Below are 72,089 nucleotides of genomic sequence, written 5' to 3' on the forward strand. Positions count from 1 at the left end.
CAGGTACCTCCCGAGATTTTCACCAGGTCGTCGGTTCACCTAGTAGGGCAACTGCCCACATATATGTCTTCCGGCCCAGTGTGGACATTGAAAGTAAGAAAGTAAGATACAAGAAACAACGGTAATAAATCATCTGTTGATTTATTCACACAATGCTTAAATTATTCTACCTTATTATTTTATTTTGTAAGCTTAAATTTTCATTTTCATTTTACAAGGACGTGTTGGTATGATTAATTTGTCGTAAATCATACTTCAAATATTCCCACAGCACTAATGTGTGCGTTTAGCGCATTTGTCAGACGGGCATTTAAATCAACGTCATTATTTACCTGTCATTTGGCATTACTGCGCCAATCACTTCATTGTTCAGTGACATTTAATAAGTTACGATACTGGCGTGTACAAAAGAGAACAGCAATTTAATTTTAAATGTGAGCTGTAATGGGCCTCGGTTCCAAAATTGGCTTTTGCAGCCTTTTTGTGAGCTACCATAGCCGCCCATTGCTTATGTACTTACATGTTTATAGAAAGTTTGTAGGCTTAATAAGAAAGTAGGTATACCAAGAGATTCCTCGTAGTTGATAAAAAAATATATTTTCTCGAGCAAAAAAAGGAACCTACTTCTATTTCTAAATAATGGGTAAGAATATTCGTATAATGAGGACTAGGATAAAACTTACCCTTGACAATGCAAAAATATTTTGAAATCAATTACGTAGAGTGATTTACGAATGATGATGAAGAAAGATGGAACACACCAGGAACCTGGTGAATATTCTTGTTACCAATTTAAGTTACAGTCAACGTCTAAATAATTCGTGCGAACCAAAGTAGTCAAAAAGTTCGACACACGTCTTGTTACAATTGGAATAAGGTTGTGTTTTCAACGTTTTGGCCACTGTAGGTGTCACGAACAATTTGATGCTGACTATACTTCAAAAAAGATTGGGTGCCCAATGAGCTGGCTCTTCTCTTTATGTTACAAACATTAATGTTAACCATTCGCGCGGTTTCGAAACTCCAGTGACAAATGTTAATGGCGTCAGAAAAAGAATAATTATTGACACAATCTGTGGGCGACGCAGATTATTAAATTATGGCCGCGAATTGAAACGTTGGTCGACGTAACTTCCATACTAATAGTATAACTTTGTCTGTCTGTATTGTCACCTTTTCACGCCTAAACCACTGAACAGATTTAGATAAAATTGAGCGAGAGTTTAGAGAGAGAGTTTAAGACACGAGGAAAAGCATAGTTTTTTTTTTAAAGGAAACGCGAACGCGGAAAATTATCTGTGGCAGATAGAAATCCACGCGAGCGAAGCCGTGGGCAAAAGCTCGTTTCCCATAAAGTTGGATGGCTTGTTAGAGCGGGAAATTAAACTTGTATGTATGTCAATTGATGAATTAATGAGTTTTGATAGCAATTAGAAAACTGTTAGCTTGTTGACGATTATGTTAATCAATAACTTAATCAAATTAAGTGATCGGAGCCAATATAACCATAACATTTTTATGATAATTCAAGGCGAGTGTGGGTGGAAATTATCATTGGGTTTTATCGGGTAATTTAATATTGTTGGTGAACAAAATAATGGACGCCTTATTCGTAGTTAGAGAGCTATGCTATGGGACCTTAGTGTTATACCAGGAATGGTTTATGTTTTTTTAAAGGTCACTGGAAGCATTTGGATGCGGGTAAGTAACGCAGGACCGGTATAGTAGTGGAAATCCTTGGGGGAGGTCTCTATCCCTTGCAGTATATGTCCTTTAGCTTATCTTATTTAATGTAGAGCGTCTTAGTTTTAGGTTTTGTAATTGATGTGATTATTGAATCTTCTTCTTCTTCTGCCTTTCTTCATCCCGTTCATCATCATCATCATCATTTCAGCTATAGGACGTCCACTGCTGAAGATAGGCCTCCCCTAATGATTTCCATGTTGATCGATTGGTAGCGGCCTGCGTCCAGCGCCTTCCTGCTACCTTTATGATGTCGCTTATCCATTTAAGCTGATGTAATTATTGAAATGATTTATTATGATCTATTTAAACGAACAACCAATACTGGAGAAAAAAGCTTCAGGACCTAAGTTGTTAGCACACTTCGCTTGTGGCTTGTATTGTGACCCAACACGGATGATTAATGTCCGTACTCGCGCGTTCATAAATCGCGCTTGCACCACCCTTCACTTTGTCTACAGTTGTCTTGGTGTACAATGACGACATACATTATACTTATTATCCATTCTTATATTATATTATACGAAAGTAACTATCGCCCGTATTCACATACGATGCTTGCTTAAGTGAAGCAGCAAATCGAACGCACAGCGTTAAATAGAGCTCTGTGATTGGTTCGTGTGTCACCCTGTGCGTCCACGCGCACTGTGAGACCTCATAGTAATGTTTGTGAATACGGGCGTATGTATTTGTTTCCTTTTCTCGCTTAAACCACTGAACGGATTTAAGAGATACGGGACTATTCCCACCTATCTTTGCCACCACTGCAACTCCTGTGAAGCCAGGATCTACAGCTTGAACAAAAAATTTAACCAGTGAAGGTCAAGTTTGTCCCGGAGGAAAACCTGTCATTGGACCCGCAACGAAATTAATCAGAAAAACATAGGATGAATTCGAAGTTAACCTTTAACCGACGACGTGATTTTTTTGTCACGCCGTCTGCGACGTGCGGTCTGTGGGACCGCTATACTGTGTACTCAAAAAGTAATATTTTTTTGTATAAAAGTATATTGGTTTTATATTTTTTGATAACATTATAGTATTACAAATAAACATACGTATAATTTGCGAGGAGTCAATGTATATTTTTTATTTAAATATGACTAAAACTTTTTTGACCCTTAATTTCATTGAAATTACACTAGAGCTCAATAATACCTATTGTTTCGAGCTCANGGTCTAGCGCATAACTCAGTCAGTCAGTGGTGCTATAGGTCTAGCGCATAACTCAGTCAGTGGTGCTATAGGTCTAGCGCATAACTCAGTCAGTGGTGCTATGGGTCTAGCGCATAACTCAGTCAGCAGTGCAATAGGTCTAGCACATAACTCAGTCAGCGGTGCTATAGGTCTAGCGCATAACTCGGTCAGTGGTGCTATAGGTCTAGCGCATAGCCCAGTCAGTGGTGCTATAGGTCTAGCGCACAACTTAGTCAGTGGTGCTATAGGTCTAGCGCATAACTCAGTCGGTGGTACTATAGGTCTAGTGCATAACTCAATCAGTGGTGCTATAGGTCTAGCGCATAACTTAGCCAATATCTGAGTTATGGAAGCGGCACGGGAGGGTGTTTTTGATACGTCAAATGTCAGCAAAACTAGATTTTTATGCTCTGTCAAATCATAAATGTCAACATCACCCCTCCTGTGCCGCTCCCACATCTCAGTTACTGACTCATTTAAGCACTATACCTAATAAAATATTTTTGTAATTGTCACAACTCACAACCATAGATCACAGAAACTAAAGGGAGATGTGACAAGGGGGCGTGGCCGGTGTCGCAGCAATATGCCCAAAAATAGAACACATTGCTGCAGACGTCATAACGTAAACAGTTTACATTGCATGCGTAGTACTAAAGATTATTCGAACGTTGAGTACTGATACCGCAGAGTGGATAATGAGCACATATTTTGATTACTTTGTGTGTGTGAATTTCTAATGCGACACTGAGTTTCGAACTCAGCGCATTAGTCGGCATCTCTCTATATCTCTATGGTAACAATGTTTTGTTTGACAGGTCGTCCAACTGACAGGAGAGACGGCCACCGATCACAAGTTGCTGAACAAAGGACAGATCATCATCACCACTGCTGAGAAGTGGGATGTTCTGTCCAGAAGGTAAGCTATTTATTTATAGGTCATCATTAAATCAAATCAAAAATATTTATGCAATTTTGACTAGTATTTTGGTACTTACGAACATCAAAAAAAGATAGCCCTTAATTAAAGGGCCCTTAGTTTCGAGACAAACATTATGGCAAATGCTGAGAAGTGGTCTTAAAAACTTAATTAATTTTAAATTACCAGTAAATTAAAAATTTTGTTTGCATTGTAATGAGGGCTATCGTTTTAGCGCTCACCAGTTGGCGCCACTGTAGAGTAAGGTCCTGTCACTTGCTAGTAGCGAAGACAGTGGTGCCAACTGGTGAGCGCTAAAGTGGAAGGAGGACTATCGCATTTGCACTCATCAAGATGGCGCCACTGTAGAGTAAGGTCCTGTCAATCGCCAGGGGTGCCAACTGTTAGGTATAAAAACGATAGCCCTCATTGAAAAAATTGCCATACAAAATCTATGGGAGTCTCGTTTTGACAGTTTTGTGTCCAAACAACTGCACGCAGGAAGATTTAATGAAGGCTACTGACAACGCCACTCTTGTGGCTGAGTTTTGGGCTGACGCTGTGTAGGTTTGTTGTCGACACGACAAGAAGAAGAAGTTTTAAAAAGTACACACGGCCACACTGTTAACTATCCATTTCTGTTTTTGCTCTCGCTCTAATCAAATGGTGATTCTTTGCGATAGAACGAGATGACCTGACTGGCAATGGGCAGTTAACACTGATAGTACGTCAATTGATTGGTGGTGTCAACACGTCTATTGATGTTTTCCAGGTGGAAAGTCCGTAAGAGCGTGCAAAGCGTGTCGCTCTTCATAGTGGACGCGCTACAACTGCTGGGAGGCGAGGAAGGCCCGGTGCTCGAGGTCGTCTGCTCCAGGATGAGATACATAGCTTCTCAGATCGGTAAGTGGTTTCTTTTTTTTCTTTTCTATAAGTATGTTGTAATTTTTCGACATCCCTTATCTACGGTACTAGCGGCCGACCGCGAACTCGTACGCGTGGATCCCGTTTTACCCCCTTCATCTATCTTACGCGGTTTAGATTTTTTCATACAAATGTTTTTTCCCGTTAACCCCCGTTCCCGTGGGAATTTTGCAATATCCTGTTGTAACTAAGCTTTAAGTTTACTAAGGTACCTGCAAGCCAAATTTCAAGCGTCTAACTTAAGCGGTTTAGATTTTTCATACAAAAGGATTTTCCCGCTAATTCCCGTTCCCGTGGGAATTTCGGGAATTCCTTTCTTAGTGCACCTCTGCGTTAGGTACCTAAGCTACGTCCCTTCCTCAAGTGCCTACGTTTAGTCGTTTAGGGTGTGCGTTGATATGTCAGTCAGTCAGTTTCTACTTTTATACAATTTAGATTCTACGTATCAAGGAACCGCTTGAGCAGCTGTGACTGCTTTAGGCGGTTGCGGTCAAGCAGTCATCATCATCATCATCATCATTATCACGTAGAAATGAAAATGAAATTGTGACTTGTTGAGCTTTTAATACCAACTGCTCCAGCAGTTATCAATAGCAGCTTCAAGCTGTTAACTCATTTGAGTTTTTTATTTAAAAAACTTCAAGAGGATTTAAGACTATTTAATCAAAGATGTATAGAACGTTTCACCCACGAAGACGCGTCCCACCAATTTTTGGTCTTGGTCGCGCGGGGTGCGGGGAGTTTGATCCGAGCAATCCGTAAGGCATTATTGTAGTGTGCGTGTGCACTTATGGATAATTTAGCGTGTACCGATAACACTAAAAAATTAGCGGATGAATGGTGAGGCGTATCTTCGTGGATGAAACGATCTCTAATCACTGGCTAACTGCTCGAGATGTCCGTATATGGAGGGTCTAATATTACGTTTTTCTTGCAGGTCGTTCAATCCGCATAGTGGCTCTCTCGCTCCCTCTGGCGGACGCGCGGGACGTGTCCCAGTGGCTGGGATGCAACGCCAACGCGTCCTTCAACTTCCATCCCAGCGTGCGGCCGCTGCCGCTGTCGCTGCACATACAGGTACGGGTTCGAGTCCCTTTAGGGACACGACGTGAGGAATGTCCAATGATGAAAAAGTGTCTTTAGGAGACTCCTTAGTCGTTTCCTCCGAGTTCTGTGTAGTGTCTCCCGGTCACAAATAGTCTTTAAGAGACTCCTACTAGTTCCTATAGTGTTATAAAGGTCCATAAGTGTCTTTAAGTAGCTCCATGATGTCTGCCAAGTGTCTGATAGTCCCCAAGTGTCTGTAGTCGATTCCCCCAAGTCCCGGAAGGCACTGCACTGCCATCTGGTCTCGAAGTAGTCTTTAAGAGGATCCTGCTAGCCCCTATAGTGTTTTAAATGTTCACAAGTGTCTTAAAGTAGCTCTCTTGAGGTCTGTATAATGTTTTAAGCTCCCCAAGTGTCTGTAGTCGACTCTCCCGGTCCCAAAGTAGGCTTTAAGTGAATCCAAGAGGTCTGTATGTTGCCTTGAAGCTCCCGAAGTCTCTATAAGCATATGCTTGAGTTCATAAGTGTCTGTAAGCGACCATAGAAGCCCGTTTCATTCCCTACATCCCTCGGGTCTATAAGTGTCACGCAAAGTGGCTCTCTCGCTCCCTCTGGCGGACGCGCGGGACGTGGCCCAGTGGCTGGGATGCAACGCCAACGCGTCCTTCAACTTCCATCCCAGCGTGCGGGCCGGCCGCTGCCGCTGTCGCTGCACATACAGGTACGGGTTCGAGTCCCTTTGAGGCCACGAAGTAAATAAAGGCTATCGTTTTGGTACTTAGCAGTTGGCACTACTGGCGATTGACAGGGCTTTACTCTACAGTGTCGCCATCCTGTGAGTGCAAATGCGATATTCCTTCGTTTCAGCTTCAATTGGCGCCACTGTTTTCTCCACTAGCGATCATATTCATCACATCCGGCTCGAAGGACCAAAAATTTTTAGAGTTATATGCTACCTTGAGTGGACTTTAAAATAAAAAGGTTTCTATTTAAAATTGATATGAGAGAAGTATTACTCAGTAAGTTGGATATCAAATGTTATAAATTTCCTCTCATTTCAGGGATTCAACATATCCCACGCGGCGTCCCGTTTCGCCGCCATGACGAAACCGATTTACAACGCGGTCGTACGCCACGCCGGCTCAAAACCATGTGCCGTCTTTGTGCCATCCCGACGATGGGCCAGGCTGTTAGCTGCTGATCTTCTGGCTTTGGCAGCGGCTCAAAAGAGGCCCGGGCGGTTCCTGCATGCGAGACCCGATCTGGTGCAGCCGTTCTTGAAGCGGCTCAGTGATAAGGTACGTAACTACGTCATACCGGCTCAAAACCGTGTGCCGTCTTATTGATGGGCGCGGCTGTTAGCGGGTGATCTACTGGCATTGGCAGCGGCTCAAAAGAGTCCCGGGCGGTTCCTGCATGCGAGACCCGATCTGGTCTAGCCGTTCTTGAAGCGACTCAGTGATAAGGTACGTAACTACGTCATACCGGCTCAAAACCGTGTGCCGTCTTATTGATGGGCGCGGCTGTTAGCTGCTGATCTCCTGGCATTGGCAGCGGCTCAAAAGAGGCCCGGACGCTTCCTGCATGCGAGACCCGATCTGGTGCAGCCGTTTTTGAAGCGGCTGAGTGATAAGGTACGTGACTAAAAGTAGTTTACTTCTCGCAATGTTTGATGTTTTTTTTTTATAAGTAAGTGCTATTGGAATGCACTTGCAATTGGAGCTAGTGGAGTACTCCAATTGCAAGGCAGTGGTTGAGATTATGGCTGTATGATTGTTTAAGTTTTGTTAAAACCTTTTAGACTGCTAACAATGTATGATACGTAGACTTTAAAGCTTTTTGTTGTGTCTTGTTTACTGGTAATTTCTTCAAGAATGTCAAACTTCAATAGGCTCTAACCGCGGCTCATTCTAATGAGCTTCAAGACCCGATCTGGTTCAGCCGTTCTTGAAGCGGTTCAGTCACCATACGTGTCTAAATTAGATCGTGTTTCTTATTTTGACGTTTCTGATTTTAAAATGGCGGAATTTTGTTATGGTGAACGTGGCAGTGTGAACAACTTACACGCGCAGTGATCGCCACAGTGCACGCTATAGCGATGGCTCCTACGTATAAAGGCGAAACTGCCGCTTACGCCTTTTTCCAATTATTTAAGCAATGATTTCATTTTGCTCTAATCTATAACGTCAGTAAGAAAAAAAATTTTTTTTCCATTAGATACAAAATAAAATTTTAGGCAAATAGGCGTATGTGCAAAAATACGCCACGTATAAAGCCCAATCATACGATTCGTCAATCTATACGAGTAGTTGCTTACATAAATACATATTTTTTATAATCCAAATCATAAATAAAGCCATGAAAATATTTAGCAAATTGTTTTATTTATAAATTATGACACATTATATAGTTATTTAATTTTTAGCGTTAAGAGTCGCATCTCAAACTAATTTGAAAATTATAAATAACTTGAAAAAATCGAACTGCCTAAGGCATCGTGGGTTCAATTCCCGCCTTAGGCAGTTCGATTTTTTCAAGTTATTTATAATTTTTAAAAATATGACACATTATGTTAAAAGACCTAACTAAATCTCGAGCACAGTATATGGGCGTATTTGCGTTAAAACGTAATAACGATACATTAAACAACTTTTTCTAACTGATTTATTATTCTGGCAAGATTTCTACCTGCTAGCGGCCACCAACTTTCACGGATAGTGCTCAACATGAGTTGAGGTCCCGCATGAAGTAACGTTTTATGTTGATATTCAAACAAAAGTATTGTAAATCGACTTTTGCTACACAACAACATCGGATGTTGTTTATCAAACTCAAAGTTGGTCGCATTACAAAGTCGCCCGCCAACACGAATTACTTTAGAACTGTCTAAAAATACATTTAAACCGATAACTTTATTAGATTCCTTGCATTTTTCTAAAGGCAATCCTTTGAGTAAGCTGTTATAAAGCGAGGGAAACGATTGCATCTGTGCGAATCGACACAAAATTTGCTGCGACTCGCTCAACTCAGCGGCAGATAAGGAACCGGTTCGCCTCAGCTGTTTATTACGCGCGTTATAAATAAATCTAAGTAAGTAGGCCCCCGTACGTTTTAATCTAGAATCTATCAAAATCGAATATGTTTTCTGAATTGATGCATAAAGTACTTACGCTTGTAGTTTTTGTTTCAGGTAAGTCTTTAATATGTGTCATTGGTTGTTTACTAGGTGACCACTCAGAACAATGCAAGTAACTGGGACCATGCCACCATAAATTATTATTTTTGAGTTCGACAGCGTTTAAACCCCTTGACACTAAGTCAGCTGGGTTATTTTGGCTTTCAACATGAAACCACAATGTATCATTTGTTAGTTCATTAATTTCTGTGACTCGATTTTGGACAAATGTTTTAAGTAAATGCTGTGACATACTTAACCAACCAATGACGATGGTCGAATCTGTCCAGAAATAAACAGAATCGAATGTTAAGCTTAGAGAATCGATAATATTTTTATATAAGCGTGCACCTATCAAGGAACCACACAACTCCAATTTAGGAATGCTGATAGTTTTAAGCGGCGCTACTTTACTTTTTGCACATAGTAAATTCATTCGTGTAGTGTTATCATTCAGTATTAATCGTACATAAGCACAAGCGCCATAAGCTTCCTGTGACGCGTCTGAGAAAATATGTAATTCTAAACGTTTCGTATGAATACTCCTTATGAATCGTGGAATTTTTATTTCGTATAAGTATTTTTTAATTGAATCAACCAAATTTGTGAACTTAATTGAGACATCGTTTGGAACGGGATCGTCCCAATCGAGTTTACACAGCCACAACTTTGTTTTTAATTTTCGTTCTAATGCAATCATCATCATCATCAACAGCCCCCCACAGTCCACTGCTGGACCATGAGCCTCCTCCACTATAGTGGAGGGTCCCGCCATAATCTCCACGCTNTTTGCGAGACTACTGATAACATATTGCGTTTAGTCAATGATGACGCATCAAACGAAGTAAGTTGTGTTGTGAAATGAAATTCATCATCCCTATTGTGCCAGCCTAAACCCAATGTTTTGGTTTGAGTGTGTTCGCCTATAGCTAAATTCTTTATTTTCGCAGCGGTTGTGTCATCACAATTTAACGTCCACTTGCGCAATAAATAACCGTATTGGCCCAAAATGTATGACGTTTTTTCGCAGATCTCAATCAATGTTTTAGAATCGTCGTGTGATGTGAGAAGGTCATCTACAAAGAAGTCCTCCCGTATGACACGCGAGATCACTGCATCGTCGCATTCATGCGCAACCTGATGTAAACATCGTATACATAAGTACGGCGCCGACGCAGTACCATACGTTACGGTATTTAATTGATAAATGCCAATTGGATCTGACGCTTTTTCTCGCCACAGTACTAGTAGTAGATTTCGTTGATCGGGTTGTATGAGTGTTTGTCGATAAGCTTTTTCAATATCAGCACATGCAACCCATTGGTGTTGTCTAAAGCGCAACAAAATTGAAAACACCTCATTTTGAAGCTTAGGGCCAATATGCTGAATGTCGTTTAGTGACTTTTTCGTAGTTGTAGCACAGCTAGCATCGAAAACAACCCTTAGTTTGGTGGTCGTGCTGCTCTCACGAAATACCCCATGATGTGGGAGGAAATAATGTGGCCAAGTGTACGTATCTACTTTAGTCATATGACCTAACCTGCGATATTCATTCATGAAATCTGAATACATGCGTTTATAATCAGGTGTACGATCTAATTTTCTTTCTNATACCAAGTCCAGGCCAGGAAATCTTTAACGTTTTACATAAATTATTGACTTGGCCATCGCACTAAATAATTTAATTTACACGTGTTTTCATGCGATGGCCAAGTCAATAATTTATGTAAAACGTTAAAGATTTCCTGGCCTGGACTTGGTATTACATGGATCTCACAACTTTTTACCGTAGAGCAACTGAGTTGCGAGACTTGGTTTTTTTGACAAGTATTGTTTTTGATGGGTAAATAGGTCCTGAAATGACCCAACCTAATTTTGAATCTTGTAAATATAATCCCGATGCTAATCGTATTTTATTTTCGTTTAAAAGATCCCAAAAAACATCCACTCCAATCAATAAATCAACTTCAGAGGGTATATTGTAAGTAGGATCTGCAAGTTGAATATTTTCAGGTATTCGTATTGATTCTACGTTAATATTCATTGTTGGCATGAATGATGTTATATTACATGGCAAAACATAACACCGAATAAGCGTATAAAAATCGTTTAATTTTGATCGTATAGTTAAATCGCATAATTTATTGGATTGTGTGACCGACTGTCCCACTCCAGAAATTTGAACAATGGACTGTATATAATTCGTGTAATTTATTCGTTTACAAAACGCTTCTGATACAAAACAATGCTGACTACCGCTATCTAAAAGCGCGCGGGCTGTGTGTCGCATATTGTTTTCGTCGATCACTTCAACTAGCGCGGTAGGTAACAAAACTTGTTCTGTTTGAGTAGTCAGCTGAGCGGTGTTTAAATTATCGTGACAATGCGAACCTAAAGATGAATGCATTACGGTCGACTTTATTTGAGATGTGCTTGACTCAGAGTTAACATTGCCAATTGTATTTTCTTTTAATTCTTTATGTAACAAGCTATTGTGTTTACATTTACACTGTTGGCACGGCCCGAAATAACAGTTAGTTATAGAATGGCCACCGCGCAGACAATTATGGCAAAGTTTCTTTTCATTTACTAATTTGTACCTATCCTCGATTGATAAATTCAAAAACATACTACACATATATAAAGCATGATTTCCGCGACACATCTCACAACAACGGTTACGTTTAGTCGTTTTCCCGTTATTTGTAGCTACATAACTCTGAGTGTGTGTTTGTGCTACCTGCGGTTTCGAATCATGAAATTGTTTACTGTGATATTTATTGTAATGAGTATTAGGGGGCTTGTGAAAACTATGAGCACTATTTGCGTTACTATTAACGTTTACCATTTCCAACAAATCAGCTCTATTTCTCAGGAATGTTAACAAATCGTTTAATATTAATTTACGTTTAATTTCTTGGCCTTGAAAACCAGAAATAAGTGTTCCCTTATAAGTTTCCCATTCGCGTTCGGTCGAAGAATCAAGTTTGCAGACAATTAAGTATATAATTAGTGTATCCCATGATTCTGTGGGCTCGCCCAACGATTTCAATGAACGTAAATTTCGCAAAATAGAATCTATGAGTTTTCTAATGAGCAAAGGAGATTCCTTATTTATATTAGGTATAGAAAATAAGGCTTTGACATGGTTGTGCACCAAAAGTCGATCATTTTGAAATCTATTGTGTAACAATTCCCATGCGTGGGTATAATTTTCTGCTGTGAACTCTAACGCACTTATAACCTGTAAAGCACCACCGCTAAGTGATGACCGCAAGTAGTGAAATTTATGAATCGCATTTAAATCTGCCCGTCCGTGTATCATCGTTAAATACGAATTTTTGAATTCGAGCCAGTCATCATACGAACCACTAAAAGAGGGTAATTTGATGTCAGGTAATTTAATTTGTAACGATGCATTTTTGTCACTTGAAACCTGCGTATTTACCGAATTTTGGTTATTACTTTGGTCTTCTATAATGACTTTAGCGACAGAAACACTTCGAAAATATTGTTCTTCGAAGCTTTCGCGGTACTCAATATTTATTGAAAGATCATTATCATCACAAAACTGTTCGATTTTATCTTGAATTTTGTAAAACTCATCAATAACTGATTCCAACTTCAAAATTCTTAAATTTAGTTCAACTGCTTGACATTTTGTAATAACCAAATTCTGAAATTTTAAAATATAGCTTTCAAAAGAAGTTACACGACCTTTCAGAATTCCTCTTTGTTTTTTGAGGTCTGAAACGGTTAATTTAAGTTCTCTAGAAGGCGAATGACTACCCTCTCTTGACTTTGGTACATTCAGCTTTGATCTATCGCTATCCTCGCTCATTTTGAGAAGAATTTAGGAAACAAAAGGTACTTACAATCGTATAGATCACCCCGACGCTCGTTGCAATAGGCAGACCCGGCACCCACCAACGCGACAACGTAGGTAGGTAGTTGTAACGGTTGCAATATCGACTGAAATCCGCAAACACGACACAATATTAGCACAAATCGATTAAAATAGGAAGGGAAAGGAGTGGTTTAACCTGACCGTTATTCCAGAGCTGCTTCTTTCACAGGGTTTCTCTCTTGACACGCAACAGGTATCGACTTCTGTGGTATCTTGAATCCCGTCAGCTGGTGCGATGGAACATGTCATCCGGCTCGAAGGAACATGTTTCGAGCTCAGGCTTTCGAATATATGAAGAAATAAGGGTCTCTTCAATGACTAATTATTATTGAAATTACGGTTTTAACGTTTATTTAAAGTGACAGGTTTACAGACTGTATGCAACGAGATCAAATTGTCGAGTGTTTTAAACGTTCGATTTTAAGTTGACAGGAGGGCGGCGCGGCGCGAAGTTAGCTGCGATCTTCACTCTGGTTCCGCGCCTTTGACGTCATGAGTTGTTTTCTTGCGCCCATAGATGGCGCTAACAACCGTGTTTAATTGTCTCTATAATTATTTAACCTCATCATCCTCACACTCAACCCGACACATCCATACACGCTCCACATTCCCTATAACGTTTCGTACAAGACGTTATATAGTTATGACGTCACGTCTATGTAATTTGTATACATCGAAAGGATTTCTCGTAAAATTTTATTTCCCCAACGCCTCTCAGAATGCCTCTTTCTTGAAAAAGCATATAATGTCCGCTCTTGGATACTACCATATTATCGACTCTATGAGGTGGAAAAAGTGATTTCACTCGATTATTTCTAAACTATACAAGATATCGAAATACCGGTTACTGATCCTGAAAGTTCTTCACGAGCTCTATCAAACGGTATCAATAAATAGGTTACAGAATAATCTGGATCTATCAAAAAATTCAATGTTTCCAGTTTCATGCCCAATTTTTACTATTGTATTATTTGATAAGTTTAAGCTGTAACTGACCACATATTTTAGAGGTATTTTTGATTGTTTCCTTAGCGCGTCCAGGCACGACGCGGCCGCCGGAATCTGAGGAAAAGCGGCGGCGCTGCGCCGAGCGCGAGGGACGCCGCCGGGCCCGCCGTCGCCGCCGCGAGGACCACGCCGCCGCCACCGGCACTCAGCCGGCGCACAGGTCATTCATCATCAACAGCCCTTTACAGTCCACTGCTGGACTATGAGCCTCCTCCACTATGGTGGAGGGTTTTGCCATAATCTCCACGCTTGGCAGGCGGGTTGGAGATCGCAGTTTAAAAGATTGATGTTTTTCAGAGAGCGCTGCTGCCCATTCTCTGTTTGATGTGTAGTCCCTAAGTCGACGACACCCGCGGGAAGAGTAGGGGTTGGTGACAAATGTATTCTACTCTGCCGTCACCACACGGCTAGGTCATTACATAATATAAATACACAGTTAATCAAATTCTTTATTTATTTATTTTATTTGGTGCACAAAACAGGGATACAACCATAACATACAAAACGTTTAAAGCAGGTTATACAGTATAACTTGTTGCAGCTCCAATAACAAGTGCACACAACATACTAATCGAGTTAACAATATACATAAATTATAAATAGAAAAATAATTATTTAATGTTAATTAATAACGAAAATAGGTTATTAATAAATATAATGAAATTCAAATCAATAATTCTCTAAGAAATAAAGATGAAAGATGAATTTTCTCCACAATCTAAAGGGTTACAATGTGAGGTGATTATCTTTAATTAGGACTACAATTAAATATAGTAGACAGGCACTTAGATTGCGAGAGACTGGTGCCTAAGCTAGGCTACGAGCCTGTATTAAAGAGCATCAGAACTCTCCGCTCTCGATATGACTGATGTGATAACAAATCTATTAACTTAGTAATCCTTTACTTTCCTGATTGTTTTTGACGGTTAAGCTTTAGATCAGCGGTTCCCAAACTTGTCTACTGCCCACTTTGAGAATAAATTCTTTTTAGCGCCCCCATTTGTAGTCGAGTGGCGAATGCTCAGTCGGTGTCTAAGAGTCCTCCTAGTAAATTACGCCTCCTAAGCCTCTACACAACGTCCCGATTTTTTTTCTGGGTCTCTTACCGCCCCCTTTAAGCCTGCAGCGCCCACAAAGGGGCGTTATCGCCCACTTTGGGAAAGACTGCTTTAGATCCTGGCTACACAACCGCTTACTATTATAATAAGTCAAGAATGATGTGGCTGGTTGTTCAAGACAAAAGATGAATAATATTGCGAGCAACACCAACCAGGTAATAATCCTGTGTTGCCATAAAGCCATAAACGAAAGGTTGCCAGCCCAACTTATTTCAAAAGATTTTAAAACCCTATGAAAGGTTAAGCTGCAATCTATATATATAAAAGAAAGTCGTGTTAGTTACTTCGCTTATAACTCAAGAACGGCTGAACCGATTTAGCTGAAAATTGTCAGGGAGGTAGTTTAGAGCCAGGAGAAGGACATAGGATACTTTTTATCCCGTTCGAAATTAAAAAAAAGTCTGCTTATTTATTGCCATTAAGGTGGAACAAAGTTCGCCGGGTCAGCTAGTTTAAAATAAATTGATGTTTCCCAGGAAAAGATTTTGTTCTTGAAAGCGTGGTATTTATTCGCAGGGATGGCGACTCGAGCGACGACGAGTTGCCGCCTGCCGAACTCCACCACTATGAGCGAGAGCGAGGTATGAAAAAAAAAAGATGTTATACTGTTCTCTTGTTTTATTTTTATTTGAGCATAAGCTGATATGGCCGCGTACCGGAAAACGCAGCGTGGGACGTCCACCCACAAGGTGGACCGACGACATCATAAAGGTAGCAGGAAAGCGGTGGACGCAGGCCGCTACCAACCGGGTAACATGGAAAGCATTGGGGGAGGCCTATGTTCAGCAGTGGACGTCCTGTGGCTGAGATGATGACGATGATGATGATGATGAAGCTGATTGTAGATCCGTGCGAAATTGCGATAGGTATTTTTCTCATATTGTGTGGGTTGTTTGTTACAACTGCTGACAGACTTTTCGCCGCTAGGGGCGTGTAAAATACTGAATCATAATAATATACATTTAATTTGTTGATTTGATTGTCCTATTAAAATAAATAAATAAAACTGGGAGCAATTACACAAAATGATTTTCAATTAAGTGGCCTTTCTGGGAACGGTATCCAAAATTTCTGGGTACATTCAACCATAACTATTATGCCGGTCGCAGACCAAGACCAAGAACCTGAGTTGGTTTAGTTTAGCTTGCATAGTTGCCGCAGTTCTCCATAGTTGTGTGCAGACAGACTGCACACACTGGAAAACTGCGTCAGCTATGCGAGCTAAGCTAAACTAACTTAGCATAGTTCTTAATCTGTAACCGGCACAAGATCACAGAAGCCATTTATTACTCTTCTTTTAATTAAAAATAATATAAAATAGTGACTTGAGTTTCTTGCGCTGCTTCTTCTCAGCATTGGCCCATTTATTGTCCCGAAGCAGTGGTAGGGTTAATACTGGGACGTGTAAAAGTGCGTTAAAGTTTTAAAAGCCTATTTGCAAAAATAAATAAATATCCTGGGACATTTTACACTACGCTTCTAGTCCCAAACTAAGCAAAGCTTGTACTATGGGCACTAGACAACGGATATAAACATACTTAAATACTTACTTTTTTTGTAAATACATCATATTATACATAGTCACACCCAGACCCGTCACAGACATTAAAATTCAGCATTTCAATTTCTGCCCGACCGGGAATCGAACCCGGGACCTCTCGGCATAGTAGTCCGTTCCGAACCACTACACCAAACGGCCGACAGTCTTATGAGTTTTTCATCAAACAGATGCGATCAAGTCGGGCAGGGAGCAGCTATTCGCGGATGCTTTGCCCGCGTGGCGCAGCGTTCGCGGCGTTTGCGCGCGCTTGGCTCGCTTCCGGCGCCGCGACCCTACGCTTTATAGTGACGCCTACGTCGCCGCCTGCCTGCCGCGGCTGTTGGCGCCGTATGTGCGCCATCAGGTCAGTTAGAGATAACAATGCACATCTCTGAGAATCCCTTCATACTAAAGCCTGGTCCGTGAGCACGTAGAATTTTGTCCAATGACCCCAAGCTACCCATCCTTATTGCTCGCGCGTAATTATGTTGCTGTCGCGCTCGCACACTCCCTGCGGGCGCCCGTCGCACAGTCGCGCTTGGGGTCATTGGACAAAATTCTACGTGCTAACGGACCAGGCTTTAGCATTCGATGAAAGAAAGTTAGTCGCGATTTTGTGAAAAATATGATTGGCAGGTAATTAACGTGTAACGTTTTATTGCCCCATCGGCAGCGAGTCTTTGACAGAACTATGATAGCTCACAAGATAGGTCCTAATAATTGGTGCTTATTGTCCGTAGGGCATATCTTTTCTTAAGGCGATTAGTGTCCTCAATCCGCGCTAAATGGGCATTTTGTAAAGCCTACTCCTCTTTTACTGCTGGACAGAAATAGTTGAAAAAAATATATGTTAAGCCCCGATTACGGTAACTTTTATAACGTCTACAATCCAGACGCGTTTCTGATTCTGCGATACGATTGGTCAAAACAGCTGACGTACGCTGTTGAACGACCAATCGTATCGCAGAATCGAGAAGCGTGTCTGGATTGTTGACGTTAAAAATTACGTAATCGGGGCTCAGGTTCCGCGCCTTTGACGTCATGAGTTGTTTTCTTGCGCCCATAGATGGCGCTAACACCTATATAACTTGTAAATTTTAATCAAAGCAAGAAAAACTATACTCTTTCCTAAATAGAGTGAACATAATGAATAAAATAAAAATAAATGACACGTACATTACATGCACAAAAAAAATTGACGTAGGGTAAACATTAGGCAAAATCAGGTCATTTTTTTTACTGCATGCCAAGCATTTTCGGAATGCATAGGTAACACCTGTAAGATAATTTCGTTATCAATTTAGATGGACTAAAATGTACGTCTTTTTTGCAGCTAGTGCAATGACATCAGGCTAATTTGGCATGTCAGAGCCTAGAATACATGTCACTGTTTGCTTTACCACCCGTTTCGCGGTATTTTTTACAGACTACCATCTTTTACATAATATTATGTTCAAATATCAATATATCATTAGGAAATGTCTTTTCCTAGGTTGTGTGGCCCAGGATCCATCAGTTTTACGAAAAATTAGTCGTCTAAAACAAAAACGCCAGTTTCAGTATGGTACAAAAATGTCACGTAGTCTGCGACGTGCGGTCCCACAGACCGCTGTTGAACTTTAAATCGAATTATCTTATTAAAACTGCCCTCGTCGATGTAACCACTACCTGTAATGGCGTTTGGGCAACTAAACTCGAAGGTACTGAGACGCTCGGGACACGGGAGTAAGTAGAACATTGCAATCCAGAAATTTCAAAAACCGGAGCGGTCTGTGAGACCGCACCTCGTCGGTTAAAGGTTAAGGTTCGATTTAAGAGATAGTTGATATGCAAGGATAGTCATAGGATAGTTTTTATCCCGGTTTTTGTATTGGAGACTTGCGCGGGGTTAAGTATCTTACTGTGACAGACCGAAAAGCAGGCGTGCTAAGACGCGGGTAAAAGCTAGTTTATTAAGAAAAAATAACTGTGATACGTCATCTATATTGGTATAAATAAGTAAATAACTATGATAACAGCGCAAAGATACCGGTTGTGCGTCAAAGAGCCATATTTGAGGAAATTTAGTTTTTACATCTGTCATAATAAACAAGCAATAAATTACGGAATTAAGTGTACTTATGTTAATTAAGTTGGTACAGCTGGCCAATAAATTATTTCTCATGTGACGTGATACCACCACGGTTTGGGCAATTTGACGGATTATGCAATTTAAATTGTTACCATTCTAATTTGTCACCTAGAATGTATAAATTAAAGGCTGTTTTTTTCAGTTGCAAAGGTCAAAAGTTTATGAATTTGTTTTTGGCGTTCATGAGCTTGCGATATAAAAGTAGGTATGTAAAGATACTGCACTACTACTACTCTAAACACTAATTCTTGTGGTGTGAATAAGTTTAATTTATTTTCAGATGAACAATGAACATATTTTAGTAAGCATTTTTAACAAAAAACTAACAATCTCTTTCTGCCGTCGTAAGAATAGCTTTATTTATTCGTTGTAACCTTTTATTCCCATCAAAAAAGAACATTCTTCAAAACCAACACGGTTATTACCAACAAAGTAACTCTGACGTCACGGCGCGGACGCAGCCGCGGCGGAAAGCGGCCATTACACAGTTGATATAAAACCGCAATACAGCTAATGGCACCGTACATTATAACCGCGTGAAATTAGAGGCAATTCGTTTTATTGGTACTGCCTAACTACTGTTTTAGTTGGGTAATAACGTTGGCTAATTTAGGGTGCAATGGATTTCTGTTGTGTGACAGCTCGCGGTATAGCAGCATTTGCAGTGCACTATTTAAATGTAACCTAAAACTAAGGCTTGGTTGCACCATCTTACTTTAACTTCGATCAAAAATCTGTCAAACTCCATACAAAAAGCACTGGTTATCGTCATAGTTACTGTCAAAGAAAGATGGTGCAACCCACCCTTAATATTGAAGTGTTAATCAAAAGTAAAATGTTGAATCATTTTAATTGTAAGCTTATAGGAAGGCACTAATCTTATTACTATTTTTAGAAGAATTCAAATCAGTTAACTAAAGAGACAATGGCACAAAAATAGTGTAGGTAAGGCTAGGTTGTACTATCTTACTTTAATTTTAACAAACGACAAAAATCTGTTAATCTCCATACAAAAACACCGATTATCGATAAATTACTGTTAATGTTAGGCGGTGAAACTGAGCATAAGTGTATAATAAAATGTAATTATAAAATTGAGTTTTCCTCAAAAGTGTTCCTTTCATTCAAAAGATAAATGCTCTTAATATTACCATGTTGGCGAACACGGTGAATTTTTTACGATTGTTTTTTATTTGTATTTATTTTTATGTAACCATAATTTTAAAAAAACTCGTTCCAATCATTAGCAGCTAATTTTAAAAACATTAAGAAGCGATTATACGTCATCCTATAATGAATAGGCGCGCCACCATTTTTTATTTTTCTGAAAAAAGTGCACCCTAATCTATCGAACGATTATCGGGCGCCATAACACTTATGCGGGATAATAAAAAATGCTAACATGGACGCTGTTTTTAATATCCAATATACATTCTTTCAATGTGTAGGTTTTATTATTTACTGACGCAACTTAGCTGTAGAAACTACACTACTAAGAGCTACGCTACGAGCTATTTGGTATATTTTTTCCTCATTATCATACTTGTATTTAATAAAAATAAAATAACTTTCTAGCAAACACAAAAAAAGAACAATTTAAAAATAAAAAAAACAAAAAAAAGATCTCTCCGGCGGGGAATCGAACCCCGGTCTCCCGCGTGACAGGCGGGGATACTGACCACTATACTACCGAAGACTTGTGAGTGAACGTCGAAATTATTGATACGCTTTGGAACGCAACACCGTGAATAAACAGCTGTAACTGATAGCAACATTTTAACCGATTTTAAAAAAGAAAGTCAACTTCTAAAATATGTAACATAGTCAGAATGTCACAGTTTTTGTATGTAATCTTTTATAGCATAAAAATCTAGTAAACTAAAGTGTCAGTAAATAGACGTTTATTTTCTTGCCAAATAATATCAATCGAGAGTAAAACATGTCGTATAAATTGTATAATTGCTGCAGTAAAATGTTGTATTTCAAATAAATTAAGATTTTTATGGATCAATAAAATCAGGTTCCTTTACATTAAATAGTTGTTCATAGCAGAAAATTGCATACTCAAATTAACACCCATATAATTTTGATATTTCAAACATTGATTACATTTTAAAAGCCGTTCATAATAATTTCTAGAGTGGGTTTATGTGTGTAGCGGGAAAATAATTCTAAGGAATAAATTATTTAAAACTTAAAATTACTTGCTGAAATACCTACCTAAGTAATTGTATATTATTATTCTTCATAATATCTTTTCTCGTAAATGTTAAATTATTTTAATATAATAAAATATTTTAGGCAAAAAAGTCCATGGCCTTCGGTAAATACTTTGATATTCAAACTAGTTTTGATTGAGGTAGTTTTTCATTTAAAAAACAGATTAACAAAATAATATAGACAAGATAATCTTAAACAAAATATTTACTTACATAGAATTTCTTAAATAAAATATTTTTTTATTCATATTACATTAATTTATTTTGTGTAAGTAAATCTATTATTTCATTTGACCCGCTATACCAAAGACTACATCTCTACAAGTTATTGGAGTGAAAGGATATTTTTATCACTAACAATTTGGACTGCGAATTTCCAAATTAAACTTTATCTTAATAACATTATAATAATCGCCGAATTATAGTTTCCGTTTCCAATTCGGATTCATTGCTAATGCTGACATTATTGGGTTAGTTTAAAATGGAAATAGTCTTCTAAATAATCCAAATTAATGTTTTTTGGTATAATTAATTGGCTTGAATTAAACCTCTGTCTATTTTAATTAATATACACATACAATTAAATGAAACTTTGTATAAATGAAAATACATAGGTAGGTATCTCGTTAAACCACTCCAAATATGTGCAGCCAAAATCTATAGTTTGTAAACTCTTTAATTGTGTAATTTTTGTGTCTATAATGACTTACAACATAACCCTCCTTCTGGTGCAGTTGGATAATAATCATCATTCATCTTCACATAGCTCTAGCCCATAATTTTTATGAACCCTAATAATTTTGTACGCAATTCACCGTAACAATAATACGTTATTGTAATAGTGACGTGTCTATCAATCAACAATGTCACCATCCGAAATATCGAGTGACCATTCGATTCAGTCTAGGGCCACTCACCGCCCCTCGGCGAAGTGACGGGCTGTCACAATAACCGTCATGTGACAATACGTCACGTGACGTCAAGTGACGTGTGACAAGTCGGTATTGTTGCGATGACTAATAGATGACCCACGCTGAACTGTCCCACCAAACTCAATGACAGGGGGGCGCTACCATCGTTCAACTATATAGTTTTCAACATGGCAAAAATCGGAACCAGCGATCCGGTATTGACGGTGGCGCCCCACTGTCAATGTCATGGATAGGACAGTTCAGAATTTTTATTTATTTATTTATTTACATACACACACATTTACATTTTGGAACTATATTTGTAGAGTCGATTGTACAGATGACAACACAAACGATATGGCATCTTATAGAGTTATAACCAGGTGCTAGATTGCAATAAAAAATATGTTGCTTAGTGTGCTATCGACTGTACCTTAGTTACAGTTTATGACTGTATTTACAAAATATAGTCCTGATGGAGGGCTAGGGGCTTTAAACAGTTGTATTAAACACTTTTTACTTGTTTTATGTACTCAAGTATAACATAAAAGGGAAACTGTGGCTTGAAATTGCATAAGAGGAACATCTGGGTAGGTTCAAACCCGATGGATATTCCACACAACTATGGATCAAAAGTCCTCAGCTTTTGACCCATAGTAATTGAATGGAGTAACATTTGTTCTCACAAGATTCAAAGGTTACATTCCCTACGTTCAGGAGACTAGAAGCTAAAATGACTCCTAACTAATTTTAACACTAAAATTCGGTTTCCAACTTAGTGAGAAATAAATTAATGGCATAAAGAATTAAGAACATACCTACCAACGTATCGTTATGCAAGTTAATGAAAAAAAAACACTTGTGCGAACCAATAAAAATCAACTCCCAAAACATAAAAGCATTTAAAATGCATGCGAACTTTTACGCTCAATTTGAGTTTCACGAAAACAATGATAAAATTAATACGAGTAGTGTTGTGTGACATTAAAATAGGATATTATCTGGATTTAAGTAAAAATATCGAGTGATAAGATAGAATTCGAAAAAAATCGATAATAACAGACACATTGCGTGGGTTTCGTTACATTTGTGACTTCAAATCATTGTGTGATTCAAATCTTTTATAAGCTTTGTTGTGTTTTGAAGGGTTTGATTTTTTCATTTAAAATGTAAATTAGTTAAATGAAATTTTGATTTTCACTTTTCTATAAGTATTAGTTATTTCATATTTTAATCATTTTGTCCCAATTAAATTATCAACTGCCGTCACTAAACGCAACGGAGCGCGAACCCCATATGCAGTAAAGCAAACTGGTGGCACTGTGATTTTTTATTCGTTTTTTTTCACTCGAGTAATGTGAGTGTGATTTATACGCTGTCACAGTGTCGCGGACGCGATTGAACCGGCTACCGTGTGTTATGAATGAAAAATCGCGTGCCCTTAAGTACAGTGAGGTGCAGAATAAAGTTTTACCTTATTTAGTAAGGGTGTTATACTCGTCGGCGTATGAAACGTGGTAGTTGCTTTTCAAAAGTACCTAGCCTTTGTCTCAAGTAACCTCTCAACTTTAAGCTTGACTTTTGAAATCACTTGGATACATAATAGGATAATGAGATTTATTTAAAGCTTTACATAATATTTCATGCAATTTCATGGGTTCCATATTTTACGCAATTGATATAAATTTACATGGTAGACGATATTTTGAGAAAGCTATCAAAAGCCTTTCACTTATGGAAAGCGCGGGGGATAGAGCTTTAAGACACCCCGTCTTAAAGCTCTAATCCTCAGCATTATCCATCAAAACTACATATCTTCTTGAGGATAGCCATCTATCGGTCATCGTCCTACACACCTTTGCCGATACGATGAGCTATGTAAGAGCATCAGGTGTTTCAAAAACATTACAAAATCAAAATATCTGGTACGATAACTGTAAAAAGAAAATTAAATGTACTGACTCACTGTATAATATTTTCACTCGCAGTTAGCAATCAACTGATACTAATCATCGAGTCGGACATTAATTGCGATATATAAAATATAACGTTAACGGAAATAAAAACTACCCACTCCGTTTCCCTAATTTATAACCGAGATAAAGGCTATAAAACACGATCGGGACATTAAATAATGCCGAAGAGATGTGTCAATTAGTGGCACATTCACGACAATATTAAAAACAGACATAAATTAAAAGCTGACAATCGCTACCGAATAAAATTTCAACTACCAGTGGCACAGACTACAAGTTTGTAGAGGCCGCATAAGAATAAATAGGTCAGGTTTTTACGGACCCCGAAAACAGTAGTATAACACAGATACCGTTTTTGTTAAAAAAATAAGTGCAGCTTAATGCGTTATTTTAAATTCTCTCTTACTATAAGAGTTGGTGGACGCGAGCTCTAGTCTCTTAAGTGACCAAAAGTGTTGTGAAGCATAATTTTAACCTTATTAACCCATTTAGACCGATAATTATATTTGTAAATAAAAATCGATTTTTCACCAAAAACTTACAAAGGGAAGCCTAAAAATCATGAAAAAAATATTTTAAAAAATAATCCATAAATAGGGGGCCGTGGGGAGCCCGTACCATATAGGGTACAGTAGGTCTATAAGCAAGCAAAACATAGTCGTTGTTCAAAGAAGATTTTTATTTATTTTTGTATGATATAAAATAAAAAAAATCACATAATCACTAGTATCACACTTGGCATATCTTGTAAGACGTTTTCTGTGATACTAACCACATTTGGTTCTTTTTTCTTACCTTCTCCGAAGTTAGTGAGGATAGCTGAAGAAGACCTGGCTTCTTCTGATTTGTTAGGTTTAGTGCTATCCATAATCGCATTTAGCAACACTACGATGGAAATTTAGCAAATCCATCGAAGAAAACTCTGAGGGTTAGTATTTACATTGACACTATCTTTATTGCGTAAATCTTCGTCAACCTGATCATCATTAGCGGTCATCTGACAAGACAGCAGTAGAAAAATACCAAGATTGCTTTATGTTTGCTGAAATTATCAAATTTTTCATGAATTGTGGTAATATAGTGAAGCATCAATAGCCTAAAATAAATAAAAATAATAAGTATTAAATTATATTTTTTCGCATGATTTGCTCATGCATAGACCTACTGTACCTTATACGGTACACCTATTTTAGACTGGAATAAACCGTATAAAAATAATCTCAATAATATTTTTTTTGTAGTCATGATAACTATTGTACTCTATTTTTAAAATAAAATTGATAAATAACATAATTTACCATGAATAATAAGAAATAATATTTCTTAAATACATTGTAAATATTTTTTTTTGTTTTCTGTCGAGGAATTTCATAAATATTTCCGAAACCACTTGTTAAAAAATATTTTTAAATATTTTTATGTAAAATAATCACTTTAAGCTTACTGTCACAATCATTTTTACAAATTAACAACAGTTTGGTACTTCGAAATATTTTCGAAAAGATACCGTACCACATAGGGTACGGTAGGGCTAAATGGGTTAATAGAAGACAACACAATGTTTTTGGTGATTTGCAGGCAAAGAATAATAAACTTTGGACACAAAGAAAATCATCATCATCACAGCTGAACATTAGGTCTTCCCCAATGATTTCCATATTGACCGGTTGATAGCGGCCTGCATCCAGCTCTGTTTAACTTTTCCCCTGGACGAACTTGACCTTCACTGTTTGGGTTTTAATTGGCGGTCAAGCCGTAGATTCTAGCTACACAGGAGTTGCAGCGGTGGGAACGAGAGGTGGGATAGTCCCGATACAAATTAAAATATTTCAGCGTCTATCTATCTAACTTGTCTATGGCCAACTGCAATAAATAACTTTAATCACAACCCTCCCCATGCATAAGTCATGCTAAGCGATAGTGGTAACAAAACATTTTTTATGCGGCCCCAAAAAATAATACATCAAATGAATATTTATGTTCAACAGAAAACGCTTTATCATTGCATCCGCTTCACGAGTCACCCACAAAAGGCTCCAATTTGAATCTTAGTGACATTACAATAAAATATACAATATTTGAATAAGGTTCACGGTAGCCCTTCTAATTTTGTAGTTGAATCTAATATGGTAGAGTCATTCCTATTCAGTACTAAGCAAGTATCCACTATACAGGGTGACTTTGTTATCAGTATCCAATTTTTTTTAATAAGCTCGTTAGAACAATTTGACAATACAACTTTATCGTAATTATTTTTAATTGTGGTATTTTTCGCAAAAAAAATATTGAAAGTCTAATCCGCGGGTGCCCATATCTTAAGTTTTAAAGGTTATTGCTTATTTTCGCTCACCATTATGTCTATTAAGCTTTGCAGTTAACTGTGTGTACGTATTTTTCCATGAACGAAGCAAATTTTCCACGTGAGTCAATTTGGAAACCGCGCGCAGTGGATGAAAATAATTAAATATGGAGAAAAAAGTTTTGTTTTCTTTACGTAAATCAATTAAGTTACTGATTCTGAGTCGATCCTGAAAATTTTGATACTGATACAAAAATCACCCTGTAGAGAGAATGAGTATGTACCTACAGGTCTAGAGTCTAAAGCTTGAGTCAATCAGTGCCTGAAGTATGGGAGAGGTGATATGTATGTTAAAAACGGTGGAGTGGACTGTATTATAGAGTTAGGTGGATAGGCCTGCCGGTGGTGATTGTGGTATGCCACTAGAATCAAGGAAACTCCAAAAAAGGGCCAGAACAGTAGGTATATTGCAGCTTTGCAGCTCAAAACATTAACACGAGAGAGTACCAAAAGCAACTTCAAAAATCCATTAATCTAAAACAATATTAAAAAAAAGTAAAAAACCATAAACAGTTATCAAAAAGGATTGCTGGCCAAACTGCCAGCAACATCCTCCACCCCCCTGGCAGAGCCGATTTAGTCAGGAGGGGAACTTGATAGTAGTTTGACCAGCTTGATGACTGGTCGCCGCAGAATTCCGCCGGGAGAGTGGTGACCTCTGTGACGCGGATTATTTTGTCCTTGCNCCTTAAAGGTTACATAAATCTTTCTTTTGTCACCTGTCATCTGCTTTGCACTGGAGGGAAGTCAAATCTTTACTTCGAACTCCTATGTTCTTCTGATTAATTTCGCTGCGGGTCCAATGACAGTTTAACTGTCCCCCGGGATAAACTTGACCATTACTGGCTAAAACGCGTTGCATGCCTATTATTTAAAGTCGATGTTGTGTTATAAGCGAAATGTAAACTTTATAACTTATCTTTTTATCTCTCTGTTCATGTCTCAAAACATTTTGTTTGTTTTGATGATATCACACGAAATATTAACTCACTTCATTCATTAGTACACTGTAATTTTCCTTGTGCATATCAATTCACATTGATTCTATAATGGTTAGGAGATTACGAACTTAAGTATGTTTAGGTCATGTGCATATCGTAAACTTTGGGTCTCGTGTTCACAGCTCATACTATGGAACCCGCTGGCGGACGAAGACAATGAGGACTACGAGAAAATGGACTGGTACAAGTGAGCATTGTTTATATTCCGTTTCATATTTTAATATTAATATAGGCCAGGTTTCCACCAAGGCGGAGCGGAGAAGTGTTGGGCTGTCAAATTGGGCGAAGCTATGCGAAACGGAGAAGTAGAAATAATTATATCTTATTGGTTATTCAAAACACTTCTCCGCTCCGCTCCACTCTGCTCCACCTTGGTGCACGTGTCACATGATCGTGATGTGTTTTTGTTTTAACTCAATGGATAATATGAAACTCTATTTTGCTCAGGTGTGACTAAACTTTGGATGCAAATTCTAGCGCAATAACGATGTAGTTTGTATCATAATTCACATCATTGTTACGCTAATTTGACTTTCATATTTCATTGTTAACAGTTAATAACCTACAGTTGTGATTACAATCGCTTGATATTGGAACCTACAAGATTACGCGTGAGGTGTTATACAAACTATTTGTTATTATACAAACCCATTTCCAGATGTCTCATGATGTATGGCGTTCGGCCAGAAAAGCTGTCCAGTGGGTCATCAGGCTCTGAAGATGAGATGGAACCGCTGCCGCCGGTCACTGAGGAAACGGTCCGTGATGACCCGGACTTATTCCTTGTGCCGACCCTGGTCAACCGGGTTGTGCTACCTAAGTTAACCGGTAAGTTATAGTAAGAAAGAAAGAAAATACATTTATTTGGCACACTAGAACAACAAACATAGAGTAGTGCTATTTTTTATCATCATCATTTCAGCCATAGGACGTCCACTGCTGAACATAGGCCTCCCTCAATGCTTTCCATGTTGATCGATTGGTAGCGGCCTGCGTTCAGCGTTTCCCTGCTACCTTTATGATTTTATGCAGTTTTTTTATATCTTTTTGTTTTCTACTTACCCTAACTAACAGTGTCGGACGTCAAAGGAGGATACAGTGTAGTATAGTGTATTTTTAAATGTAGTTATCATAAGGTTACTCAGTAGGTCTTTTGATTTAATTGACAGATAAAATAACTTACGGGAACTACGTATCCTAGCTCAGAAATTGAGTATGGCCCTTGGCTTAGTTTTATTAAGTACTAGCGGCCGCCCGCGACTTCGTACGCGTGAATCCCGTTTTTCCCGCTTCCCGTGGGAATTTCGGAAATTCCTTTCTTAGTGCACCTCTACGGTACCTAAGCTACGTCCCTTCCAAATTTCAACTGCCTACGTTTAGCCGTTTAGGCTGTGCGTTGATCTGTCAGTCAGTCAGTCAGTTTCTCCTTTTATATATTTAGATGTAATCTGTTTTGTCTAAACATGTGCGTGCAACACGACAGACGTATCCGTAGTAGAAACAAACTACCTAAGCCCTATGTCACGCACAAATAATATACGCCCCGCGCATGTTAGGTACCTATGTTAATGTTTCTTGACTCTGAAAAGAGTTTAATAAAAACAACGCCATTTACTCTTTGTAAACATTTTATTTTGTTTTATTTAGAATTTATTATACCTTTACCTAGCTAAAGTACGGCCAACTAGCAGCGATACAAAAGGTCGATACGACTGTCGAGTTGACAATATATTCTCTTCCCATCTTGTGTATTTGTCGTAATGTCTCATTCTCCCGCCAAAATTTGTCAAAGTCAGACGGGTTCACCCATGACATTGGGTTTGTTTACATTTGGTATCGCTTCTCGTTGGCCGTAGTTTAGTTGTACCTTGTGTGTTTCTTTTTCTTTCTGTTCTGTTCTTTGGTGTGCAATAAACAGTATTTATTTATTATTATTAATGTTTTTTGTTCAGAACTGATCGAGCACGCATGGGACCCGATGTGCGTGCGTGGCTGCGTGCGCCTACGCGCGCTTTTAGTGAAGTTCGCAGCGTTACCCGGCTCTCGTACAGCGCTGCAGCGATTAGCGGCCAGCGCGCGAGCTCGCCTCGCCTCGCACGTGGCCGCTGATGTCTTCCTGCCACCTGTGTAAGTGACACTACCTAACTTTAGTAAAGCCTGGTCCGTGAGCACGTAGAATCCCGTTCAATGACCCCAAGCTACCTATCCTTGTCGCTCGTGCGTAATTATATTGCTGTCGCGACTGTGCGACGCGCGCCCGCAGTGAGTGTGCGAGCGCGACAGCAACATAATTACGTGCGAGCGACAAGGATGGGCAGCTTGGGGTCATTGGACGGGATTCTACGTGCTCACGGACCAGGCTTTATCTGCAATACACTACTCGCTTCGAGGAAGCATGGAACCCTCAGTGAGTCCGAGGCTGAGAAGTTTGCGACGCTACGATGCTCTCTCATCGCGCTGCAGCGACTAGCGGCAAGCGCGCGAGCTCGCCTCTTCTCGCATGTGGCCGCTGACGTATTTCTGCCGCCTGTGTGAGTAACAGACCCTATAATACTTTACTCGCTTCAATGTTATGACGGAGCCCTCGAGAAAGCTAATAGCATGAGACCCGATGTGCGTGCGAGGCTGTGAAGTTCGCTGCGTTACCCGGCTCTCGTACAGCGCTGCAGCGATTAGCGGCTAGCGACCGCGCTCGTCTCGCCTCGCACGTGGCCGCTGATGTCTTCCTGCCACCTGTGTGAGTAACATAACCCGCTTTACTCTCTTCAACGTTATGACGGAGCCCTCGAGAAAGTTAGTCGTATGGACCCTGTGTACATACTTGCGTTGCTGGTGAAGTTTGCGACGCTACGATGCTCTCGCATCGCGCTGCAGCGACTAGCGGCCAGCGCGCGCGCTCGCCTCACTATGCACGTTGCTGCTGATGTCTTCCTGCCACCTGTGTGAGTGATATAATCCTATTGTCTCTAATACTTTACTCGCTTCAACGTTTCGACCCAATGTGAGTGCGAGGCTGTGAAGTTCTCTCGCACCGCGCTTGAGCGATTAGCGGCCAGCGCGCGCGCTCGCTTCGCTACGCTACCCGGCTCCTGCGCAGCGCTTCAGCGGCTACCGTCGCGCATTGTTTGCAATGCGCGACGGTAGCCGCCGGTAAATTGAACCAGTGTTCAATTAATGTCGTGCGGCTTATCACGAACGGGCGTTTATTGTGTGCATGCACTGTCATGTCGTATAATATGTCTACTAGCAGCCGCCCGCGACTTCGTACGCGTGGAACCCGTTTTACCCGTCTTCATCTATCTTACGCGGTTTAGATATTTTCATACAAATGTTTTTTCCCGCTAACTCCCGTTCCCGTAGGAATTTTGCAATATCCTGTTGTAACTAAGCCTTAAGTTTACTAAGGTACATGCATGCTAAATTTCAAGCGTCTAACTTAAGCGGTTTAGATTTTCCATACAAAAGGATTTTCCCGCTAATTCCCGTTCCCGTGGAAATTTCGGGAATTCCTTTCTTAGTGCACCTCTACGGTACCTAAGCTACGTCCCTTCCAAATTTCAAGTGCCTCCGTTTAGCCGTTTAGGCTGTGCGTTAATATGTCAGTCAGTCAGTTTCTCCTTTTATATATTTAGATAAACTACCCTGTTTTTCATTTTAAGTGAAATGTACAATTTATTTTGAAAAATAAATTCTTAAACCTTAAACAGTACTAATAGCTAACGTGTTGTCTCCTCAGCGTGGGCGAGGGCACCAGCGGCGCGTTCTGGCGGCGCTGCCTGGGCGCGGGCGTGCGCCTGCTGCGCGCCACGCTGGCGCTCACGGGCCCGCCCGCGCTGCTGCACGCCGACCCCGTCGTGCGCACGCTCGTCGGTCAGTAACACATAATAATATACCCGTGTTTTTTTTTTATGTGATAGGAGGCAAACGAGCAGACGGATCACCTGATGGTAAGCAATTGCCGTCGCCCATGTACACCCGCAACATCAGTGAAGTCACAAGTGCGCTGCCAACCTTTTAAATCCCATTCCCCCCCAATTGGGCCTCCGGTATCCTCACTCACTCGGCGAAACACAGCGCAAGCGCTGCTTCACGCCGGTTTTTTGTGAGGCCGTGGTATCACTCGTCTCGTGTAGCATGCAATGTATCAGTAGGATTCAGGAGCTCGCAGCCAGATACGCGATGACCGTGGACGAGCCCCACTCACTTGAAGGTTGGTTACGTTACATGCTACGTTATGTGTTACATGGCAGGTACTATAAAGCAGGGTACCCTGCCTGGGTACTCATATAGCCGTGTAGCATGTAATGTATCAGATACTGTATCAAGTGAGTACATAGGCACGAGCCCACTGCGAGCCGCCGAGTGGCGGTATCACTACGAGCAGAAAGGCGGCTCGCAGTAGGGTTCAGGAGCTCGCAGACAGATACGCGATGACCGTGGACAAGCCGTACTCACTGGAAGGTTGGTTACGTTACGTGCTACATGGCAGGTGAGTACCCTGCCTTATAGTTCTTGCAACTCACGAAGGCGAGTGAGCTTTACATGTGTGTGTACGTGTACATGCACATAACGATAGTCTAATGTCTATCAAAACTTGAATAACGAACAGTAGCGAGCCACACATGTAAAGCTCACTGGCGGGCGAGGGCAGCAGCGGCGCGTTCTGGCGGCGCTGCCAGGGCGCGGGCGTGCGCCTGCTGCGCGCCACGCTGGCGCTCACGGGCCCGCCCGCGCTGCTGCACGCCGACCCCGGCGTGCGCACGCTCGTCGGTCAGTATACACAATATAGTTCTTGCTACTCCCGAAGGCGAGTGAGCTTTAGTGCACGCTCGTCGGTGAGTAACACAATATTGAGCAGCGTACTCATATAGCCGTGTAGCATGTAACATGTAATGTTTCTTACGACACCCACGGGAAGAGTAGGGATTGGTGACAAATGTGTTCTACTCTGCCGTCACCACACGGCACTCTACTACTCTTCCCACGGGTGTCGTAAGAGGCGACTTAGGGACTATACATCAAACATAGAACGGGCAGCAGCGCTCCCTGAAAAACATCAATCTTTTCAACTGTGATCTCCAACCCGCCTGTCAAGCGTGGGGATTATGGCAAAACCCTCCACTATAGTGGAGGAGGCTCATAGTCCAGCAGTGGACTGTAAAGGACTGTTGATGATGATGTAATGTATCAGATACTGTATCAAGTAAGTACATAGACACGAGCCCGCTGCGAGCTGCTCGCGCGTGGTTCGCAGGGAGATCGCAGCGACCCGCCGAGTGGCGGTATCACTGCGAGCACAAAGGCGGCTCGCAGTAGGATTCAGGAGCTCGCAGCCAGATACGCGATGACCGTGGACGAGCCCCACTCACTTGAAGGTTCGTTATGTTACGTGCTACATGGCAGGTGAGTACCCTGCCTTATAGTTCTTGCAACTCACGAAGGCGAGTGAGCTTTACTTGTGTGTGTACGTGTACATGCACATAACGATAGTCTAATGTCTATCAAAACTTGAATAACGAACAGTAGCGAGCCACACAAGTAAAGCTCACTCGCGGGCGAGGGCAGCAGCGGCGCGTTCTGGCGGCGCTGCCTGGGCGCGGACCCCGTCGTGCGCACGCTCGTCGGTCAGTACACAATATTGAGCAGGGTACTCATATAGCCGTGTAGCATGTAACATGTAATGTATCTTACGACACCCACGGGAAGGGTAGGGATTGGTGACAAATGCATTCTACTCTGCCGTCACCACACGGCACTCTACTACTCTTCCCGTGGGTGTCGTAAGAGGCGACTTGGGGACTACACATCAAACAGAACGGACAGCAGCGCTCCCTGAAAAACATCAATCTTTTAAACTGTGATCTCCAACCCGCCTGCCAAGCGTGGGGATTATGGAAAAACCCTCTACTATAGTGGAGGAGGCTCATAGTCCAGCAGTGGACTGTAAAGGTCTGTTGATGATGATGATGTAATGTATCACATACTGTATCAAGTGAGTACATAGGCACGAGCCCGCTGCGAGCTGCTCGCGCGTGGTTCGCAGGGAGATCGCAGCGACCCGCCGACTGGCGGTATCACTGCGAGCACAAAGGCGGCTCTCACCTGCCATGTAGCACGTAACGTAGCATGTAACGTAACCAACCTTCAAGTGAGTACGGCTCGTCCACGGTCATCGCGTACCTGGCTGCGAGCTCCTGAATCCTACTGTGAGCCGCCTTCGTGCTCGCAGTGATACCGCCACTCGGCGGGTCTCCCTGCGAACCACGCGTGAGCAGCTCGCAGCGGGCTCGTGCCTATGTACTCACTTGATACAGTATCTGACACATTACATGCTACACGACTAGATGATTATCCAGCTTAATAATATAGTTCTTGCAACTCACGAAGGCGAGTGAGCTTTACTTGTGTGTCTGCGTGTACATGCACATAACGATAGTGTAATGTCTACCAAAACTTTGTGATTTTAGCACTTTCATTAGAATTTTCACAAATTGCTTTTCCTACTAACTTGATAAAATAATCGAAATGCCTAAGGTGGGAATCGAACCCACGAACTTTCGCTTGCCACTGCTCTGATTGTAATTTTCAGTGTAACTGTTAGGGCCAGCGTCGTCGTTTGATCAATTTCTAAGCTAAAAACTTTTAATAACTAAAAATAAGTATAAAATGTATTTGTCCAATTAAATAAAAGGCCTTTGTTTATTTTGTTATTTATTAAATTAGAAGTACAGATACAAAATATAAAGTTAAATGTGACAATAACTCGTTTTTCTCAGCTGGCTTTAGTGTAGTAGTAGTACTGGTATCCTCTCGTGCTTGTGGCAGAAACGGTTTCCTGTCGACACCTGAAACAAACAAAAATTAAACGTTAAAACTTTATAAAAATAATAATTAGGAAACTAGACAACATGTTTTGCCTAGTGTCCACGGAGGCGAGCTTCATTCATAAGGCTGATTTACACGTGTTAAGTAGATAAGTAGGTAACTAAATTTTAACTTTATTTTTCTGTTAAGTTGGTGGGCGGGGCTTGTCACTTGATACGTTTTGACAAGCAGTGTCATAGTAAACAAGAGCTTGACGTTTGGAATTAAGTTAAAATTTAGTTACGATGCAATTTGATCACTTAAAACTAAGTTAAATACTTAACTACTTAATACGTGTAAATCAGCCTATAAACGCGTATTCGTAAGTGTAAAACTACGAATATGCGTCTATGAAGCCACGCCTCCGTGCACAGAATTAAAACACTTACATACTTACTAAATAATAAATGCTTATTCAAATTACAGGCGTGACGAAGCGCTGCAGTACCGTCACTACTAGTTTTCATAGAATTTCTAGAGGCGCAGTCGTAGTACCACTACCATCACAAACGCTACGTGTGTTGCGCTTATAGAAATTGTATGAAAACTAGTAGTTGCCACTGTAGCACTTGCTCGCGTCTCTTAATTTGAAGGCGCTATTAGTGTACAAATAAATAAAATACTAAAGAAAAAAATCCTCACTCACCTTATATGCCAGCTGCTGCATCTTAAAGATATTTCTTCTTGGAGTGTTTGAAGGACGTCATCTACGAGTATTAGTATGGTGAATGAACGGGGGGTCAGTGGGCAGCCTTGTTTTACTCCCTTCCCTTTGGTGGCGAACCTGGTTAGCTGCCTTTGATATACATAATGTGGATTTATTCATGCAAGCTTTGGTCTTAAACTATGGTCAGGGTTTTATTGGTTCTGGATGCAAGAATATCTTTAAGGGCGTTTAAGTCTACAATGTTGAAGACTTTTTCCATCTGCCCTCTCGCTGAAGAAAGTTGGCGTATATTCTGTATCCGGTAACATACGTCTGTAGTCACTGATGCACTGTGGATTCTGTTTTTTCGGTATTGTGACTTGTACGGCCCGAGTCCAAGCTTCCGGGATTATAAATAAATAAATAAATAAATAAATAAACCTTTATTGTCACCATAACAAAAAAATACAACTTTAACACAGCTTAACAATTAAAAATAAGGTGACAAGGGCATCCGGCTCAGCGTAAGCTGTACGGCACTAGGTCCATGCAGCGCTGGTTTTCAGCCGGTGCCAGTCTCCTGCACAGTAATACAGCGTACATAGGTAGGTGCAGTGATATAAAAAAGAGGAACAAGATTAAAATAAAAAACCACACATTTTTCATCACCAGTCACTAAGCCTCTCCCACACCGTCACACCGTCAGCTCGTTAAAACAAAATCAAAAACAAAGGAAGAATAATTACCTATATGCGACTTCGTTCAAAGTTAATTGTTTTTTAATAAGCGATTCCTTCATGGAAGCTTTAAAACTTAGCAAACAATCTTTGCTTCGTATGGGTGGAGGAAGATTGTTCCAGATCTTTGATGCCGCATATTTAAAAGAACCTTTAAAGCCTTGTGTCCTGTGTATGTTGTGTTTTGTTATGTTGTTATGTAAATGTTACCATGTGTGTTAGGTAAATGGGTTAGGTTAATGGGTAGGTACCTACTTGTAATTACTTTTATAAAAAAACACTGTTTAAAAAACAACACATCGTCCGTTTATTACTGTGGCACATTCGCGACACCCCCGACTTTTGCATATCGAGCGCATACCGAGATTTGAATTTCGAAGGAAAGCTCGCGTTTCGTCCGTTTATATGAAGTTACAATACTGTATGATAGTATTACCGTGGTTGTGTTTTGTTATGTTGTGTTTAAGTCTACAGTGTTGAAGAATTTTTCCATGTGTGTTTCTGTGTTCTAGGAATGCTGCTTGATAGTTGTTTTTTTTGGTTTTATTTTTAATTTTTTAAATTTTTTTGTTGTTTTTCTTTTGTTTCTTTTTTTGTTTTTTTTTTTTGTTTTTCTTGTTTTTTTTTTATTTTTTTTACCAAATCTTTGGCTCTATTTGTCTAAGCGGTTAAGAAGAAAGTTGGCGTTTATTCTGTATCCGGTAGAACATACGTCTGTAGTCACTGATGCACTGTGGATTCTGTTTTTTCGGTATTGTGACTTGTACGGCCCGAGTCCAAGCTTCCGGGATTATGTTGTGTTTTGTTATGTTGTGTTGTTAGCTATAGCTTTGAACAGTTCGGTTACTACTTGATCTGTATCTGGCGGGGTTACACTCTTCAAACTTTATACAGGGTGTCCCAAAAAGTAGTGTCAAGCCGAAGCCCAGAGGTAGAGCATCACTAGGGCTATCCAAATCACCCCCATGTGTGTTCCGCGATTTTTGATAAAGATAAAAATTCTGAGGCTCGGATACTCTTGCTGAACGTTTCTGAACCTCGTGCAACAGAAAGAGGAAATTTATTAGAAACTGGAGGCGAACCACCAGCACCTCCACCACCACACAATGGAGCCATAACCATGGTTGAAGAGGTATTATTATGATATTTTCTCTAAATAAATGTTTCAAAAACCATCAAGTACTCCTCAACTGTTTTTTATTTTTAAGGCTGCACCTATTATATTTGCGAGTTGAAAAACTCTTTTGATAGTGACGGAACCATACTAGATGCAATTAGCAACAGTTGTTCTATGTACTATTTTATGAATTAAAAAATTAATGATGACAATGTCTTGTTCATCCTTAATTTAATGTTATGCTGATAACATTGTTAATGTAAGTTTTTTTTAGATATATTGGATACAGAAAATATAAAAGATACCAAATTAAATATCATGAGTTCTGAAGAGCAGGAAGACGGCAAAGTCTTTGAAAATAACCACTTTCAAGTCGAAGATTTGCAAAGTACAGGTATTAAGATATACCTACTATTTGTCGTTTAATACAAATTATTAAAAAAATAACTTAACCTCTCCTATGCTTTGTCTCAGATCTGTGAAACCTCCGTCAACTGCTATGTCTCAGATCTAAGACAAGACTACTTTGTCATTTTGAAACATCATTTGAAAACCGTAGCAGTTGGCGGGTGCAGTTTTGCGCGGCTCAATAGCACGCCAAAGGTTAATGCTTGCTCAGATGGCATACCTTATTTAGCAACAATGACCAAGACTGCAGATCGGGAACGTAAACCCACAGACTATATTCGTCGAGAGGCTGTGATAAGAATCTAACATTTAGAAAAATATGGAAATGAAAATATTGAAAACCGGGTACCTTATGAACCGAACAAGTCTAGTGTTTTTTATTAATTAATAAAAATAAAGTACAACACTGTATAATAATGTTTCTCTCTAATGTTACAGTTAGAAGTAGAGCAAATTATAAAAACAACAGCATTATTAGAGCAAGAAAGACAGAAAACATTATTAGAAACCGCTAAATTTGAGTTAGAGGAAATAAAAGTCTTGAAAAACAAGGAAGTAAAATATGGTCGTTAAAAATAAAAATATTTGTTGTAGCGCGCATCCGAAGTTCATTCCGGAAGGTTGGCTAACCGCCCGCGATTCGTTCCTATTATGTTGTCTGCACCGACAAAGCCACGGCCAATAGGAGCGCTTCCCGCCGACGCGCCGGCATCGGACCGCCACCATTTTTAGAACAGTAAGCCGTACGAACGAAGTCGTTACGCATTGACTAGGCTGTTTTAACGCTAACATTGCTTGCCATATTGTAAACTTGTGTCATTTGTCAAATAAATAATTGGTGTTTTCTGAATTAAACGAACGTTACATAGTTTAATTTACGGATTTTTATTTATAAAAACATTATGCATATTTTATGTGTACCTATATGAATTATGTGGGTAGTATGCAGGTAGTAAAGACTGATTTACACGTATTAACCCTATTAATTAATCACCTTACCACTGCGACGTGTTTAGTTACGACGTTAGTTTGGCGAAGAGAAAAATAGCAAGCAAAAACACAGGAAGACCAAGGAAAGTTGCAAAATGTAATAAAATAATGTTTTGAGTCAATAACATCTACTGACTGGAATAAATACACTGATCATGTTATAAATGTTGCGAATCAGTATAAACTTAAGGATGGTATTGTCGAAAAAGAGCTTGAGAAATTTATAATAAATTATGTTAGAGAAAATAGCTGCAGCGTAGAAAGCAGTGATACTAATTCAGTATATTCAGACATAGAGTACTTGGAATCAGATTTTGGTTATGATTCGTAACACCAATAAAAGTTGAAACGATTCGAAGTATAAACGGTGTTGTCAGCCGCAGATTTTTTAAAATTGCCGCCATTTCTTGTGGACAGCTTTCGTTGGTCAGACTCTAGTTTGTAAGTTTTGCAAGGTAATCGAGTCGCACTTTGCCCCTTTATAGGGCTATTGTGCACGATTTGTGATTTATTCTTTCTACACCAACCAACCCAGATCCCCCAGAAATCTAGGCCGCTACAGGCTTCTTGCAGCAGTTGAGCTCGTTGATCTGCTGCGCCTATAGGTATTTATATGTTTCCAGATACACTAAGCACGGCAGCGGGCGCCGCTCCTGGGCCCAGCGCCGCCGCCGCCGCCGCCGCGCTGGCCGAGACTTTACCGCGCTCGGGCCGCCTGCGCGCAGAAGCGCTGAAACGATTGGCGCAGCTGGCGCAAGTGGCGCTCTCGCGGTTAGAAACTGACAACCCGCTGCATTTGTAAGTTCACTTGAGCTTTTTTTTCAAAGCGAGCGTCTATAGCGTCTGTGGCACCGCGACTGTGACGCCGCGACAGAGCGACAAATAAATGTTCTATACCAAGGCTGCTCAACCTTTTGAAGAGTCGGGCCAAGCGGTGGATTCAGTCCTTAACAACGGGCCACCTACATTTTTGACAGCTAACTTCAGAGAGATCTTAAAGTTTGTACTGTGCTCGGCGGGATTTTTTATTTGGTGCGTTTTTTTCAAACTGTACATGCGCGGGCCACTTAAAATTCTTTTGGGGGCCACACTGTGGCCCGCGTGCCTGGAGTTGAGCAGCCTTGTTCTATACAAATGTATGAAATTCTAGGGAACGTCATTCGAACGCAGCGACACTGTCGCGGTAAGTTAGTGGCACTAAATACCAAAGCTAAAGACGCTGCGTCTGTGACGCTTAGTTCGAAAGGCTACCTTTATTCGAGTAATTTAGTAGAGTGACTCGCCTTTAGCAACGTGTCATTCCTTAAACTTAAACCGCTGATTTCACTTTGTATAAATAACCGAACTCTCCGGTCACACTTTAGTCTTAAGTTGTACTTCATTGTAACAACATAAATAAAGGTGGAAGTCAAAAACAAAACACAACAAAGTAACACGCGCCCACCGAGCCCCTCGACGGTTTCATCGGCACTTTGGAGGCATTTAATGATTGCGCTAACGTGAGTGACGCTAACGCCTTACGTGGTCTGTCGATGCTTCTTACACACGACGCAGCCACGTGGTGGAGAGAGTCAAGTCTACGATCATTTCGTGGAGCAGCGCCCCAAGATTCCACAGGATATACAGAGAGTTGTTCTCGAAACTTCAACAGCCACGGGAGAGAACTGAGCTGTACATAGCTAAAGCACGCGCTCACCTAGCATGAAGACCTCAGCGAAAAAGTACAACTCGAAATGGTCTACGGCTTACTTCATGTACGAGTTCGAGAACACATACGGAGAGAAGTGGATAAATTTGAAACGCTGCTAAGAGAAGCAACAGTGATAAAACTCGTTTTTGCGTGTATTGTAAACATCATAGACATACACGTGATGATTATCGTCGACTTGCGTCGAGGAAAGACGAGTGTCTAAGTCGTTTTCTGCTATGGACGCGAAGAGAGGAGTTCTTCAGAACCTACTTCTTAATTAAATAAATTTGTGGCATTGTCGCAAACTGAAAGCAAATAAAAGATACGGTTGAACAGCAAAAAGGTCGTCGCAAAGATACCGTTGATCATCACCGTCGACAGGGAAAATTGCGTTGGTCAAAAATTGACAAAAGAAAAAATAAAATTATCGGAACAAACATTCAATCTCAAGCGTGCATTATTATCAACAATGTGCTAATGTTTTTGACTGAATTAAAATAAGATCCCAAAAATTTTAAGACGTCAATTTCAAGTGACTATACAGCCAAGATTTGTATTGAAAAAGTGAGAAGACATCGCCCAAATAAATGTTATGAGCTGACTGCGCGGAGAGTTTTTTGAGTATGTCAAAGGTGACAGACCCAACTGAAAAATGCTTATACATAATAAGCAAGATGGACTCTCAAGCCCTCAGAGAGGTAAGAGGTCTGTTAACTTATTTTAATTGTATCATGTTAGCTTAAGTATTGAATAACTTAGCTTTATTAGTTTATTATGATTGTGATAATTAACCTGGTCAGTTGTTTTAATATTATTTGTAATATAAACCTTAGAATAGGTAAGGGACCTTATAATCGACCTCTCAGTCGTCACAGCGGGACAATACGAATAGCTGAAGAAGAGGATAGTAAAAAGGTTCAGCGAATCCCAGACCGTGAAAACTCAGCGGCTTCTAGAAGAAGAGGAGATTGGTGACCGTACGCCGTCATCGTTCTTGCGGCACCTTAAATCGCTAGCTGGCAGCGCGGTCTGAAGACGTGTTGCGCGTTATTTGAAAGAAAGAAAGAAAAATACATTTATTACAATGGACATCACATAAATAGATACATAACAATGGCACATAATAATAAAAGAAAAACAAACACAAGAATAAACTGAGCAGTGCCACCTACTCAAGAACAGGATGCCACTGCAACGGGACCCTCCCTCAGCATATGCCGTGACCCACGGTAACGAAGGGCGCTGGTTTTCAGTTCATTTGGACGAAGAGCTTACTTAACGACATGTAAGCAGTCGTCGTGGATACGCCACTCGACACACTTGAAAACGTTAGGCTACGGTGCACGAGGCCATCGCCTCCAGTAGCAGCGAAAACGTTACGGAAACGTTACGTTACGTTACGTGTGGAGATCACACACGTCACTGACGAACGTTTTCGCCCGCTTGAAGAGAACATGTCGCTTCTCATAAAGAATATGCAACAGGCGCAAGTAACTGAGGTAGATACGAGAAGTAGCAGGCCACGCGATCGTTCAAACTTACGCTCGCAAACATAATCTCGGTCTAGAACTAGGCCGGCGGTCTGACTGTGTTGGAACCTTGGAACCATCACCACTATGGTACGCAAGCAAGGAAATGCATAGAACCCTTCTCTTACAAACCACAGCAGGGAAACGCCAGCGGGAGTCATTAACGGAGGATGACGCAATTTCCCATACACCTACACGCCGCATCTTCGTTACTGATAAGGCGAGTAATGCCTTTGCCTATGGATTAATTGCCGCCAACGAAACTCCAATAACTACGTATGGTACTATTTGCACATATTGCATTGACCTTAAACATCGTGCTTCGAAGAGACATCCCATGGATATTTGTGGTTGCGGATGTACAGAAACCAATAATCGGTGTTGATTTTCTCGCTCATTACGATCTTATGGTAGATGCGAAAAATAAGAGGTTAGTAGACGCGATCTTGCGGTCAATGGACATGCAGCTGGGTGTGAGCAACTCACTGTGAAAACATTAAGTGGTAGGTACATCACCTTACCTCGATCTGCTAGCCAAGTACGTTGAGATAACAAGACCAGACGGAACTATGCAAGAGATACAGCATGGGAGTACACTAATGGTGGACCAACTTGTCCACGCGAAAACATTTGCCAGGCTCCACCGGTGATAAATAATGATTTCAATAAGTGAATAGTGTCATCATTTTATTATAATGGGGAGTAAAAAAAAATGTACTCAATAATCTTCATTATTAAGACGTTTACGTTAGTCTTTTATGTAACCTTATTATAATTATTATTTTTATAAATGTTGGTGGGGGATAGGGGAATGCCAGATGAATGGGGCCATGAAGTTACACGGCTGCCGCCACAACATTGTCAGTACAATCCCATGAAATAATTAATATGGGCGCAACTAAAAGAAGAACTGGTCAGCAAAAGCACCCCATTTAAAATTGCTGACGTGAAACAATTGATTCACACAGCCATCGAAAACGTGAATGTGGAACATTTATAATTTGACAAACGTAAAATTGATAGTTTTGCCATCAAACAATGACTAAATATCTATCTATTCCTTGCCTGGAAGGGCCAACGCTGTTAATTATGTGGAGCTGTTGCAGGAATCAATTGCTACCGTGAGAACTTTACCGGCATATCGTCTACGCCTTATCTTAAATGATCAAAATGCCTACGTATCTAATATATCGTGGATAATATTTATTTTTACAACGTATATTTATTTTGCGTTAAAACAAGTACAGAGCTTCGAGTATCTGGGACAAAGAAGTTTTAGATTCAGTGAGAAAAACTGAGGATCAAGAGCAAGGAGATGAAGAAGATTAGACAGATGAGCCTGAGCCTCTGCCGAGCATTAAGGAAGTTCTGGAAGCAGCTGAATTATTGGAAAAATATTTCCCTTTTTACCAAGATATCTCAATATCGCAAGATATGAATAAAATAATTAAAAAAATACAACAAAATTACTGGTGCAGCAAAAGACGTCAAACAAAAATAAAAACATAAGCTGTCTGAGAATCCAACCAACGACGAGGTCAGAGAAATTATTATAAAAATGCGAAATGGCACTGACCAAGTAGTAACTGAACTGTTCAAAGCAATACCTAATCAACTGCTTAAAGCCCTAAGAGGCCACCTACATAAAGCCTGAAATTATAATATAATCCCGGAAGCTTGAACTCCGACTGTACAAGTCCCAATACCGAAAAAACAGAATCCACAGTGCATCAGTGACTACAGACGAATTTTGATATGTAATACTGGATACAGAATATACGACAACTTTCTTCTTAATCACTTAGATAAAGAGATCCAAAGCCTTGATAACTATCAAACAGCATTTCTAGAACGCAGATCCACAGATGAACACATCTTTACGCTCCGAAGAATTCTTGACGAAAAGTGGAGTGAGGGCACAACAACGTACGTCATGGCAATTGACATGGAAAAGGCCTTCGACACTGTAGGCTTAAACGCCCTTAAAGAAATTCTTGCGTCCAGAACCAATAAAACCCTGACCAATAGGATTAGTAAAGCTTGCATGAATGAATCCACATGCATCAAATGGTACGGACAGCAAATCAGATTTGTTACCAAAGGGAAGGGAGTAAAACAAGGCTGCCCACTGTCCCCTCGTTTATTCACCATACTAATAGATGACGTCCTTCAAACACTGCAAGAAGAAATACCAATACTACGACTAAACCAAGACACACATTACGTTGCCCATCTACTACTATCAAACTATCAAACAGCATTTCTAGAACGCAGATCCACAGATGAACACATCTTTACGCTCCGAAGAATTCTTGACGAAAAGTGGAGAGAGGGCACAACAACGTACGTCATGGCAATTGACTTGGAAAAAGCCTTCGACACTGTAGACTTAAACGCCCTTAAAGATATTCTTGCGTCCAGAACCAATAAAACCCTGACCAATAGGATTATTAAAGCTTGCATGAATGAATCCACATGCATCAAATGTAATGTTACGGGCAGCAAACCAGGTGCGTACCATACTATTTACCATACCATACTATTAAATTAAACTGAGGATCAAGAGCAAGGAGCTGAAAAAGATGAGACAGATGAGCCGAGCCTCTGCCGAGCATTAAGGAAGCTCTGGAAGCAGCTGAATTATTGGAAAATTATTTCCTTTATCACCAAGATGTCTCAATATCGCAAGATATGAATAAAATAAGTAAAAAAATACAACAAAAGTACTGGTGCAGCAAAAGACGTCAAACAAGAATAATATTAGTAAAATATAAAAAATAAGCTGTCTGAGGATCCAATCAACGACGAAGTCAGAGAAAATATTATAAAATGCGAAATATGGCACTGACCAAGTAGTAACTGAACTCTTCAAAGCAATACCTAATCAACTGCTTGAAGCCCTAACAGAACACCTACATAACGCCTGGAATTATAATATAATCCCGGAAGCTTGGACTCGGACCGTACAAGTCCCAATACCGAAAAAACAGAATCCACAGTGCATCAGTGACTACAGACGTATTTTGATATGTAATACTGGATACAGAATATACGCCAACTTTCTTCTTAATCGATTAGACAAAGAGATCCAAAGCCTTGATTATCAAACAGCATTTCTGGAACACAGATCCACAGATGAACACATCTTTACGCTCCGAAGAATTCTTGACGAAAAGTGGAGAGGGCACAACAACGTTCGTCATGGCAATTGACTTGGAAAAAGCCTTCGACACAGTTGATTTAAATGCCCTTAAAGAAATTCTTGCGTCCAGAACCAATAAAGCCCTGACCAATAGGATTATCAAAGCACGCATGAATGAATCCACATGGATCAAATGGTACGGACAGCAAACCAGATTTGTTACCAAAGGGAAGGGAGTAAAACAAGGCTGCCCACTGTCCCCTCGTTTATTCACCATACTAATAGATGACGTCCTTCAAACACTGCAAAAAGAAATACCAATACTACGACTAAACCAAGACTCACACATTACGTTGCCCATCTGCCTATCGTTTGCTGACGACCTGATCATACTAGGGACGAAACCTAGTCAAATGAAATCAATCTTCAAAAGTCTCAAAGATCTCCTACTAATAGTGGGACTAAAAATCAACGACACGAAAACAAAAATCCTCATCCGAGATCCAATCAATCCACCAAACCTCACACGGTTCATTAGTATAGCCGAGAGAATAAATATACAGCCAGCGAAAGAAATGAAATATCTAGGGCCCTGGATAACATCTGGACACAGCAGAAAGGATACAATAAAAGCCCGCTGCAAGCAAGGGGTTAAAAACTCTAAAACACTTATATCCTTCATAAAGAAAACCAAAATGCAATGGGAAACGGCCAGGCTACTATACAAAATGATCATAGAACCAACCATGACATATGGTATAAAGGCCGCATCCATTACCAAAGCAAACCGCTCAATGTTTAGGAAATACGAACGTGTTATTCGGAAAGACATGTTGAGCTATAGCAAAAATCCCCCAAAAAATAAAAAAGTGCACCAACTTCTGCAAGGCAAAACAATATCTAAGAGCATCAAGTTCCTCAGAATTTGCTATTACGGCCATGTTTTGCGACGACCCGAACCACATATCCTTCACAGTGCTATGAGATTTAAAGCAAGAAGATTAAAGATTGACAGGCCCATATACACCTGGAAAGACACATTAAAGCAAGACTTAAAATACTACCGAAGAACACGAAATGAGTGGACTCAATTAGCACTAGACAAAAAAGAAATAAGAAAAGCAGCACAGGAAATATTCAATCTTGAAGAGACAGACATCGAAGAAGACGTCCAAAATCCAGAACCGCAGCCATTGATGGAACAATGAACCAAGAAAAGCAGCTGTACAAACCAATAACAAGTAGGCAACCACACCAAAGGCCAGACTGCCCACCTCATCGCACCAACGCTCAGTCCTATCAACAATAAACCCGTCTTTACCTATTTTCCTAGACCAGGCTCAGGATGCATATCTACTTGGTTGTGGTCGACCGGTTGCGGTTTAAAGACGCAGCGGCTAGTCGGCCGTCCTCTCCCATCCCAGAGCGTGTCCTTCCTTAAAATTGTGCCTACTGGTATGCCGGTTTGACCGGAGCAGGCCTCGTCCTGGCTGGGTGAGCACTATCGTATCGTAACTTAGAAAAAATACATATTACTGTATAAACGCATGAAGCAACTTCGCCTGAAGGTTCAGGAGCAATTTACGCATCAAGAGATTTGGGAGTAGATCCTAGTAAACTCTCAGCTCTTAGTAATGCATTGCGGACCGATCTTAGTAATTGAAATAAAAAAGAGAAAAAGCTCTCAGTGACAACAATAATATCATCAGGAGCAGATACAATTTACGGGTCAAGCTGAGTAGGCCCTAGTTAGTACTTTACCAAAAGACTTAAGAGCAGGTCTTAGTAATGAATTGAGAACCGATCTTCCGAATTGAAAAAAAAAGAACGACAAAATACAGTAGAATCTTGATAACTCGAACCTTGTTAAGTCGTAATCCTCAGTAAATCGAAAAAATATGCTATTCCCTTCCGCCGAACCCCGAACGACGCAGTAACTCGAATTTTTTAGACTCAGTATCTCGAACAATAAGTTATTTCCCTGTGAGGCATTACTCGTACATTTTAATACTCAGTAACTCGAACTGCAAATACCTACCTCAGTAAGTCGAAGTTCATAAAATATAATGATTTCTTACTCGGGATTCCCGGAGCTCAACCAGCAATTTATAGAAAACTAATAATGAGTGTTAACTCAAAAAACTTTTAACTAAGAAAAATTACATATTACTGTATAAACGCATCAAGTAACTTCGCCTGAAGGTTCAGGAGCAATTTACGCATCAAGAGATTTGGGAATAGATCCTAGTAAACTCTCAGCTCTTAGTAATGCATTGCGGACCGATCTTAGTAATTGAAATAATAATGAGAAGAAGCTCTCAGTGACAATAATAATGTCATCGGGAGCAGATACAATTTACGGGTCAAGCTGAGTAGGCCCTAGTTAGTACTTTACCAAAAGACTTAGAGCAGGTCTTAGTAATGAATTGGGAACCGATCTTTTAAATTGAAAAAAGAAAAAGAACGACAAAATACGTGGTAGCCGAAGGCTTTTAATCGTCTCGCTGAACCTCGCAAGAAATGATCTTGATCCTGACGTCATTAAGAAAACAAAAATGCATATTACTGCATAAATGCATCAAGCAATAAAAAAACGAATAATGAGTGTTAACTCAATAAACTTTTAACTTAGAAAAAATACATATTACTGTATAAACGCATCAAGCAACTTCGCCAGAAGGTTCAGGAGCAATTTACGCATCAAGAGATTTGGGAGCAGATACTAGTACTTTACCAAAAGACTTAGAGCAGGTCTTAGTAATGAATTGGGAACCGATCCTCTGAATTGAAAAAAAAAAGAACGACAAAATACGTGGTAGCCGAAGGCTTTTAATCGTCTCGCCGAACCTCGCAAGAAATGATAAAAACTCCATGCAAATAGCGAGTAAAAACTAAATTTCTAAATTAAGATAACTAAAATGCATATTACTGCATAAACGCATTAAGCAATAAAAAAAAAACGAGTAATGAGTGTTAAATCAATAAATTTTTAACTTAGAAAAAATACATATTACTGTATAAACGCATCAAGCAACTTCGCCAGAAGGTTCAGGAGCAATTTACGGGTCAAGAGATTTGGGAATAGATCCTAGTAATCTCTCAGCTCTTAGTAATGCATTGCGGACCGATCTTAGTAATTGAAATAATAATGAGAAGAAGCTCTCAGTGACAATAATAATATCATCAGGAGCAGATACAATTTACGGGTCAAGCTGAGTAGGCCCTAGTTAGTACTTTACCAAAAGACTTAAGAGCCGGTCTTAGTAATTAATTGGGAACCGATCATCTGAATTGAAAAAAAAAAGAACGACAAAATAATTGTACGTGGTAGCCGAAGGCTTTTAATCGTCTCGCCGAACCTCGCAAGAAATGATCTTGATCCTGATGTTATTAAGAAAATAAAAATGCATTTACTGCATAAACGCATTATGCAATAAAAAAACTAATAATGTGTGTTAACTTAATAAACTTTTAACTTAGAAAAAATACATATTACTGTATAAACGCATCAAGCAACTTCGCCTGAAGGTTCAGGAGCAATTTACACGTCAAGAGATTTGGGAGCAGATCCTAGTACTTTACCAAAAGACTTAGAGCAGGTCTTAGTAATGAATTGGGAACCGATCATTTGAATTGAAAAAATAAGCACGACAAAATACGTAGTAGCCGAAGGCTTTAAATCGTCTCGCCGAATCTCGCAAGAAATAAAAACTCGATGCAAATAGCGAGTAAAAACTCAGTTTTTTAAATTCTGAATTAAGAAAACTAAAATGCATGTTACTGCATAAACGCATCAAACAATAAAAATACTAATAATAAGTGTTAACTCAATAAACTTTTAACTTAGAAAAAATACATATTACTGTATAAACGCATCAAGCAATTTACGCATCAAGAGATTTGATAGAAACCATATAACCAACAATATTCAGGAGCAGGTGGAATTTACATGTGAAGAGATTTGGAAAAAGATCCTAGTAATTTATCAACCTTTCTTAGATATTACCACTTGCTAATATATGGTTTTAAGATTTGAAAGGTAGAAAAGTCATTCCCCAAGAGATTCATCATTTGTACGTTAAACAAATTCAATGTGTTTTGTTTTGTTACAGAAAAGCATTGGATCAAGCCCGCTCGGTTATAGCAGAGGCGCGCGCCATGGAGTAAAATTGTGTCCGAATGCTCGAGTTTGACTCGCATGGCGGATCCTCTTCAGAGATGTAAGCTGCTGTATACAGGGTGTTAGGTAAATGGGTATATGAGCCGACACTAGCCCATGTTAACATGGTCATATAAATGGTATGGTGAAGTCAGAAATTTGATATCATCATTTTATTGTTTTTAATTTTCATACAAAATAAATTTTAAAAATCGGATTTGTATGAAAATTAAATTAATTAAAATGATGATATCAATTTTCTGACTTCACCATACCATTTATATGACCATGTTAACATGGGCTAGTGTCGGCTCATATACCCATTTACCTAACACCCTGTATAAATTGGTATTGAAATAATCAAACCATAACATTGACTTAACAAAATGACAGTAAATAATAATAATCTCCGTCATGAAGTTTACAAAGATACCGTGACTGAAAAACAGACAAGTTTTCTTCCAAGTAGATTTGGATAGTATTGAATTATTTATTCGAAGTTACAGCACAGCTAGAAGTTGGTTTTGAATATTAACGAATTACACACAACTTCCAATAGCCCTTAAATTAACTTTAAGCTTCAGCAGCTTTGTCGTTGTTGATAAGTGAATGAAAGGATTGTTAGAATGAGTCGGGACAATCTTGAGACTAGCCCCCTTATTAATACAAGTTACTTACACGCTCATTGAACAGTGTTTTATAGTTCAGTATGGAAACGTCATTTTAAAACAGTGTTCAACAAGCGTGTAACTTTTTATTAGTTAGGGGTTACTGTCAAATAGTCTTGATTATATCCCATTTGAAGTACTATTTATTAACCGTAAGAAGATATGAGCTTTTATATGATATCTCACAGCAATATTGAAAAAAATTTCATTGGACCACGAATTAAAAGTAATTTTGTTATAGCCAATCGATTTTGAAAGGCTTCAATTGTCATGATTGTTACAAAATCAAAAACTAACAAGATGTTTGCACAGCGTCTTTTTCTAACGCTAAGAAATGATGAATTGGAACGTTATTTCCTCTATCATAGAGGAACTACTTACACAAATCAAGTGTAATGAATTAAAATATTTTGCACCTCAGCAGAATTGATAGGAAATGTTTGTGAACCCGATTTGAGCGCTATGTGAATGATAATCCGATAGCTAGTTATAATGTATACCATTGTATATAAGCAACGTGAAATGGCTTCTTGTGTGAGGGATAAATAAATGATAATTTTTTAATGTCTGTTTTATTTAAACCAAGTATTCATCGTTTTCATCAGTCACACAGCCCAAGTATGTACATTATGTACAAAAATATTAGCCGATGCCAATAAATAAATTCATGAGAATCAAATGACACAGATGCAAAATGCACGCACTAATTTAATGCGTCACCCAAAACATCAGATTTAAAAAAGTGAAATAAGAAAAAATCAATAGAAACTCCTCTACGCACTTCAGCGTACAATAATGCATTAAAAACAACAGAAACCCGACAAGAGGAAACAATCTCAAAAACACTAATTGAGAATACCAAAATGCAACGGAAAACGAGTTTTGCACAAATTATAATTATTTCGGTAATCATATTACCTAAAAACATTAACGACCACAAGTTATTTAATTGAAATTTATCATGTTGTAAGGTATTTATATTACTTCATTATTCAGTTAAGCGAGCCGTTAAAATTCGATAAACTTTCTCCAATATTACGTTATCAACAAAACCTCACCAAAAACTCTCTCGTGAGTATTTAAACTGTAAGTTCAAAAGAAAACCACATGAAAAAGACATTTCAGTGAACCACGAAAAACAACAACGAAGACAACGGAACTTCAGTGTAACAGAGACAGAGACACTATTTAGTTCCAACCATTTATCACTGAACTTTGCATGTTACAAAAGATTGTGTGTGAAGAACTAAACGAAGTTTAGTAAAGAAGAACTTGTTTTGATATGCCACATTCTTTATTCACCAGCATTTTGTGGTAACTCAAAGTAGTCCATGGTAGGAAATGCTATTATTGCATAGGCATGAAACAAGAAACAAAGACCACAGGGAGCAATCAAAAGATGATCAGAAACGTGGTGTGGGTGCCCTCATAATATCTGGAGCTGACTTGAAGGACAGTTTGAACAATGTCGAACTCCGTCGTATTTTCTTCGTTTTTATGAACATGTTGGCTGATTCCCAACTCCTGATGTGTTTTCTTCATTTCTTGAAGAAAGATTTTCATTAATCCGCTGATGAGACTCAGCGTTGATTGTGGTAGGTATAGATTTCACTCAGCTTTTTTGACACGTCTTCTAAACTACGTTTATCACTTTGGTTTTGTTGCACTATTTAATTTTCTACTGGATACTTGATTTTCTTGGCGGGACAGGCATGGTGCAGCTCTTGAAACTGTTTCTTCTTCGAAGTGAAGTAGTTGGCAGCAGCATTTTTTCACTATTGTCAAGTATGTATTTGTCTGAAGTGCAATATGCACTGGAGGAATTTCGAAACTTTTTTTAGCGAACTTTAACTTAGCGATCACGTTCCACCCAAGAAGTTCCCGAAGACATGTTGCTAGTGCGCTGCCCAAATTGTAACTGACACAACCAGCCGCCTCAGAAGCATAAGCTAGTGCCTGACTCATGATGACTCACCACGCCGCCTGGGGTCCCTATTCAGGTACCTAGCTGCCTGCGCGCCGTGCTTCTTTGATAACATTCCTTTGAAATAAGGATCTTTAAACAAAAGAATTTAAGCTTTCTATTTTTTTGTTATGGGTCAGAATATTGCCCATGTGTTATTTTAGTGTTTGTCCATCTATTGTATTACAAAATTTTAGAGGGAGTGTTAAGAAACAATGGGTGTAAGTGTAACTTCGAAACAAAGTAATTTTCAAATAATGTTACAAAACTTTATTTTTCTTTACTTAGTTATAAATGTATTTTATGGGGCAAGTAAAACACATGTTTCCTAGCTTGTGGGAGTAAGCTATACCTGAATAAAAATGTGGGCCATTTACTGATCGAATATAAATAATTTATTTATTAAGTTCAAATTTTCCACTACTGAAAACAAGATGATTGGGAGTTTTTAATTCTAGCTTAGCATTGATTTATGATTGTTCATAAAGCTTTCTTAATGACATCACCGATCAAAGAGCAAGGTATTTATTTCGTTATTGGCTAATAAAGTAACGCGTAACGTAACCATTACTTAAAAAACTAATAAAAACCTTAATTACTGCACTAAAACTCGATGCGATTCCGCCGTTTCGTTTAGGAGTTCCTATGGCCACCTTCCAGTCCCATCATCAGACCAGTTCGATGGTACTATAATATTGTATTGTCATCTAATCGACATAAAGCCAAGTTTCATAATGATACAAGAATTAGAAATACATAGTTACGACGACCTAATAAAAGCGTGTTAATGAGGAGCTTCTTTATATTTTTGACTGAGAGGTTGCCAAATTAAGCTAAATATTAAATACGGAATCGCAATACTGAGTAAAGGTAAACAATAAAAAACATACGGGTCGAATTGAGAACCTCCTCCTTTTTTTGAAGTCGGTTGAAAAGAGTGATTTCGTGTCAAAACGATTTATTTCTTTGGTTTTATCCTAAACTTGTGACCCAAGAGGTCTAAAAGCCAAAATCTTACAGTTGGATGTTATTTTACAAACATTATTTCCAGTAGTCCAACAAACAAAGGTCTTGACGAATTTAATACAAGAAAAATATATCACATAGTGTTTAGTGTAGAGAAAGTTAAGTGTTAGCCATCCTTGATTCATTTACGTGGTATTTTTGTGTGGTAAAATTCATATTTAAATGACTTAATTAACTTTTATATTTTTTTCTACAAATAAAATAAAATTAAAGTCATGAAAATAAAAGTATGAAATCTTATGATTATTTTAGACAGGACATAACACTCAGATGAATCATTTACAAAAACAAATCTACATTTATATTAAGCCTCTAAGAAATAACGTTACACACATCACAATAAAATAATGTCAATGAATCCGGATGGCCCAAACCCAGCAAACCCTCTAAATGGCAATAACATAATGAATTACTTACAAATAAAAGGTCTTACGTTTAAGTTATATACACGGCGATTTAATAACTTTTATACAAATAAGTTTACATACTACACTTACCGTGGGACTATAGTCTAACAATAACAGTCATTCGCACGAAAGGAGCAGGCCACGTTTCTTTTATAATAGTAAAGACTAGTATAATGACTCGATTGTCTTTTATTTCTGGGGAAGGTCTTTTGTTTTTTTGGGAAGGGTCTTATCTCTGTCTTTCTATTGTTGGTTCTTTTCTTTATCACTGGTAAATTGTATTTTTCGACTTCTTAGAATTCTGTTCAGGTAATTTTTATGTGTGTGTGGAGATAATATATTTTAGGCATGCGTCAATGAGTTTCAACGCCACAAATATATTTTTAGAAAAACTTCTGTTTGAAAGTATTCTAAGTTAAAGGCGGCCTGCTCCTATCAAGCAAGTGATTTAAAGCAATTTTATTGTGTATTCTACAGGGAGGTGGGTGTTTATATTTGCACCGATTGGTATTGATTTCGAGACACGTATCAAACAGCTCTGTGCAAGGCAAATTAATATACAGTAAAACTAGACAGACTCTTTAGAAATTGCTTATCACAATATTTATTTCAATCCAAGAACTTTGATCTGTTTCGTAGAGATTTTACTACCACAGAGTTGTTTTATACATGAAGATACACAAACTTAAATAAGTCTGGCGAATGATTCTAAAATAAGATTATTGATTTCGAATCTCTCTTACACCGAAATGCTAATGTGAGTGACAGGGATAGAAAGATATAAAATATGGAAAACATGTTATAATGAATGACCCGCAGTGCGTGGTCCAGTCATATTATTATGTCTAGGCAGATAATACAGAACCTTAGAAAATAGCTTTATTTTACAACGTCTTAAAGTTAAATTTCCAATATAAATGTTGAAGCGAATAAATTCAAGTTAATAAATGAGGTAACATGACATAAAAGTTTGCTAATATTATTTAAATTTACTAAAATTACTATAGTTTCGTGACGCCCAGGAAAGAATAAGTTTAAGTTTTCACGCATTAAACTTTAAAAAATACTCTGTTATAAGTTTTGATTGACTTGCCTAAATACAGTGTCATAATTTCTTGAATGTGAAACAGTTGTTAAGACTGTTTCTAGAGTTACTCTGCACAGTTAAGAGGTATTTCACAAAATGTTATCAAGTTTAATAAGCGATTCTCCGAAAAGGATAACAAGTTAAAAAAAAGATAAAAAAAAGCCTTGTAAAGGGTTACATTTAAATTTTATTTGAAATTCGAGAAACGTGCGACTATCTTTTTTGATAACGCTTACTTTAAGCTTGTTACAAAGAAAAGCTTTTCTGAAAACATAAGCCGAGTCGATAAAGCTTGATGCGTGTAAATTCTTTACTATGAGATAGCTAATTTTCAAAATCTTTATACCTTTAGTTCTACTTTATTAATTAGTCTGAGATAAGGACTAAATGCCAAAAGGCAATCTACTAATTAAAACAGAATCATGAATATTTTATCTTTAGCAAGAATTTGTTTATTGTAGGCACCCAAACTATTTCAACTTCAATTTGAAAGTATTACAGGCACATTAACCACCGGCGGTCAATATATAATTAGTTTTATATTTATTTACAGCAGCTTCCAAAAAGTCAAATGCAAAAAAAATACTAATAAATTTTTCTTCGATGTTCTTTTGCATTTGACTGTACATTTAAACCATTGAGTATCACAACCCCCTCCAAATAACAGCTGCCCGACCAACTTGGCTCCTAGCAGACCAACTATTACTATATAATACATACAAATTATCAATTACAAGTACAAATTGTCAGGACGTACCTAAACAATGTCCAAAGTATACGATAAGTTCGGACAAATACAATTGAAGTTATATTACTGTGATGAATGATTTATATAAAAAAGCTAAAGCCCGGTCGCCGAGCACGTAGAATATCGTCCAATGACCCCAAGCTACTTATCCTTATCGTGCGTAATTATATGTAGTGACCGACCGAATATTCGTTTTCGTTTTCGGCCATTTTTGGCCAAAAAATGGACATTCGGCCATATTTTCGTTTTCGGCCAAAAACCAGCCGAAGCTTCGGCCAAACCGAATATCAGAAATACGTGAATAAGATGGGGACGTTTATCGTTTCGATATCTTCGGGAGTGAATCTAATGCACTCATGGTTCCAATCAGACTTGAACGGACGCGTTATTGTCACACTCTTTTGAAGTTTTGAAGTGAGGTTACGTTGTAAAGGGTGTCCAGCGAAAATTTTCCAAGTTCAAAATCGAATACAAATAAAACCAAAGAGTTTTCATTAAGTTTAATTGTTTCAAAATAGAGTCTAATGCGGATTTAAAATACGCCATGAGTCACTGGTCGGGAGCCTACAAAGCGTTCGCAGTTGAGCAATAAGTATTTGAAATGTATTGTCGAATGATCGATGAATGTCTGATACCACAACTGCAACTGCATCCCGGCCAACTACTATCTCAGCAAGAAGGTGTCTCACCACACATGGAGAGTACCTCGATGGAGACACTGAGGACAATTTTTTCTAGCCGCCTCGGTCACCAGATCTCACACCATGCGACTTTTTCTTGTGGGGGGGGGGGGGGATATCTCAAGTCAAAAGTTTTAAATAATTCAGGTTCTGTAAGAAAATATCCGCCGTGAAGTTGCAGGAAAATTATTAGCGCGATTTGCTCTCGCATAGTTGCGAATGTAAGGTTCAGGCTGTGAGAGTGCCTATAGTAAAACGGGCATCATTTAAAAGACATTGCCTATAAAAAAATAAATCCGCATTTTTAAACTCCAGTTTGCATTAGTAATAAATAATAAAAAATCATTAATTTATTTGTATGAATAATTTTTTATGTTGAAAAATTCCTACTGGACACCCTTTACTTCTTCTTCACTTCCCAATATTTCAATATAAACCGGAAATAATATTCTACTAAGAATTCATAATTCAATTTTTTGTGTTTTAATGCCGGTTTTCTAATCAATCCTTATCAAAAACAACTGTCAAACGTCATTATGTTTTTGGTCAAAACATTAACGGTTTTCAAAGTTTTTACATAATTTCAGATTGAAATTTGAGAGTTGAAGGTCATTTTCGTTTTCGTTTTCGGCCGAAAATGGGACTGCAGCCGAAGCTTCGTTTTCGTTTCCGTTTTTGGCTGAAAATCCATATTCGGTCGGACACTAATTATATGCCGTCGTGCTCGCACACTTACTGCGGCCGCCCGTCGCACAGTCAAGCTACCCTTGGGGTCATTGGACGAAATTCTACATGCTCTCTGACCGGACTATAATAACTGATTTTTAAATTGATGGGTTTCATTTAACTTAAGTTTTTAACCTCACCAAAAGTTCCGAGACTTGTAATTAAAAGTGCACAAATGCGGAGCGAGTGATATTACCAAAGTGCTTTTAATAAATGAAACTTACAGGCCTAGTGGACAACTTAGGCGGCATACCCCAGGCTCAGGTATGCTAGACCTGTAGTTAAGTAATAATTTTACAACTAAGCATTTACAATTCTGTGACATTAATCCTAAAGTTCTCAGCGTGAGTATTCGCATGTAATGTAACGTCAATTTGTACAGACATTGCAACGGTAAATAATAGGGTATTGATCTTCCATTGTCATTGCCTTTTTGCCAAATTACAATGCGACTTGAGTTATGTTACATATCACGCGAATATTCCATATGAGACGCCATTTTAGGCTGACGCCAAACGAGCGTAATTTCTGAAGCGTAGCAATCGTTCAAGTTCCAACACATTTTGCGTCGTTGTGAGTCCATACAGAACTTTTGTGTGAACTCGAAGAACGTTTTCGCTCGTTTATCCTTAGCCTTAAAACACTCAATACACGTCCGTTATATTGCACCAATGCGCGTTGCAACCCCGATCCTGCGTGGGTATATCATCTTACATTGTTGACGTCGCCATACGGCGTTAGTTACACAAAGCTAATATGAACTGCCTTGTTATCAGTACGAATTACTTATTTATAACGAATCTAATTCAATCGAAATTAATTCCGAGTGAACTAGTACTAGCTTTGAAAACTAGCTTCGCATAAAGTGAGCCATCATACTCACTTACAATATAATAATAGGAAAAGATATACAAGTTATTTCTTTAGTCCAGGTTATTCAATCGAATATGTTTACATATTGATTGTCAAAATGTTATGTCAATGGCTGTGCTTGGTTTCTTTTATCCGTACTGTACACTTTTTGCCATTCGTGGCTGGAATTTTAAGTACGTTTAATGTGATCACGGCCTAAACAGCGCTGTTTGACAACACACAATCACTGTCAGTTACTTTAACTATGGGGAGGTTACTCGAGAAGCCATAATATCCCAGACCTGGCCATAAACAAAATAAAAAGAAGAAGAAGACAACCTATGACATAACATTTGACAGCTCGTTAAATTGATATTGTTAAAAATACTATGTTATGTTAGTATAAATTCAAGCGTTAAATTAATTGATCAGTGGTTATGGTTAGTGATTTAACTACAATTTAATACGTGTTCGCTCTGGGATCGACTCGTCTGTCAGTTAACACGTGACCAGTCCGTTGAACCGTGTGTGGACTGCAAACAAAAAAAAATGTCAGCAATACGTTAATTTGAATTTATATATGGTACGAACAATGTCAGGACTTGGTAGGTCTTGAAACTATTGACCTGGGGGTGCGTAGTGTGAGTTTACGTCAAACGCAAACGATATCGACTGCGTAAAAAAGTGACATTAAATGTATGACGGTTTGTTAAGCGCTCCTAACGGAAACTTTCAGGAACTAAAATGTTCATATTTTTTTTAACGCAGTCGATATCGAATAGGTCTAACGTAAACTCAAACTACGCCCCCTGTTGTCAATCATAAACCATGGTGTCTAGCTGAATAGGTTAATATATTTCCAAAATACTGAACTGTCCTATCCATGACATTGACAGCGGGGCGCCACCGTCAATACTGGATCGCTGGTTCCGATTTTTGCCATGTTGGAAACCTGTGGAAATCATATAGCTGAACGATGGTAGCGCCCCCCTGTCATTGAGTTTGGTGGGACAGTTCAGCGTGGGTCATCTATACAGCAGTGGATCGGTGCGGAAAAGCTGTCACGTGACGTAACAGAGCTGTCAGGTGTACATACATGTCTGAAGTCCCCTGACATTTGAGGTAGTAAAAGTGCCGCCACTTATCTGCTGTAATCTATAGGCCTAGGATGCGAGCCGCGATAAGCTTTTATCGCGCCATTTTATCGATTTTACGCGACAAGCCCATACATTTGTCATCTAAAATCCTTAATAAGATTTTATCGCGTCACGGTGCGCATCCTAGCCCGGCTGGTCAATTAATGCAATAAGGCTGGGTTGCACCATCTTTCTTTGATAAACGTCAAAAATCTGTCAATCTTCATACAAAAAGCACCGGTTATCGTCATAGTTACCGTTAAAGTTAGGTGGTGAAACTCAGCCTAATGCCCGTTTTTACCATCAATCCCTAATTTTTAAGTGACCCCTATCACAACAAAATTCCTGTTATTTGTTACCATAGGGGTCACTTAAAAATTAGGGATTGATGGTCAAAATGGGCATAAGTGTAGTAAGTTAAGATGTACCTAGTAGTGTTGTACTAGTATTAGCAGTGGGGCGGGTCCCGCGTTCATAAGTCGATGTGGTGCGGGGTCGAGGCCGAGTGCGGGATAGCGGGCAGCGCGGCTACGCCTGTAACATTGAAAATGGGTGATTTCAACATTTTTTATGTGATTATATTCGCAGATTTTTTCATTTTTATACTTTAAGCATTTTTTCTATCGAGCAAAATTTGTTTAATCGTGTTTTCGAAACAGTGATCCCATCACACATACGTTCTGTAATGCATATTGTAAATTTCAGTGCGAAATATCGTCAATTCTTTAAGTAAAAGCTAATAGACAACAGTCAATATTGCCTTTCCCACTTACTAATGTCCCTTAAGAATATTGTCTGATGCCCGTTTTCACCATCAATCCCAAAATTTAAGTGACCCCTATATTAACAAAATTCATGTTATTTGTTACCATAGGGGTCAAATACAAATTAAGGATTGATGGTGAAAACGGGCATGAGACCTCTACTATAAGTTTTGGACTTATCTGTGCGTAAAAAAAGTACGCTCGAACAAGCCGATCTCAATCTCTATAATAGTGACAATGTACGCATATTTGTTAATATCCTTCTTAAGTATGATTACAAATGGACTAAAAATCGCACTGTAGAAACCGGGAGATATTCATTCATATATGTATTTTTAATGCCTTAAAACTTGTTTCGAACGTAACGTCATATTTAGTGGTGACTCACCGATCTCGCCCCTGCCTTCAGTATTGATCGAGTGTCCGTCCGGCGCGGGCGCGGGGACGGGCGCGGGCGCGGCGCTGTGCTTATTTGGTCGAATCCACTTTAGTAAATATAGCGAACTTCACTTGTCTTATTTCGTGGTGACTCACCGATCTCCCCCCTGACTTCAGTATTGATCGAGTGTCCGTCCGGCGCGGGCGCAGGGACGGACGCGGGCGCGGCGCTGTGCTTATTTGGTCGAATCCACCTTAGTAATTATAGCGAACTTCACGTCTTATTTAGTGGTGACTCACCGATCTCCCCCCTGACTTCAGTATTGATCGAGTGTCCGTCCGGCGCGGGCGCAGGGACGGACGCGGGCGCGGCGCTGTGCTTATTTGGTCGAATCCACCTTAGTAATTATAGCGAACTTCACGTCTTATTTAGTGGTGACTCACCGATCTCCCCCCTGACTTCAGTATTGATCGAGTGTCCGTCCGGCGCGGGCGCGGCGCTGTGCTTATTTGGTCGAATTCACCTTAGTAATTATAGCGAACTTCATGTCATATTTCGTGGTGACTCACCGATCTCGCCCCTGACTTCAGTATTGATCGAGTGTCCGTACGGCGCGGGCGCAGGGACGGACGCGGGCGCGGCGCTGTGCTTAGTTGGTCGAATCTACCTTAGTAATTATAGCGAACTTTATGTCATACTAGCTTTCCGCCCGCGGCTTCGCCCGCGTGGAATTTTGTCTGTCACAGAAAAACTTTATCGCGCGCGTCCCTGTTTCAAAAACCGGGATAAAAACTATCCTATGTTCTTTCCCGGGACTCAAACTATCTCTATGCCAAATTTCATCAAAATCGGTTGCGAGGTTTAAGCGGGAAAGCGTAACAGACAGACAGAGTTACTTTCGCATTTATAATATTAGTTGGGATTTAGTGGTGACTCACCGATCTCCCCCCTGACTTCAGTATTGATCGAGTGTCCGTCCGGCGCGGGCGCGGGGACGGGCGCGGGCGCGGCGCTGTGGGCCCGACGACGGGAGCGCCCGCGCCGCGCCCGCCGCTCCGATACCGGCTGGAGAAGCGGCGCGGACTCTGACGCTGGCACGCTGCAAAACACGGTTAAATTGATCAAATACTTGTATACTACGGCCGCTAATGGGACTATTCGCACCTCTCGTTCCCACCGCTGCAACTTTCGTGTAGCCAGGATCTACAGCTTGACCGCCAATAGAAACCCAACCAGTGAGGGTCAAGTTTCTCCCGGGGGAAAGTTAAACTGTTTCGCTCCGGTTGCTAGTGTGAAGCCGCGTATCCACTAGAAATCCCGCCATCACCGCGTATTTATAATACAGTGGCAATTATCTACACATTTAAATAATACTCACTTTTCACTATCATTAGTCGCTTGATTATTTTCTTCTGTTCCTGAAGTTGCTTCCTGAAACAACATTAAGCATATTAAAATCCTATATGGATTCAAAAAGGGTCTGTGCATATAGATTGTTAGTTTAAGGATAATTTATCCGTGTAGTTCCGGAAGAGTAACATGTGATTAACATCAGTCTTTCTATAGTTGGCCAGCATGGGGATATGTAGGTTAAATCCACAATTGTTCTTTAATAAATAAGAGAGTGTCGTGTTCTTGCAGTGGAAACTAAACAAACTGATAATTAATTTAAGGCAAATGTTAAAATTATTTTGTTTTCGTTTATGTTTTATAAATGTTGCTGTTTATTTCCTTAATAAATAAATAAAAATTTAAATTAGTATCTGAAGTTACTCAGATGGCACGTCAAATTAAAGCAGTAGGGCATCTTATGTAATTGTGATAGATATCATTTTGCAATGGTTCTCACCTCAGGGTCGGCGGAGGCGCGGGTGCGACGCCAGGCTTCCATGGCGCGCGCGGCGCGGCGGAACGGATTCTCGCGTTGCGGCGCGAATGTGCCGCCCTGCAACAAACGAGTTGGATTTCAGTGTCTTATTACTAATAACAGGCCTGTTCATCTCCGTGAGTTTACATCGAAAACAAAACACGCACGATGGCCCACCTACAGGATACTATTCGACAAGGCCTCACATACGAGCGAACATTGACTTACGCACGCGTATTCTTGTGTATGATGGAAGAAAATAAAGAAAATGGTGTACTAAATACTGTGCAGTATTTAACTGCCTAAATAATAATAAAAACACAGAATGTATTTTTTTAAGTTGCCTCAAGACACTGAGAGGTAAATAAATAAGTACCTAGTTAATATTATTCATGATAATTTGTATTTCCTCCGCCATTTTCCGCAGTTTGGCACCTCACGTCACATCATTTTACCGAAGTCAGCCCTATAGCTTCGGCGCAGTGCCGATCACTGACATTTGTCAACAAAATGGTGCTTGACTCTTGAGACAGGCTAAATTACACCATATTGTTGAGCATTACATTGAGCATACATTTTTTTAAATACCTTCGCGAAGTAAAACTTCTGTACGTAGTACTTATTATTATTCTGTGCTAATAATTAAAGTTGAACAGTCCAGTCATCGACTGGGATCGAAATACTCTCGTCAGTTCGATACCGAAACCGTTAAACTATTATCATAGCCGTTCAGCTCTGTCACTTTTTAGAAATGAATTAAGGCAAGTGATCTGTGACCACTCTTTGCAACTCCTGTATATTTTGAATCTACAGCGTGATCAGTTTAAAGCTCATAACCTTATCAACTCAGTCAATTAATTAAAGGCATTATCGCGCTGTCAATCGCGAGGCGAGGTGTTTACGTTACGGTGCGGATGAGTGTGCGTTGCAGTATGGAGTTTCATACAAAGATTTGATATGGTTAAGATCCCTTTCCGGGTTGATAAATGTGCGACGTCCTTAAACCTCACCTGTGTCAACACCTGTGGCTCGGCGTCCAACAGCGGCTCGCGCGTAATTATATTGCTGTCGCGACTCTGCGACTGGCACCCGCAGTGAGTGTGCGAGCGCGATAGCATCATAATTACGCGCGAGCGATAAGGATGGGTAGCTAGGGGTCATTGGACAAAATTCTACGTGCTCACGGACCAGACTATAGTCGCAGTAACTGGCACACAATCAGGCGATGTTTTGAGAAGTGATGACATTTATCAACGATAGCAGCCTGACGGAAAGTACCGTATTTGTGGTGTCAAGCCCCAGAAGGGGGAGAATTGACTAAGAAGGGACATGGATCAGATAAATTTGTAGGGAGTCAAGCAACGCTTTGCTTCCCGGGGAAAGGAGCCCAGAGCAAGAACCCGCGCGCTCTCCCGTGATTCGTTTCGTATGCTATGAGGCAGGAAGAACCATTGGTGGCGGTGGGATTTGCTGCAAATCCTGTATAGTTTCGGTTTAGTTTGAAGCCTCAGCTTCATTACTCGCGAAGTTGGTTAAGGTTTAGAAGTAGATTTTTTTAGATAGTTTTGCCGTCATGCCTTTTGCTTCGAGCAATCTCGCCTCGCCTCGTCCGATTTGGCGACTATTGTCGGTTTTTTAGAGTCAGAGCGTTCCGAAATTTGAACGTGTTTAAACGCTTCCACAGACCAAACGCGGGTCAGTTGCAGCGCGGCAGCAGGCACACTGAAAGCAGCGCAGTTTCAAAGCAGTTGCAACGCGGGCGGTTGTCAAAAATTTAAATATTCCAAAACCGCTGTCAACGCGCTGCTACCGCCCTGCGTCCGGTTTGTCATGCTAATATGGCCGCCATAGTAATACAACAGCGCGGGCCCGCGTTCGCGCCGCTTCTGTCCCGCACCCGCGCCGCCTCGTTTGTCGTTCGGCAGTTGCAGTGCGGCGCGGTTGGAGCGCGGGCCCGCGTTCAAATTTGGTGTGACACACTTCAAAGAGTTTCTTGTATTACAACTTGCGCGGGCCCGTATTCAAACTGCGCTGCTACTGCCCTGCGTTTGGTCTGCCCAAGGCTTTAATCTTACCTATGTCAACACCTGCGGCTCGGCCTCCAACAACGGTTCTGTATCATCGGAGTCGTCGGAGTCCCTGCGCGCGCGCGCCTCCCGCTCGCCGGCGGCCAGCACGCGGCGCTTGCACACGGGACACACGCGACGGGTCTATGTTACCTCCACCGTGGTCCAGTGTACTCGCGACGCCTCTAACCGTCAGAAATGGAAGCACATCGCCAGGAGAGCTACCTTCGGAGATGACATTACCCCACCATGTACACACGGCCACACTGTTAACTATCCATTTCCGTTTTTTCTCTCGCTCTCATCAAATGGTAATTCTTTGCGATAGAACGAGACGACATGACAGGCAATGGATAGTTATAGTATGACCGCTCAAATGAGTTCTCGCCTGCGGAACGTTTACCGTTAACCACTTCACTGTGACTTCATATATCTTGAGAACTATCTAGTGAACTTTTTGATTTTAGCTCTTGTCTAACGATCCCGCCCGCTTCTCAAGATACGTAACGTCACAGTGAAGTGGTTAACGGTAAACGTTCCGCAGGCGAGGACTCATTTAAGCGGTTATACTATAACACTGTTGCCGATGGTACCTCGTCAACGCAACCACGACCACTCTGACAAGAGTGCTCGACTAAGAAGAAACCTCACCTGTGTCAACACTTGTGGCTCGGCGTCCAACAACGGTTCAGTATCATCCGAGTCGTCGGAGTCCCTGCGCGCGCGCGTCCCGCTCGCCGCCGCCGTCGGGAATAATCCCACCTTTCTTTGCCACTGCTGCAAATCTTGTCTAGTCTCGGTTTACAGTTTGAAGCCTAAGCTTCATTACTCGAGAAGTTGGCCAAGGTTTAGAAGTAGATTTTTTTAGATAGTTTTGCCGCCATGCCTTTTGCTTCGAGCAATCTCGCCTCGCCTCGTCCGATTTGCGACTATTGTCGGTTTTTTAGTCAAGAGCGTTCCGAAATTTGAACGTGTTAGGCCCGCCATACACGGACAGCTCGAGCAGTTAGCGATCAACATACACGGACCACTCTTGTAATCAAGAGTCAACAGCTTGAAGCTGCCAGTGATAACTGCTCGAGCAGTTGGTATTAACATAAATGCTCAACAAATCACAAGCGCGCGCGCCGTGGAATGAAGAAAGTGGGCGGAGGTAACTACGCGAGAGCTGTCGACAGCTCGAGCAGTCAGTGTATGGCTGGCGACTGCTTGACCGCGCGATGAAAATTCACCGTGCCGTCGACCGCCCGAATCAGTTGCAACTGCTCGAGCGGTTCGTGTATGTGCGTCCATAGAACTCTGCAGTTCACTGTGCAGTCGCAGCTCGAAGCTGTCGACCCTGACTGCTTCAAGCGGTCCGTGTATTGCCGGCCTTGAAACCTCACCTGTGTCAACACTTGTGGCTCGGCGTCCAACAGCGGTTCTGTATCATCCGAGTCGTCGGAGTCCCTGCGCGCGCGCGCCTCCCGCTCGCCGGCGGCCAGCACGCGGCGCTTGCACACGGGACACACGCGACGGTTCTGCGTGAGCCACGGGTCTACGCACTTCGCGTGGTATGCTGGAAATTGACAAAACATTTACAATAGGGGTGTTTCCTGGGTAAAAAAGCAAGTTTTAATTAGTCCGTCAGTTAGCTTATCAAAAACTACTCGACACGTATTTTTCACTTTTTAAAACTAATGAAAATGTAAAGAGATAAAGCGTACCAAAGTTCTAAAACTAATATACTATAACTTTGTAATTATTTGTTTGATTGACAATTCAAAATATTATACGTGTTCAATATTTTTTATATCAAAATTGACGGACTAAAAAATTCTTTTAGGAAACTAGCATAATGATTTTGAACTTATAATAATAAGGTTCAAATTCGCAGAACAAATGGTTGACATTTTATGGTTTTATGAGAAAGTAGGGAACGCCTCATCATGATATTGCAACTATTGGCCTAACTCACGTATTTTGAAACAGTCAAAATGTCTTTGACGTTTAGAAGTCATCCTATTGAAAAACAGTCCTAAATCCGTATTCATTTCATTGTCATTTCGATTTCGCGACAGCAATATAATTACGCGCGAGCGATAAGGATGGGTAGCTTGGGGTCATTGGACAAAATTCTACGTGCTCACAGACCAGACTATACAATAAATAATACCAACCATGTGCACACGGCAACACTCGCAGTCGCTCGCCTTCCTGGTAGTCGTCCAGACAGATGGCACAGGTCTCGTACGGGTCTCCCTTGCTGAACTTGCACGTCGGGATCTTCTTGAGAGACCGGTTCGGCAGGCGGTGTCTACGCGCTCTGCGGCGGTCTTTTATACATTTCACTATCTGGAAATACGAATATAATATTAAAAATAAGCAAGTAATTTTACACGTTTTTAATTCGCATGGATTTGATAATGTCATAACATAAGATTTAAATTGTCATCAGTAGAGTAGTGGACCCGCCAGGAAATTGATATACTTTTTCTGAGCTGGCAAGACGCGACACTGCCATAGATTTTTTAAGAAAGTGAAGCTATAGTGTCATTTTTTATAAACTTTTATTTATTTATTTATTTTCACCAACTTAAACTTAATTGTCGAATTATTTCAAAGCTACCGTAAATACGGTATTTAAGGTAGCGTAGGTAAGAATTGCGAGTTATAGGGCTAAAATATTTTACAGAAGGTTGCTTTAAGGTTCGGACAAACCAACGCGTGCAGCGATGGCGATGGCGATGGCGACCACTGCGCGTGCAAAAGTTGTTTCACACTGCCGCGACCGCGATGGCGATCACTGCGCGTGCAGGTTGTCACTGTCACTACAACTGTCACGCATATTGTCAATCACGCCTATTCGGCAAAATGGAAACTGAATTAAATGATTTGTTTGGAGCTTTTGATGCAATTGAGATAGTGGAAACGCTTTTTCACTCAAGTTTATTCAGGCGGCCATATATTATAGAATGAGACAGGATTACATGCGGTCACATGCGGTATAGGTAGTAGGTATTGGTTACTCATAACCAAGCTATATTTCTGGCTTCGTTTGTAGTCCCTAGAGCCCTAACAATACCTTTTAATTAGATTTAAAGAAAGGTTTGATAGGAAGGAGGACTGTACTAAGGCTTTCTTGGCCTCAGTGGGGGAAATGAAACACAACGCGTACGGTTGATATCTGGTTTATTACTGTTATGCTATTGCTATATACAAGATTTACATAATGTACACAATTCAATGTGTCCAGTCCAATGTGCCGTCGGTGTAGAGTGCCTACGGTGCACGTTCGTTCAGGGTTCATGGGCCAGTCGGCTAGCATGTTGTAGGTCGCGGTCGATGCTAACGTGCTCGTACAGTATCCTTGTGGGCAAGTAAGATTATAACCAATTCATCTTTTTCCTTGAGGGAAGGGGCAAATTTGCCCCCATTACCTGTTACCATTGTCGTTCTTATCGTTAAATCGCACAAAACTACACAGAACTCAACACAACATCTATCAAAATCAATTTTCATTTTCATTTTTGGTGCAACAGTCATCTTGACATTTAATTTTTTTAAGGCAAAGGAAATTACATTATGCACCCAAACCACAGAGTACACAATAGTCCAAATATCTTTTTTGTCTTTAATAATAACCCAAAAATACAAAAAGACATCAGTTTTGATCAACTAGGTGTTTCTAGTGGCACTAAATTAATGACTGAGACGTTTGATGACTTTAATTAGGTTTTTATTTATGGCATACTTAGAATTGCTCTAGGGCCTTTGAAAAAAGCTGCAGACATGTACATTCTCAATTATTTTGTTCTGCGGATAATATCCCAATTTTATTTATGAAGTTGAAGAAGCAGGTTCTCGAGAAAACTAGAATAATTTGTTTATTACATAAAAATAAATTCTGATATTGATACTTTATTCTAAAACCTTATTTACTATTCAAGTAGGTCAGACTAGTGGTATGTTATGAATAATTCGTTTTTAATTGTGTAAAAACTTTTTAACAGATCCTACTTACTATTTATTACATCGATTTTAAAAAACAGAAACGTCACAGTGACAAATGTCGCGATGATCGCTGATCGCTGCGTGCAGACGCTGCATAGATCGCCGCGACCAATGACAGGACGCGTTGATGTGAACACATCGCTACAAATTCATACACGCTGTCTGGTCGCCATCGCCATCGTCATCGTGCACGCCGGCTGCACGCGTTGGTCTGGTCTAACCTTTACTTAAGAAGTATATTATTCATTCTTAGTTATAGTATATGGTGTTAAATACCCAATTAACTTGATGCTACTCGATTTCTGAGCTGTTTTGTGCACCTTAGTATTTCTACGCACCGTACGATGATACTCAATACTCAATTTTTTATTGCATCCATAATATGATAAACTGATGATGACTCACCATGAAGATGATGATGATGATGAGGCAGAGCGCCACCACCACCGCAAACGGCAGCAACAAGTGCGTGTTGATGTCGAACGGCTCGTCACCGTTCACCATTATGTAATAATTACTGCAACAATTGAAACAAAATCACATAATTTATGTCAAGGCCAGGCCTCCCACTAGGTGGACCGACGACCTGGTGAAGGTCGCGGGAGGTGCCTGGATGCGAGCGGCGCAGGACCGGTCTTTGTGGAAATCCTTGGGGGAGGCCTTTGTCCTGCAGTCGACGTCTTTCCGCTGAAACGAACGAACGAACGAATTTACTTATTGTCAAAAAAGTATCCTACATTTCATTGTTTATATCTGTAGATGGGGCAGTAAGGTTCTGGAGTGGAGGCCGCGTACCGGAAAACGCAGCGTGGGACGTCCACAAGGTGGACCGACGACATCATAAAGGTAGCAGGAAGGCGCTGGACGCAGGCCGCTACCAACCGGGCAGCATGGAAAGCATTGGGGGAGGCCTATGTTCAGCAGTGGACGTCCTATGGCTGAAATGATGATGATGATGATGACTGCGGCACGGGAGGGTGTTTTTTGTTACGTCAAATGTCAGCGAGGCTTCAGATTTGTATGCTCTCTCACGTCATAATACGTCAAAAATCACCTCTCCCATATCTCAGTTAAGCCTTAGATCTTGTAAACGGGTAGGTTAAGAAACTGCCCTTACTTGTATACCCTCGTCTCAAAAATGCACCTTATATTCATGACGTTAGGACTTACCGTGGGAAATTGGCTGGCATGTTTGAGTGACAGAGTTGCAGAGTTTAGGTACTCCCAGTAAGATGATTAGCTCCAACTGTAGTTTCATTCATTGATTCAGGTTTGCAAACTCCAATGTATTAAATTCTCTTCAAAGCCCCGTTTTAGTTCATTACTTCACGGATATTAAATACATGAGTGGGGCAAACGTGGATACTGACCGTGAGGTGTAATTGTAGTCATCAGCAAGCAAGATGCCAGTCTTTTCGCTGACGAACACGGACGGAATACTAATGTTGAAGGAGTTTTTTGCTGACATTGTTTCTGAAATGGAAAAATTACATAATCATAGAATACATTAGGTATAGGGTGAACTAAAATGCAATAAAATATTCAAATCAATGAAAGAATATGCATGGCAGGCATCTTCTCATCCATGGATAGAAGTATAATAAAAAATAAAAAAAGATCTTCCTATTAACGTAGCTTCTCTTTAGTGAGAATTTCATTTTCATAAGTATATCCTGTATTTTAGTACGAAATGATTACTGTGTATTCCAGATGCCAAATTTAAGTAGAACTGGATATGTTCCTAAATTGCTTTTTATTGCCGCTAATCTCAGGAAGTACTGGTCCAATTTGAAAAAATATTTTTGTGTAGGATAGCTCATTTATCGAGGACGACTTTAGGCTATACAACATCACTCTACAGCCAATAGGGGCGAAGTCGCGGGCACAGCTATTTTCATATTTTGAAAACCGAACTTCCACTTATTATTTATCCCACTTGCAGTATTGTATTAATCGAATAATAAATAAGAATAACACATTAAACTTCACTAGTTGAGCCGTTATTATCTAGCACAAATAACGAGGTAAATAGGGCTACGCACTTAGTATCACTGCACATGTTTATGCGGAATAACAACAAATCCGATATTTTTCTTGTTGGTTCCATATTGAGTTTGATCGGCGTAAAATGTATGCGTCAATTCCTCTCTCTACAGGGATGATAACTGAGGTACTTTGCATACTTTAGCTTGAAGAAGCAACAGTTTAGGGTTGACACAGATGCATACTACAGACAAGATGTTTCTTTAAAATCAAAATTATCATTATTTGCATAGACTAAGGCTGAGTTGCACTACCAAACTTTAACGGCAACTATGACGATAACCGATGCTTTTTGTATGGAGTTTACAGTTTTTTGACGTTTGTTAAAGTCAAAATAAGATGGTGCAACCCAGCCTATTTGAATTAGTTCTTACAAATCGTCAAATGCTCATAAGGAGCCTTACATGTCTCATTCTTTTCTTGCCCTACTTATGTGTGTTAAAGTAAATAAATAATTTGTTTCCATTAATATTATATGACCATGCCCTCTAGAGATTATGCCAGACGTCACGTTTTCTAAAATGGAATCTATTACTACTACTAAGTATAAGATGCCACAGTAGAGTTGATAATTATGCTGTTGACTGTACTATCGGCCACAGTTCAAGCTAACCGTTTCCGTTTTTTTCTCTCGCTCTCATCAAATCGCGATTTTTTTCGATAGAACGAGACGACATGACCGGAAATGGGTAGCTGGAAGTGTGGCCCTTCGTACATGGCGAATGGATATCGGATAAAATACTATATAATCGACACTAAACATTCAATAGGTTCAGTGGTATAGGCATTAAAACGGGAAAACCATTGTTAAGTGCCCTATTTATTTACACTAATATTATAAAGAGGAAATCTTTGTTTGTTTGGTTGTAATGAATAGGCTCAAAAACTACTGGACCGTTTTTAAAAATTCTTTCACCATTCGAAAGCTACATTATCCACGAGTAACATAGGCTACATTTTATTTTGGAAAAAAAAAAGTTTCGTAAAATATTTGGGTGTTTCGGGATCCACGCGGGCAAAGCCGCGGGCGGAAAGCTAGTTTTTTATAAAATCTTTCTAATCGGAAACGTATTTTTATATTATCTTCCTGGCAACATATTGGCCAACCTTACTAGCTAAGTAATGAAATGATAAATACAGCAGTAATTTTTGATATCGCCTCGCAAACAAATAACAATTCCTACGAGTACCCCACCGGAGTGCATTATTCTTATCAAGGCCCACTCATAAAAATACGTTGTTGTTTGTATATCTCCCTACAACGAGGTTGTTATAGCTCAATAGGAAGGCGTTTCTTTAACGAGTTTTAATTGTTATATCGGTCACTAGAATTACGTTAATTTCAGAATTTCTGGAACGATTACAGCGAAGCATTTACAGGCTGCTTATAGAGTTACTAGCTTTCCGCCCGCGGCTTCACCCGCGTGGAATTTTGTCTTTCACAGAAAAACTTTATCACGCGCGTTCCTGTTTCAAAAATCGGGATAAAAACTATCCTATATCCTTTCCTGGGACTCAAACTATCTCTATGCCAAATTTCATCAAAATCGGTTCAGTGGTTTTGGCGTGAAAGAGAGACAGAGTTACTTTCGCATTTATAATATTAGTATAGTTTTTTTTTATCAATACACGGATAAAACCTCCGCAAACATTTGTTTACTGTAATTAATCCAATTAACATGTAACAAGGCAATTAGTTCCTGTCATCATTACCGTAAATATCATCAGCAATTTAAAACGTCCGCCTGATGGACGAATGAATTAAAGATGGCATGGAGATTAAGGAGGCTTATTCGCTTAAATATACCGAGTGCCGAATTTACAACAGATATCGAACATTGATGAGGTCACATACAGGGTGGAAACGATAAGTGATCTCACTCGATTATTTCTAAACTATACAAGATATGGAAAAACTGGTTACTGATTCTGAAAGTGCTTCACGAGCTCTTTCAAACGGTACCAATAATAGGTTACAGAATAAACTGGAACTATCCGAAAATTCAATGCTTCCAGCTTCCATACATTTGGTAAAGTTACGTAATATTAAAAACTACACAAGATATCGCAGAATTAGTTACTGATCCTAAAAGTGCTTCACGAGCTCTATCCAACGGTAGCAACGATAGCTTACAGAATAAATTGGATCTATCCAAAAATTCAATGTTTCCTTTCAGGCCTGCCCCGTAAGCGGGCCGTCTCCAGTGGTGTCGCGGAAGTCTAAGACTTTCGTGTTTCATTTGGCCGGACATTTTACCCTAAAAGCCGGACAGGTGACGGGGGGGTTCAATTAGTGTCAGCTCATGAGTGAGTACTATTATCATCATTGCTAACCAACATCCTGATGCGTGCGCTTCATATGATTTCTGATTCGACTTTCGCCTGGCGCGGCAACCAAATAAAAAGCCTAACAAAAGCCGGACAGGCCGGACAAGGCAATATTTGGCCGGACAAGACCCTAAAAAGCCAAACATGTCCGGCTAAAGCCGGACGCCTGGCAACCCTACTCGCGACACCCCACTCGGGCGATGACGGAACGCCGCAAAGGTTCTAGTGGGTATACCGCGTTCTTTTCAGGATGGAGCAGCGACCTTTTCAGGGCGCCAGGAGTCCCAGACACCACCCTGTTCCGAACGTTCCGACGCTCTACTCGAACAAAAATTGGCACTTTAAACTTTAATAATTTGCAGATCAGAGAACAGACCCCCCAATAGAAACCCCCAAGCTATTTTAAAACACTTATTCACGATGGGGTAGCAGATGAAAAAAAAATTCATCCCCGCTTTACATGTAGGGGAGCTACCCTTAAAATTTTTTTTCTTAATTTAATTTTACCGTTTTATCGGCGTTATTAATAGACATAGGTACCTCCATAAAATTACAGCTCCCTAGTGCCAATATTTTCCAAGCAAAACCTCGGACAGACAGACAGACATATCGAAACTATAAGGGTTTCTTGTCAGGGCTACGGAACCACAAAAATGGACAGTACAACTCACCGAGCTCATCGGAGCCGACGTTGTGGACGATGACGCAGTCGTACCCCGCATTCATGGCGTTGGTCACCTTGTCCGCGAACGAGCAGTTGTATCTGTAGGACATACATAATTAGCATTAATAATATAATCCATCATCAAATCATGAATCTAGGAAATCCTCAGATGATAGGACGTCCATCTCAAAACTAAAGCCCGGTCCGTGAGCACGTAGAATTTTGTCCAATGACG

At 40.0% G+C, this 72,089-nt stretch overlaps 3 protein-coding genes and 1 non-coding gene across 7 annotated transcripts in view; 2 read left to right on the forward strand and 2 right to left on the reverse strand.

The window, feature by feature from the left end:
- Nucleotides 1-3,742: 3,742 nt before the first annotated feature.
- LOC114351617 (putative U5 small nuclear ribonucleoprotein 200 kDa helicase) lies at nt 3,743-7,191 on the forward strand. The gene is made up of 4 exons (XM_028302896.1): nt 3,743-3,859; nt 4,632-4,762; nt 5,721-5,860; nt 6,892-7,191. Exons 2-4 carry the CDS (start codon nt 4,738-4,740, stop codon nt 7,174-7,176), a joined length of 450 nt encoding a protein of 149 aa, XP_028158697.1. The 5' UTR covers nt 3,743-3,859; nt 4,632-4,737; the 3' UTR covers nt 7,177-7,191.
- Nucleotides 7,192-12,394: 5,203 nt separating this feature from the next.
- LOC114351598 (PAX3- and PAX7-binding protein 1) lies at nt 12,395-49,689 on the forward strand. The gene is made up of 11 exons (XM_028302873.1): nt 12,395-12,401; nt 13,945-14,080; nt 15,555-15,619; nt 16,767-16,942; nt 27,298-27,362; nt 27,834-28,003; nt 29,128-29,302; nt 30,912-31,045; nt 38,561-38,735; nt 48,411-48,531; nt 48,797-49,689. Exons 1-10 carry the CDS (start codon nt 12,395-12,397, stop codon nt 48,463-48,465), a joined length of 1,158 nt encoding a protein of 385 aa, XP_028158674.1. The 3' UTR covers nt 48,466-48,531; nt 48,797-49,689.
- Nucleotides 20,334-20,405, reverse strand: TRNAD-GUC (transfer RNA aspartic acid (anticodon GUC)). The gene has a single exon. It is a non-coding gene; the product is annotated as a tRNA-Asp (tRNA).
- A 6,142-nt stretch (nt 49,690-55,831) lies between the features above and the next one.
- gzl (godzilla E3 ubiquitin protein ligase) overlaps nt 55,832-72,089 on the reverse strand; it is a 25,116-nt gene continuing 8,858 nt past the window's right edge. For 3 of the 4 annotated variants that reach the window (XM_028302880.1, XM_028302882.1, XM_028302883.1), the window contains 10 exons: nt 71,862-71,953; nt 68,190-68,292; nt 67,225-67,336; nt 64,986-65,160; nt 64,212-64,384; nt 60,743-60,838; nt 60,272-60,324; nt 59,832-59,992; nt 58,179-58,284; nt 55,832-57,147 (listed from right to left, as the gene is read on the reverse strand). In XM_028302880.1, coding sequence (XP_028158681.1) covers nt 58,223-58,284; nt 59,832-59,992; nt 60,272-60,324; nt 60,743-60,838; nt 64,212-64,384; nt 64,986-65,160; nt 67,225-67,336; nt 68,190-68,292; nt 71,862-71,953 — 1,027 coding nt within the window. In that variant the 3' untranslated portion in view covers nt 55,832-57,147; nt 58,179-58,222. Of the gene's footprint in view, nt 57,155-58,178; nt 58,285-59,831; nt 59,993-60,271; nt 60,325-60,742; nt 60,839-64,211; nt 64,385-64,985; nt 65,161-67,224; nt 67,337-68,189; nt 68,293-71,861; nt 71,954-72,089 lie in introns of all 4 variants that reach the window. The other variant, XM_028302881.1, reaches the window with a different exon arrangement.

Source organism: Ostrinia furnacalis, unplaced genomic scaffold, assembly GCF_004193835.3.
Source record: "Ostrinia furnacalis isolate ACB-3 unplaced genomic scaffold, ASM419383v2 OfSCF1166, whole genome shotgun sequence".
NCBI lineage: Eukaryota > Metazoa > Arthropoda > Insecta > Lepidoptera > Crambidae > Ostrinia > Ostrinia furnacalis.

Coding starts and splice junctions, on each gene's coding strand:
- LOC114351617 (XM_028302896.1), top strand. CDS start 4,738: ATGAGATACATAGCTTCTCAGATCG. Junction 4,763..5,720: donor ATACATAGCTTCTCAGATCG/GTAAGTGGTTTC, acceptor TTTTTCTTGCAG/GTCGTTCAATCCGCATAGTG. Junction 5,861..6,891: donor CGCTGTCGCTGCACATACAG/GTACGGGTTCGA, acceptor CTCTCATTTCAG/GGATTCAACATATCCCACGC.
- LOC114351598 (XM_028302873.1), top strand. Junction 27,363..27,833: donor GAGAAAATGGACTGGTACAA/GTGAGCATTGTT, acceptor ACCCATTTCCAG/ATGTCTCATGATGTATGGCG. Junction 31,046..38,560: donor CGTCGTGCGCACGCTCGTCG/GTCAGTAACACA, acceptor ATATGTTTCCAG/ATACACTAAGCACGGCAGCG.